The 71,508-nt window shown below is 39.4% G+C and overlaps 3 protein-coding genes across 4 annotated transcripts; all 3 read left to right on the top strand.

The window, feature by feature from the left end:
• The first annotated feature begins 2,292 nt into the window (after positions 1–2,292).
• Positions 2,293–30,953, top strand: wt1a (WT1 transcription factor a). Its single transcript, XM_072385289.1, has 8 exons — positions 2,293–3,142; positions 5,895–6,017; positions 8,629–8,731; positions 24,645–24,744; positions 27,450–27,594; positions 29,741–29,830; positions 30,204–30,296; positions 30,485–30,953. The coding sequence occupies exons 1-8, from the start codon at positions 2,671–2,673 to the stop codon at positions 30,604–30,606; spliced, it is 1,248 nt and encodes a 415-aa protein (XP_072241390.1). The 5' UTR covers positions 2,293–2,670; the 3' UTR covers positions 30,607–30,953.
• A 14,708-nt stretch (positions 30,954–45,661) lies between these two features.
• Positions 45,662–56,922, top strand: LOC140307627 (probable E3 ubiquitin-protein ligase HERC4). Of its 2 annotated transcripts, XM_072386594.1 has the most exons (23): positions 45,662–45,951; positions 46,029–46,149; positions 46,235–46,311; positions 47,839–48,060; positions 48,220–48,311; positions 49,262–49,392; positions 50,004–50,128; positions 50,211–50,284; positions 50,373–50,485; positions 50,601–50,660; positions 50,906–51,008; positions 51,223–51,418; positions 51,512–51,660; positions 51,774–51,890; positions 52,022–52,120; positions 52,267–52,431; positions 52,545–52,685; positions 52,826–52,992; positions 53,784–53,850; positions 53,933–54,003; positions 54,797–54,980; positions 55,081–55,183; positions 56,197–56,922. In XM_072386594.1, the coding sequence occupies exons 1-23, from the start codon at positions 45,726–45,728 to the stop codon at positions 56,412–56,414; spliced, it is 3,021 nt and encodes a 1,006-aa protein (XP_072242695.1). In that variant the 5' UTR covers positions 45,662–45,725; the 3' UTR covers positions 56,415–56,922. The 2 variants fall into 2 exon arrangements, with proteins under 2 accessions (XP_072242695.1, XP_072242694.1); XM_072386593.1 differs by lacking the exons at positions 53,933–54,003; positions 54,797–54,980; positions 55,081–55,183; positions 56,197–56,922 and having other exon boundaries at positions 52,285–52,431; positions 52,826–53,796.
• A 2,281-nt stretch (positions 56,923–59,203) lies between these two features.
• Positions 59,204–68,871, top strand: LOC140306741 (probable E3 ubiquitin-protein ligase HERC3). Its single transcript, XM_072385335.1, has 23 exons — positions 59,204–59,595; positions 59,677–59,797; positions 59,885–59,961; positions 60,080–60,301; positions 60,825–60,916; positions 61,579–61,709; positions 62,569–62,687; positions 63,272–63,345; positions 63,429–63,547; positions 63,674–63,733; positions 63,820–63,925; positions 64,042–64,237; positions 64,495–64,640; positions 64,726–64,818; positions 64,933–65,031; positions 65,700–65,849; positions 65,938–66,078; positions 66,167–66,336; positions 66,467–66,530; positions 66,622–66,692; positions 66,778–66,961; positions 67,047–67,149; positions 68,453–68,871. Exons 1-23 carry the CDS (start codon positions 59,379–59,381, stop codon positions 68,668–68,670), a joined length of 2,973 nt encoding a protein of 990 aa, XP_072241436.1. The 5' UTR covers positions 59,204–59,378; the 3' UTR covers positions 68,671–68,871.
• The last annotated feature ends 2,637 nt before the right edge of the window (positions 68,872–71,508 follow it).

Genomic DNA, 71,508 nt, shown 5'->3' with positions numbered 1-71,508 from the left:
TGTCATTATTTAAAAAGAATTGAGGTGCAGCTCAAGACTTTTGTTCTGTACATTATAGCACAATACAGTAGTCAGAAAGACGATCATTTTTCTTTGTATTTAGCTATTCATATATACATATGTATGCATATGTACATATACCATATACAAAAAGTATAAATTTTAATTTGTTAAATTGAACTAAAAGTTCAACATTTAAAAAGTCTTATAGCATTTGAATCTGGGCCATAAACGAAGCTGCATTAAATTGGGATGATTTAATCCCATATTATTAAGGGCTGGATCCAAACGTTGCCTCAGCTGAAAGGTGTCTCCACACATCTCTTGATAAAATCTGAATTATCTGGCAGGGGAAAATAAAACTAAGCTGACCCATCTCACAATTTTCTTTTCTGTCAGAGGAGCTGATAATAAAAGCGAGAAGAACTGTGTCGCTAAAGCTGTTTTTAAGGAAAAATATCGTCCCTGATAATCACATTTAAAAAACTTCCACCTAATAAGTCTGCGCTGTATTCATCTAACACAAAGATGTTAAAACTTCAAGTCTCCTTCATAAAATCTAACTCATTTTTATCTGTAAAAAGAGTCAGGCGGTGTTTTAGGACATAAGAAAAACAACTAAATTCGCATTCTGAAACCTATTCAAGGAGCACATGGACGTGTTTGTGAATGAGTTTCCGCTGCAGAGTAAAGACGCTTCATCACGGGTGTCTCCTCCTCCTCCTCCTCCTCCTCCTCCTCCTCCTCCTCTTCGTTCTTTAGATCGTCCTAAATTATCGGCAGAGGGTCATGAAATGCTGTTGATGCGTGTTTCTTGGGTCTCACTCTGTAACGTGATGAAGACGGTGCAGTTTAAAAGTGGGACACGGGACAGCAAAACAATTAAATAATTCAGCTGTATTTTCAGTTGTTTAAAGCAATTTAAACACTAATTTAACGGCAATTTTGAAACGTTTTCGTGTCGCGGTTCATTGTGGAAACAACCAAATGTTCAAAGAGCAACAAATTTGTGACAAATCAAATTAGTTATCTCCACACTTTATTTAATTTTTTCGTGTTTCCTAATTTATTTTCTACATGAACAGGAGGTCTAAGTCCACCTGCGGATCCTTTTGTTTTTCCTTTGACACTGGTGCTATAAGTCAAATTAATATTTGCATTAAATGAACAATTATCATCCCTTCAACCGACCAAAAACACAGCAACAAAGAATTTTTTACGACACTTTCTCATTATTTATTACCGCTATAATTACCAGAGACAGCTGAAAATTCAGATACAACTGTAATATAATTTTAATAATTCTTAGTTTCTATAATTTTAATATAATTATAGAAATAACCTGCCAATTTGTACGAAAGTGGAAGAAAAAAAGGTAGTTTTCAAACGTTTTTTAAAGGGTTTCCGGTGAATTTCTTTCTTTTTTTCCGGTTTCCAAACAGTTTCTACATTAATTATTTTTTAGGTGTCACCAACCTTTATGATATTAATTTTACTACAATTCTAACATCTGTGCAGCTTACAGCATCTCACCGAACAAAGTCAACAAAAAAAGATGTAATAGTTTAAATAAAACAAACAGCCTTACAGCTTAAAGCGAGCAGCCAGAAGATTTATTGTCTCGCGGGCCTCTCATGCGCAACGCCACTTTGAATCTGCCAAATGTTTAATTAGACCTTCATCTTCCATTTTAAACCAATTAAAAAATAAGTAGAATAATAATAATTGACTTTTGGATCTGCGTCAGAAGCTTAGTTTAATTTCTCTTTAAAACGGATTGGTGCGTGCGGCCGGGCCTCGTGGCTGTCTGTTTCCACCTGGGTGAGAGTTTAATTTCATCCCTTTCATTTTTAGCTCTTAAATATTCAGTTTATGCGATTTGCTGAGAAACATTATGTTATTTCATGGTTTTACATCCATGTAATATAGCGGCTTGTGTGATATTTTTCTGGAAATACTGGAAAAATGTTTATTATTAATGAAAATATTTTTGAAAAATTAAAACAGCTTTTATTTAAAATTTTGTCTTTAAGGTCAGAGTTTGTTTTTTTTTAAATAATTTTCTGCATTAGTGTGTGTGAGTGTGTGTGCTGTTCAGCATACAGTAAATGAATGAAGTCAGAGGGTTCTGTTCCTCATCGCTTCCTGACTCCACCTCCTCCACCCTCCTCACTAACGCGCACACACACACACACACACACACACACACACAAGACACACAGACAGGCTGAGTGTGGAGGGAAAAAGAGGGTTACTCCTCCTCACTCCTCCACTCCTCTTTCTCCATTCACAGAGAGCGCTCTGAGCAGAAACCCATCTCCTCCCTGAATGGACTCCATCTCTCTGAGCCAAAACACTCTTTTACTGCTGCTTCGGACGGAAACTGAAGACCACAGCTGATCACCCCGTGCTTTTCTCTGTGGCTCAACTTGTGTTCCCGGCTGAGAAAACTGCAGACTTTGCTCTGTCGCCATGAACTTTTGTTGGACTTGAGGAGCTTCCAGTGAGGCTGAGTTGTGTTGACAGCAACTGACTCAGAGAGGGCTCGCGAAGTCACTCTCTTTAGTCTGACGGATTTGGAAGGTGGTGGTTGTTCTGGGTCAAACAGGCAGGAACTTTAAAAGTTTAAAAATTGCCTCCCATTTTTCTAGTTTTCACCCCTGGGCCACAATGGGTTCAGATGTGCGTGACCTGAACTCCCTGCTGCCCCCGGTCCCTGCGGGCCCCAGCCCAGGCTGCCCAGCCCTGCCTGTCAGCACGGCTCCTCAGTGGGCTCCTGTCCTGGACTTCCACACCGCCGCCTCCCCTTACTCCTCCCTGGCTGCCCCCCACACCTCCCTGGGGGCCCACTCCTTCATCAAACAAGAACCCAGCTGGGGAGCCACAGGCGACCCCCTCCACCACGACACAGACCCCCACTGTGGCCTCAGCGCCTTCACCGTACACTTCTCGGGGCAGTTCACAGGGACTGGGGCCTGCAGGTACGGAGCAGCATTTGGGGCGCCCCCTCCACCAACGGCCTCCAGCCAGCCGCCACCTGTGACCGCCCCGCACCACCACCAGCCCCCCAGCAGGATGTTCAGCAACCCTTCGTACCTGACCAACTGTATGGACACACAGCCGGCAGCCCGCAACCAGACAGGTATGGCTGGAAGATGACAGGTGTGTGGGAGGGTGTCCCCGAAGCTTTGGAGCTTTAAAATGAAGCCTTTTTATTAGTTTATATATTATTATTATTATTTAATTCATCCTCTCTGTAAATGTCACTCTGTGTCAGAAGAGTGAGTTTTCCCATATAAATCTGGAACATCATGACTCAAAGTGAACTGAGCCAATATGGACTAATCAGCAGTATTACACCGATAAAAACTGTATCAGAAGTTATGTGCTGGGTTTAAAGCCACTGCCTGGAGGACTTTGATTATCTCAAATTGAAAAGGCTATGCTTCACTCTGATATGTGAAAGATAAGTTGATAGTAGCTCATCTCAGCACATGCAGGTTATCAGAATATATAAAAATTGTACATATAAAGAGGCGATGCAGCAAATAGACTCACAGGTATTTTACTAACAACTTACAAGCTTGATATCTAATCCTAAGGAGCCTGTGTTTGAGTGATATTTGTGCAAATGGTACACTGAAGACCAGATCAGACTTACAGTAACAGTTGTTTGGACCCTGATTCTTTATGAGTTCAAACTCTTTTTGTATCAGTAAACATTTCACAGCAGATATGCAGCATTATTGATGTTTTTGAGGCTTTATAGCTTGTAAGTCCCTCATAGCATTAATCTTTGAGGAGTAACTGCATCACTGCAATAACTAAAAGATTTCTACCCACTCTGAAACAACTTTCCAAAACCGGAACGTGTGTCCCACTAAAACCTTTTATTCCCCAGCCTGTGAGGAGAGTTGAACCGTAAAACAAAGAAAAACAACTTGAGAGGTTAATCTGCCGCCTTTCATTAGAAATTAGTGGCTTTGCTTGTTATTTTTCTAAATTAAAATGCTTCTACGCACACATCGCTCCGGGTTCGAATGGGTTAAAAGGGGGAACTTCTTTGAGTTTTTTATTCGTCACCACGACTATTTGAGTCTGGGCTTTCTCACGTCTCATATCGTCTCCACATATGTTTACAGTAGCTGTAGCTGTAGTTTGAAAAGGTACAAACATCTTAGATTCAGTAAAGCACTCACTAAATTACTCACTCTTTAGATTTAAATCATCAAACAAATTGGATTTATTTGTGTTTTTCGACTTCATTTCTACTAATTCATACTGAGTTTGAATGATAAGCTGCAGTTAGTGAACGCTCTATTTATGCATCTGCAGAAAGTAGTAATATGTAACAAAGTGTGATAATAAGTGTGGCAGTGAGTTGAAATGTGTCAGAGGTCAACAATGGGATTCGTGCTTTCTGTATTTCTTCAGCTGTTGTCACCTAATCCCTGCTCTTCTCAGGCAGGATAATTAATCTGTTAGTGACTACCCTGCTGATTAATTAGCAATAACATGCTTATCAAGCAGATAATTCAGGAATAACATTATTATCAAAGAGCCTATCCGACCTCTAACCCGGTTTATCTGTTCCCCGCTGTGGCTGGACAAGCACAAACAAACAAACTAACAGCAGGATTCAGGTCGCACAGTAGAAGTGATAGCTCAGCAGGGTCACTCAGAGACCAACACATCCACATCTTTTTCTCTGTGGGACAAGTTAATTCTGTTTATGGGAATCTTTTTTATACCTAACATGGGCGTAAAATTCTAACAGTTAGTTTCTAAAGCTGTTAAAAAAACAGACGAAAGGGAATGTTAATGATGACAGGGTGAAAAACAACAGTTTTAGCAGAGAATGTGAGGTTTAAAAGAGTCTAAAAAATATAATTTTCCCTCGACTTAAAGGGGTATTCCATGGGGTTTTCCAGACTTCAGGTTTTCCAGTTGAATACAAATTGACCTTATTGCTTCTCACCTCAGTGCTGGACTTCAAGGAGGCAACAAAAGTATCAAAATACATGCACACACACACACACACACACACACAGAAAAGTCAGGGGTGAGTGGAAGATAAATGGAGGCGTTTAATGAGTTTTTTCTGTTCTCCCTCCTCTCTGCTCACCCACCGACTCGCAGAGTAAAGTGAAAGTGCTGTGTTTTAATTAATGAAGCATGCATGTGAGAGGTGCTGTGTGTGTGCGTCGGTGTGCCGGTGCACGTGAGTGATTTATGAGAGCTTGTGGTGCCCTTTAGGTCAGTTGAAGTCATGAGTCAGGGCCGACTCTTGGTGTCAGGCACAGATCTCCTTAACGGCAGTGTGTGTGATTTAAGGAAACTGTTCATGTATTCACCAGCCGGGTTTCTTCTTGTTTTAATAACACCCAATTCAACACTTTAATGTCCCCGCACCGAGGAAAGGAGAAATGAAAGGGTTTCTTAGGCCTAAACAGATAGCGTCAGAGATGGTTCAATCCATTCATTTTTCATGATGGAATGATTCAAATGTGCTCTATCAAATAGCTGAGCTGGACAAAAAAAAAGCGTTAAGAAGCAACTGTTTCCCACAGAAGGAGAACAAACCTTCAACCACAATTTTATATGAATGTACGACAGATAACTGCATCCCAGCTGGGATTAGACAACAGAGATTTAATATTTAATGTGTGCAAAGTTGTGTGAACACCATTTAAAATCAAAGCCATGATTTCTTTTACATTTTTAGGTTTAAGATGCATCAAATCTGTCATTATTTCACGTGTAATAGCGTCAAACTTTTGCTCCCCTTGGCAGAAAATCATTATTTGATTTTTTAAGCACGTCAGAGTTTCACAACACTGTGTGAATAATGTGAAATGGGTGTGCATTTACTGTGTCTTGTCTCCGTGTTGCAGGTTACAGCGCAGTCGCGTTCGATGGAGCCGGTAATTACGGCCACACTCCTACACACCACAGCTCGCAGTTCTCCAACCACTCCTTCAAACACGAAGACGCTTTAGCCCAGCAGAACACAATGGGTATGTGAGTGTATAACAATGTCAGCGTCACATTTTCTCACAACTGGGCTCACTTTTTCGTTCACAGAAGCTTTTGAAAGACACACGAAACTGAAGAAGTGAAGCTGAGAAAAGTAGCTAGAAAACATCTGGAAATGTGGCCTTCAGTAAGGCTAATTATTTTGCCTAGATAATTACAATTTAATTCCACTCAGTTGTTTAACACCAATTCACAACAAAATGCCTTCTTAATTCATTTTAAATAGCTAGAAACCCCCTCAGGGAAAGCATTCATTATATATTTTTCCCCTTTATGATGAATACAGTATTTCTTGATTTCATTTCATTAATAGATGGCTAACTGTCCTCGTACTTGGAAGCACAGCACATTATGTATTATCAGTGTGTTTTATTTTCAATTCCTTTAAAATTCTATTTTATTCAAAAGTAAACACGAGAGTCGTTATTCATAGTTAGAGACAATTAAAAAGCTTTCAGGTGCTTCTGAATGAATTCAAATCAACGTGAAGAATTAATTTACAACTTAATCCTGTTATATATGTGATTTACTGATACTGTGTGTTGTGTTTTAGCTTCAGACTGAGCTGGATATTGTTCTCTGAAACTGAATTATTGCACTTTAAAGACTTTCACGCTAACATAACAAGAAAAAGAGACACCAGTGTTATTTATTACAGTATAAATAAGCAGTTTAACTGTAAATTTGATTAAATGTTACAGAATCTATCAACACATTACAGTTTATTTATAAAAAGTAATTAAATCTAATTCAATTTTTCACAAATTTCCAATGTAAATACAAATATATGACAGTGATACCGTTATTGAGGTGGTGCAGATTTCTTATATAACGCTATATTTTACTTTAGCTGCTTTGCAAGCTTTATGTCACGTTTGCTGCAAAACTTGTCAAAACCTGGCCAAATCTGACCTAATCTGCACGTCAGTGTTGATTTATGCTGCTGATGATTTTAATGCTTTCATCGGCTGATAAAGAGGACAATATCATTCCTGCTTCCTTTACATTTAATTTGTACTAAATCCCAGCAAATTATATCAAGTCCAGTTTGTGGGGTAAAACATTAAAAAAAGACCTTTTTATGTATTACCCAGTCACTTTTTCAATGTTAGCATTAAAATGACTGAATTTAGCAAACAAAATAATTTTTTCTCCATCGCTTGAAGCCAGTGTTGGAAAAGATGCATTTGTCATAAGTCAAGATTACTCAGCAATTTATTCACTTTTTCTAAAATAATTTATATCCAATTTATTCCAGTAACTCACTGAACATGTGATGTCAAGGAGTGTATACGTGTGTATAAAACGCAGGATTATTTAGATGAATTATAGTTCTTTGCTGTTATTAGTTAATTAACAGCATTGAATTACCTGTTAATTTATGTGCAACTGATGTAACCTGAAGTGAAATTATTCTAAAATACAAGAAGATACTTTTTTTAAATCCACCATAACAATACAGCAGTTTGAAGCAAGATGATTTTTTTAAAATTGCAGATGATAATTATAAAAAAAAATAAAAATTCGGGTTGGTAGGGTTCAGCCTTAGATCGGCTGTGGTGCTTGAGCATCCGAGTGGGGGGGGGGGGGGGCTGCTGCTTCCCTGCTTACAAAGGAGTCAGCTGAGGTGTTTCGGGCATCTGGTTATGATGCCTCCTGATCTTCTCCTTTTTTGGGAGGAGATCCTGAACACGCCGGAGGGAACAACGCGGGATCCCCCTGGAGGAGCTGGAGAGTGTTGTTGGCAAGAAGGATGTCTGGGTTTCCCTCCTGGGATCTGTTGGCTCCTCGACCCGACGTCGGATAAGAGGAAGAATATGAATAGATAGTTTTTGCAACCAGCTTTCACTTCATCTCTACTGATTTTATCAGTGTGAAGTTCCCATTTCTATGGCATTATAACTTCTCCCGACAAAATACAACAGTGTGTATGATTATAACTTCAGTGGCTTTGTTTTGCCAAGCTGACATCGGATTATTTAAAGTCATTAACTGTCTTCTATGCAGATTTGGAGAAGCTATTTTCTCCTTTCTCTTTAAACGACAATGCACCAGAGTCTCTTCCATTTAGAACAAATATAGATATTTTCTTGTACTTTGAGCCACTGTGTGAGCACGCAGTTGTGTATTTGGCAGCCGCACGGCCCTCACCCAGGGAGTGTCTTGTCCCTAATTCTGACATCTCTGCAGTGACCTTGCCTGTCAGAGGCATAAATCAGCCACATCCTGACTCACAAACTCCCTCGTCCCCTCCTCTCATCCCTTCTTTCATCCACCCACTGATCTTCTGATCTTTTGAATCCCTCATCTGCACATGCTGTTAATAAATATTCAAATGGGGGGTGTTTGGTGGTACTGAAGTTGTAAATTCATGTTGATTTTTTTCTTTTTCTTTTACAGCAAATTTGCTGGGAGTGTTAGAGAAGAGAAAATATGTTACAACAGAAAGGCCAAAATGACTCCTTCTTATGTTTAGAAGAACGAGGAAGGTCTGACAAAATGAGAAATGAAGGAGATGAATGACAACTTGCATCCACAGGTACATTCCTGTGTTACATAATGTGTCCCTGTGTCTGTCTGCGTGCATCACAGGTGAGCAGCAGTATCCTGTACCTCCTCCTGTTTATGGATGTCACACACCCTCAGACAGCTGTGCAAGCAGCCAGGCGCTGCTGTTGAGGAATCCCTACAACAGGTAAACACAAAAACATTTTACCTTCATGTTGGGACACACACGCCCTGTCCAAAATCTATTTTTATGTGAAACAATCGAAGCTGGAAATGTTTCAGAAACCATTGTTGATTGCTCGGGTCAAACAGCAGTAATTCAGCGAAAGGTTGCAGGATGCAGCTCTGAACAGGATGTTCACCTTCAGGACAGGTCTGCCTGCCATTGTGGCTTCTCTTTTTGTTTTTATCCCGCTTCCTTTGGTTTCTTTTTATTTGTTTCAGCTGGTTTCGTGCTAAATAGACCTTTCTAACTGTGGATTTCTTGTTTACAGTGTTTTAGCTGTTTGAAAACGTGTTACTTCTCTACGCAGCGGCACATATGAAAGTCACGGTGCATTAAAGAAAGTGAAGAAACAGTGGCAGGAAGTTCCAATGGAACATTTAGAAAATGTGAAAAAGCCTCTGTAACACCATCAGTGTTACTTTTCTGTAGTTCTATTCACTACTGGTGCTTTACTCATTGCTTAACATAGTGATATTTTCCTCAAGGTCAGATGCGGAGTCGGCAGAATTTGAGCCTTTTGAAGCTCTGGAGTTGGATTCTTTCACAATCTAATTATTAAAGCTTTCATACCAACTTTGATACACAATGATCTGGCTCTAAAAAACATGACTCCATTTGCAACATTTTGCAACTCTCTCACCAGACATTAATAATTAAAGCAGAGAACTTTTTTCATGTGTTTTGATAACCCGAAGGATGACCTTAAGTATTATTTATGATCCAAACTGATTTAAGTTTATCCAGCAATTAGAAATCACTTGAAAATGTGTTCTGTAATAAAAAGTGTGATCAGGGAAAATAAAGCATAAAGCCAGCACAGACAGCAGGCTGCTCCTCATGGGGACAAAGCAGGCTATGATTTGCTGCATTAGATAAATAACTGGAACCCTATGTTTCAAAAATATGTCCGCGCTGCCGTCTTCTGAAAGAAAGCACAGTTATAAGCAGCCTTACTTTTGTCAAACCATTCACCGATGGTTGGTGGCTGATTAAGGTAATTTTTCCCACTTAGGGATGCATTTATTGTCTATTCAACTACTAGCTATATAGTACACAGTAGTGAGTCAGCCATTTTGTAAGGTTGTTTTCAACTGAAACATTTCATTGTCTATATAATGCTCCATGTGTTATGTGGTGTACTGAAAGCAATAAATAGAGTCAGCATAGACATTATGCATTGCTACCCTGAGCTAGCAGTTATGGGGCTAAAGTAGTGTGCTAACGCTAGCTAGGGCTAGCAACTCCTAACGTTCACGGCTAAATTTGAGTTTTTTTTTATCACCCCTTGAGAATTTCTGCTGAACAAATAATACTACTTGGACATATCAGCCGTGAAGTACCTAATCGCTTTTTTTTGCCTGAGACACAGGGGTTAAGAAATCATGAGTGAAATTTGCACCAGAAACATATTTAAAACTTTAGTTGTTAGCCTATAGCTAGGGCTAGCAACCACTAACATTTACGGCTAAATTTGAGTTTTTTATCACCACTTGAGAATTTCTGGTGAGCAAATAATACTATCTAATTGCTTGTTTCTGCCTGAGAAGCAGGGCTTAAGAAATCATGAGTGAAATTTTTCAATAGAAACATATTTAACACATCTAAACAGTAAAAGAAGTTAAACTGTAATGTATATTTCTTTAAACCATTTGCATGTGAGCTAGCTGTTTACCAACAGTTGTTTAGTTCTGACATTGCTTTTTGCGGATAATTGGTATATTGAAGATAATCATACAGTTCAGTCTGCCTGTGCTTGTGGATATAGTACAATATTTAAACAATTAAGGGCTCGCACTGCTTTGTGCTTTCTGTTAGTGTTGTAGAAAGAGATGTTAAATACATTTTCTTGACCACAAACACCAAACTTGAGCTGTTCCAGGTTAAACCCAAATTTCGTGTGTACACTTCTTGCCAGCGTTTATTTATGCAAAAATACTAAAAATGTAGTTTAACAAATGGATTTTTAGGGGATTTCCAACACTTTGTTTTTAAAACAAAGGGTCAGAAAATGTAACAAATGTAAATTTACATTTTTGTTTGGTACTGTACTCTTTGATAATCTAGCTACACTGCACGATAAACAGCATTAAAGTCCAAACAGTATAGACCACATATCTTAGAAAGCTTTCTGTCTTGTTGTCACCACCGATAGCAGAGCAGTGATGATGCAATGGTTGGCCATCCATTGATGAATAAATTGCATTTTCTCTTAATAAAGCATGAATTTCACTGTAAGATGCCACTTTTTTTTTCTTTGTTCCACCATTTCTGGCTTCCTAGGCCAAACACTGTTCATCACTCTTGTGCTGGGAAGTACCTACTCTGAGGTAGGACTCAGAAAAAAAAAAATCAGACTGGAGCTCAGGTCGGGGGAAGAACAGCGTCCTTAAGCAGGATACTAAACCCCACTTTGTCCCAGACATGCTCATTATTGTGTGTTTGTCAGATTTACATTCCATGTGAAAAATGCACTGTAAATGGGTGAATTGAGAAGCACTTTTTTTGTGTTCGACAAACGGTTCATCAGTGTTCCTGTTGCGTGGATGCACAAAAAAAAGGGAGACCTCCTCTAACAAAAACTGGACTAGATATTTGTAGACAATTTCAAAACTGTTATGTTTAACTTTCTCGTTGTCAAGGACCCAAGTTTCCAGGAAAATAAGGATGCCATCTTACATTTCTGGAAACCACAAATATGTACAGTGTCTTTTTAGGCTTATAATAGAGGGAGGCCTGCTGGAAATAGTTCTCTTGTTTTATGCTCATTGTCAGTTTCAACCTTTGGTAAGTCCTGTTGCTGATGTTCTTATATTTTCTTTGATTTCACTTTAAAAAACAACAATGCCACAGATTAGCACATAACATATTGAGTCTGGCCACAGTTTGGGAGTGAGTAAATACGAGCCAAGTCGTCAGGAAAGAAGACTGTAGTAGATACCGAGTGCCTGTATTCAAAAAACATGATATACCTTTACTTATGGATCGTGTATTTTGCACATTATTCTGATTTTCCTGGAGACTGGGCAGGGTCAAACTGACTTAACTGAGGGCTGTAAGCTCAGTTTTTCAGAGATCTACCAAGTACTAAATACTTAAAGATTCAAACGTTGGACAATTAGACATAGTTTTTTCCTTTTTTGTTGTTTTCCACTTTATTGCAAAAACAAAAAATATTTGACAAAGGGGAAAGAAAGTTGTAGAACCAAAGGACCTGATGAGTTAAATTGACTATAATAAGCACAATATTAAAACTGCAGTGAAGTAAAACTCAGAATGATAATGAATGATTGGTGAAACAATAATTGATCTATTATCTAAGGTCATCAGCACCCTCTTAATAAAAAAACTGTTGTCCTGACATTTTTATACCAAAATCTTTACTGTGTCCTTATAGACTTGTATACATGTGCCTAATTGTTACAGTTGGAGTCATTGTACACCAGAACTCTTCATCACAGCCAGCTCACCGCAAGCCACACCCAACCATAACCCTGAATCCATTCTTATCTGCCCAAATTCCTCTACACCAGAGCTAAATGTTCCCCAAAATACTGCTTAAGTTTAATTCAAAGTGTCAGCAATGAGATCATTGTGAAAATGACTCACTGAACATCACTGAAGTCTGTTTGATACGGAAAGAAGTTCAGAAGATAATCTTGAGGCAACGTAAACTACCTCATCACATAGTCTCCAAACTGTTTGCTTGTTGTTATGTTTCTAATGAAACATTCTTCACATGCCACTGATCCACTGTTGTCCATCACTGGCAGAAGAGAAGGAATTTTCTGTAAACACAGCATGGGTGGATACTAAGTGTGTTCATGTATGTGAGGGAGAAACAGGGAGATGAGAGTCAATTGTCCTGACTTTCAGACTGAGGGTTGTCTTCGTCCTAAACATAACTGATATCTGCACAGCACACACACATTCACACACAAATAGGTGGGAAGGCTATTTATGAGTTAATTTAGTGTAATCTTGCAGCCTGGTACCATCAGGCCTGCATTTACTCTGTAAGCCGTCAGCTTGGTCCACAGGAACAGCATGAAGTAAAAACATGCCAAGGTCTTATTAATACACACTTAAAAAGAAAAAGAAAGGCTCTCTGGGTTTTATCAAAGGAAGAAACAGAATGAAATTCCTTAAGTTGTGCACATTTCTCTGTCTATCAATAAATAAACATCAAACTGGTGTTGAAGCAATCATGATGTAACCCACTGGTTCCAAGTACTGTTTTCAAGTGCCTTGGTCATTATTTGGCAGTGGCCATTTTTTGTTGTGGAATACAACAGAATATAAAGCTTTAAATGGCAAGTAATTGCACAGAATACAGCAAAATAAGATTATGTGCGGTGTTAAAAATGCTTTCCTCTTATTCAAAGGTTGGTTTGCTCTTCTTGCGTACTTGCTGAAGTATTACTGCTCTTAGAAGACATTAACACTCAGTCTCCTTCCTGTGGAGTCACACCCTGCAGTTACGTCTCTTAGATATGAGAAGACTTTGATGCGTGATGCAGCGGTCACAGCGATATTTGATGATGGAAGCAACTAAAAAGGATATGTACACACACAATGCATTATTACAATTTCACCTTCTAATGCACGTCGTGATGATTTCCTAAACTTAATCAGGTATTTTAAAATGACTAAATTTAACCAAGTAATTCTAAATACCTAACCCTAACCATGCACCAATGTGTAACGGGGTTGAAATAGCTTGTAAAAGAGCAAAGAAAACAATCTATGAATGCAAAAATCAACATTTCAGCGTAAAGTTACTTTAAAGCACAACTAGTCACTACAGGGCTCGATCTTGACTCTCCCTCTTGGCATTCAGGTCCGTCAACCTGTCCAATCTTCAAATGTGGGCATTTCATTGCCATTTAAATGTGATGGAATAGTTAATACATCATTATTTTACAGAATGCTGCGACACCATATTACTCCTTGGAATTATTTTCATGTGCTATAGCTTGAAAAAAACAGCTAAACATAACTAATTAGATTAAATTTATGACTGTAAGCTTGTGACTATTTCATGTTTTGCTGTGTGACTGGATTGACCACATCACTGCACTTTTACCAAAGAATGGTTGAGGTTAAGCTTAAAATGTACATTTTTGGGGTTAGAATAATGACTATAGTTACAATTACACAAATACACGGTTATAAAGGTTTTATTCATACGTCACAATTTGTTCAACAGAAATCAACAGCTAAGGGAAATGTTGCGATCTCACAGTATATAACCATGGATTTTCAAAAGTGGACAAAATACATGATTTCGGACTGAAATTCTTTTGATTTCAAGGGAAAGAGGTTCTTCCCTCATTTCTGGTGCCGCAAACCTGATTTCTTTGCACATTTATTTGTTTACTTTTGGCTTAGGTTTAGGAATCAGAGCTACTTGGTTAGGTTTAGTGAAACTTTACCCCACTTTATGACATTAGTCCAACAGGCATGCTGAAAACAGACTCAAAATACTACAGTTTGCATTCATTTGTGACACTTGGATTCTGACAAAACAGCAGAATACTAATCGGAGTGAGAATGTAGTCATTTTTATGTTAACTACGAATGCTACACTTATTTCAGCAATTTGATAAATGCATCTTTTAGTGGATTTGCATGAACTTCTTGTGGATAATATTTCAGTAATTTCACTTTCTATGTGAGACAACTGTTGCTCCTTAAGACAAATACGCAGTTTTGTCTTGTGTTTATTGTAAAGAAATTAAAGAAATATGTTTTGTTGTTTCTCTGCAAATAACCTCTGCAATACAAATTATGTGTTCAGGGCAGAATATTTGGACAGAGTACTTCCATAAAAAGGCTGAAGGCTGACTCAGAGACGGGTTTCATCAGTCAGCAACGGAGAAGAAATATGCGATGAATCATTACTTTAAATATTGTGCTCAGCCTCCATTCTAGCAATATTTCAGCAGAAATACCTTTAGGCTCCGCTGGCTGCGTGCGCCTGCTGCACTGTAAAATAATAGCAGTGTAATGAGCAGGGTACCAGGCACCACATCTACCCTGTTCAGTCTGCTATGAGCCTGCAGGTGGAGTGATAGTGGATCTGAGGTTTAAGGGGGTGAGGGTTATAAATCCAGTCTGTGTGAGAGAGTTTGTGTGCACATGAATGTGGAGTCTGCTGTGTTTCATGAGAGATGGCTGTTAAGCAAGAATTTAACTTTAGTGGTGTCTGAGGAACTTTCTTTTTCTTTTTACCTCTGAGTGTGTACGTGTTTGTGTTGGAGTTTCAATCAGTGCGAGACCCGTACAGCAACATGAATGGATACACACAAACAGACGCACGCACATTCGTCCTGCTAAATGACAGTCCATTGCACAGTTCATGAGCTTTTCTTCTACATTTTGTCTTTCCTCCACAGCGGTGACAATTTATATCAAATGACCTCTCAGTTGGAGTGTGTGACATGGAACCCTGTCAGTACACTGGCACCCACCATAAAGAGGTAGGAATTCCTCCATCACTCTCTTTTAACAGCAGAGATCGGTCAAGTTTGTGCCTGTTGAGAAAGTGGATAAGGTAACGAGTGGCTTAGGGAGATAGAAGAGAGTGAACATTTTTGAAAGAGCATCAGCAATGATCAATGTGCGGTACGGTGCAAAAGTCTTGAGCCTTGTCAGAAAGACAGGAAATAGGTGGAGGGATTTATTGAAACATGTGCAAAGATAAATGTATAGCATGTAATACAAAAACAGAGTTTGTATTATTTGAAAGTCCATATCTGGTCTGAGCTCCTTTATCCTCCAACACAGCCTGAACCCTCTCAGACCAGCTTTCTGTCATTTCTTTAAGTAGTCTTCAGGAATAGTTCTCCAGGCTTCTTGAAGGATATCCCAAAGCTCTTCTTTGGATGTCGGCTGCCTTTTGTTCCGTTCTCTGTCAGATGATCCCACACTGCTTCAATAATGTTGAGGTCTGGGCTCTGGGGAGGATTCATCCCTCCGTAAGACCTGTTGCCACTGATTTTCAGTCCACTTCTTGTGTCATTTGGCATAGTTCAGCCTTTTCTCCCTGTTTCCCTTCCTTAAGAATGGCTTCTTGACAGCCACCTTTCTGATGAGGCTTGGACCAACAGTAGATGGATCAACTAAAGTACAGTTTTTTTTTAGGTCTGTCCTCCACTTGTCCAGTTTCCTCAAATGTTTAAGGACACACTGCACACCATGCTGAGATATGCCAAGTTTTCAGGTAATAGCACTTTGGGAATCACCTTGTTGTCTGTTAAACTGTTATCTTTGGCGTTTTTCATAGATGAAACAAAAGAAAAGGGAACAAATGATGTGTCTTTGTGACAGGCTGCTCGTAACAAAGTACAAAGATACAATTCAAAACTGGTTCTTTGCTAAGCTGTCTGATAAGTTGTCTGATACTGTGAGTTGGGTGCTTTTTTATGTTTGAAAGATTTGTAGATCAAGCTTAAGAAACAAGACAAATCCTGCGAAAATGGTGTAAGGACTGGACTGAAAATGCAGCCAATGTCCAAAGAAAAACTTTGAAAGAAGATCGATTGACCCACAACCACTTTAATTGATGTTGATGCTAAGAAACACATGAAAAAAAAAAAGGTTGCATCTAGGTTTGCTTTGTTGCTTTTTGCTATTACAACAAATAACACAGTATGAACTGCTGACGTCACATTAATAGAAAGGCATGCACAGTAGAGGTGGGTTTATATGGTTTCTGATGAGCTGCTGACTAAGCTTCTCATCTCTGGTTTCACCTTCGTTGATTAGGTGCAATACCGAGCTGGTTCTTGATGTGAAATTTCATGGTGAAACAACATGGGAAAAATGGAAACACTGTAACTGTAGAAGGTCTTGCTGAGTTTTGTGTGTTGTTGCGTTGAACAAACAGCAGTGACTGTGCAGCAGCGGTGTCCTCGTGTGAAATGAGTTCTTGAGTTGATAACGTCTGCTGTTACTGTAGAAACCCTCATTAAAGGTGTTATTTTCAGCTGCTGTCCGTGTGCTTTACACAACAACTGCATGTTTGGCTAATTGAATTATTATATGACACAATGTTGTGAGAGAACGGACTCTGTTAGGCTATTCCTTTACTGAGTGAAGGGCAAATATGGTGCATGCACTGTGGCTCTTTTTGTCACTCCTAAGACGTAAAAGACCAATGTGCCTGTGACTTAATGCTATCATTTTAAGAGACTGATGAAGCCAGTAATGTTAGCTAACTCAGGTATGAAAGGGCTTGTGTCTGCTCTTATTTTATTGGCCATGAGTTTTGCAGCATCTCAGTCTGACCGAGACAGACGTTGACAGTAGGTGATGCGCCTGAGATATAATTAGGCTTTTGAACATTTAAGAACCTAAACCTCTTGTTGTAGACTAATTAATACATTTTAAACTTGTAAATCTGCAGAATATACACTCTTTAAATTGACAATGCCAAAAGATTGAAAAGAGCTGGAGACCTGAAGCCCTGTTTCAAGAACCATCCAAAGGCTTAAGTAAACATCCATCTCTGAAACCCTTTTAAGTTAAAGAGATGTTTAAAAAAGCATTGCAATATTAAGACCCTTTTAGATTCTTTTTTTTTTAAACCCACTGATGGAAAACAAAGAAGCTGCAAAACAGATTGCTTTGTGAAATAAGAGTAACCGTGTTTATGAAATGCTTTAAAATGCTCTTAACTTCTTAGATTACATCGTGGATACCGTGAATGACATGATTGATATTAAGCAAGAGCTGTAGTTTGACCATGTGAGATCGTGAAGCTGAGATGATTTAATAGCTTTTGTGTTTCAAAGTTCTCCCACAACTTCTCAGCTCTCCTGTCTCGCACATTAGGAGATACCTACAAAGTCACTGAAGTATCAGTATCCACTGTTTAGACAAACATTAAAGCACTATGTACTGAGCTGTATGTCACTGTGACCTGAATAGCTGCATGCTGGTTAGCGTCTGTGTCGGCTCACAAATACCTTTCTACTCTGAGCCAACAGGCATTCATCATAGTTAGCAGATTAATGTGCGCGTTTGTGTGTGTGTCTGATACAGACAGAAAGAGGTGGTCGCAAGTGGGGATGTCTGCTTTTTGAAGGTGTTGGGTTTTCAAAAGCTTGTGGAGAGACAAATGTAACATTTCACATGTTCTTATAGAGACGATGGTATTTTTTTGGTACAAAAGCACTCATCAACATGGGTTGATGTTTGAGGTCCGATTGTGCTGTAGCTCCGGCTGTCTCCACTTTCTGCTGTCAGTGATGGGAGGGGAAGGGAGGTGTGAGGGAGTATTACGGATGAGGAGGAAGAGAACGAAGAGCAACAGGAGGAGGAGGCCATCAGTAGAGATAAAAATGGACAGGCTGAAAAGAAGAACATGAGGAAGAGGAAGTGTGGTGGGAGTTGAGCTTCAAGAGGAAGTCCATTCCCAGGGTTTAAACCGTAAACCTAAATATCTAAACAACGTATCACCTTTGTGATCAGGGATCAGAAGACTTCAAGTTGTTGTTTAATAAATCATCTGTTGAGGCCCAACCTCAACAGAAAATGTAAAGACAACTGATCAATAATTTGTAATAAAGATAGAACTAGAATTCATCAATAGTTAGTAACCTACCTGGTAACCAGGAAAATGCTTGCTGCAGATAGGACCCACATCTGGTACCTTTGAACATGTGGATGTTTATTTTTGAGGTCAAATCAGGTGAACCCAGATAAACAACAAAAGTAACAAAAAGTAATGGTCACTAGCCTAAATTTCTTGGGTGAAAGTCTCGTGTCAGGACTTCAACTTCAATTCAGGTAGAGCAAACTCTAAATATGCTGTTTGGGACATTGTTGTCGTACTCTGATCCATGATGATATGTTGGACACAAGAGTTCTTTACCAGCCAAGAGGAGACCTTGGCTGACTTCCTGCTGAAGTGGTAATGCGATGAAATGACTCAATAATTCATCTCGTCTAGATTTTCCTACAGTTACTGGACCGAAGTTATGAATTACGAGCATACGAAGAATGTTTTTCTGTGCTTTGCAATACAAGAGTAATGAATTCACCCCTTTCATTGCTGCTCCTTTTCCACAGACTCTGTATGGGAAAAGCGGGCTCTTGCTGTTATAGCCATTCTTTAAGTAACAATAATATTTGGTTAATTTATTAATTACCGTACTGAGTCTTTATTTTCAATGTAAAGGAAAAAAGAGGAGTGGATAATAAGCTTTGATTTTACTGGAAGATTGTGTTGCCTTTGGATAGAGCCAGGGTAGCTGTTCATCTCTGTTTCCAGTTTTTACAATAAGCTAAACTAGCTAGCTGCTGCCTGCAGTCGTGCATTGAATACACATGAATGAGAGTGATTTTACTCCTCTCATCTAACGTTTAACAAGAACATAAGCATAAGAAATTCTAAACGAACCGTTAAATGTGGAACAAGTTGTTTGAGAAAGCCCTCGAGTGGTTGCTGATTTATGTCTGTGCACGCTGTTCAGCATGAGTTTGAACACGGTGCACCAACTCCATTGATGCTGCAGGAAGGTTTTGGTTGGGGCTGTCAACACAACCCTCCCAAACTCTTCAGGCGTGCGCAGTCAGAACCCTTTGGTGTTATTTTTCAATATGCAGAGTTAGAGTTGTGAAAAAGGGTGTATGAAACCAAAGCTTAATCTTTTCCTGACCTCAGGTTAGTAGCTTTACTGCCGACCACTAATCAAAACTAAACCAACTGAAAAGACAGTGGGCTTGTATGTTTATAAAGTCCTGAGTCTCTTACCTTCTTATGTATTCTGCAGCTTATTCAAACACTTACGCAACTAAAGACACAAAAAAAAGGGGGTGGGGGTGGGGGGGGGGACTTGGTTTATGTCAGATTCATCAACAGTTTTCACAAAACAGCAGTAATTGAAGTCTGGGCTGGAAAAATGTATCCTCGGGAAGCTTTAACAACGAGAAGCGTCACCTGTGCTCAGTGATGGTCTTCGTGAAGTTGGGCATCGTTTTGTTTCTCTTATTGAAGACAGAAAAACACAACAAGCTCGTGAATATTTCAGAGAAGTTTTAGAGTCAAACCCCTTGCGAACAATTGGTTGTTTTCGCTCTGTTTTCGCTTTGTAACGCACTGTCGGCTTTGTCAGGTCCGATTTAAAGTGTTGAATTGGTGCCAGGTTTGTCATTTACACAGATATGACCTTCTGATTGGTTGTTTAGCATCATGACATTAGTGTAGCATGCTAATGCTAATGCTACACTAATGCAAGGAAAATGATATTCATTGGTGCAGTAATTTACACCATTTTTACAAATGACTGACACTTTTTGGTAAGATTTATAACGTGATAATTGTAAAAGTTGTGGCATAACATAATTTCCTTAAGCATCACATATCTAAATTGAGTGGAAGAGTTAGCTAAGGCACGTTAACTTGATCTAATTCTGGATAAGGTACAGTGTAGTTACTGAAATATTTGCTCTACCAAACAGTAGAGCAGGACATTACAGGGTTAATAAAAGCTGATATGTAGAAAACAATCAATATGATGCGTTTAAACTGAAATCTGGGTTGTTTTGAGTCTAAATACAATAAAAACTTGCCTGATACTGAACACTGAGCTAATAAGAACCCGACTTAACACGAACATTGTTTTGTGTCTGGCTTTTATCTCATTAAATTATGCACAGACTCCTGCTCCATTCTCACTGCAAAGTTATCACATCATAGTCGGCAGCTGCAGTGCAATTTTATATTTTATTCGTTCTTCCCCCAGACATGGCAGGGGGTTCTGCCTGATGTCATTTTGGTGTATAAAAGCCCTGACAATATCTAATATCTTTGCAGCAAAATACTGGACTTTACCGCAGTGCTAAGCTTTGTTCCGATGATACACCAAAAAAGTTTTTTTTTTTTTTTTCATTTTTATATATATATATATATATATATATATATATATAGAGAGAGAGGAGAGAGAGAGAGATAATTATAAGAATAAATGAATAAATAAATGTATTTTTTTCTGGTTAGTCTCTGTTTAGTCTTGCCATTTCCTCAGTTCCCTCCTGCCAGTCGTCAGCTGCCCTCCCTTCACCTGTGCTCATTATCCTCAGCTGCACCTTCTCAGTAATCACTCTCCCCACAGTGTTTAGTGTCCCTGTTTGTTCATAGCTTTTGTCAGATCCTTACCGATCTTGTCAGGTCATGGTTGTCACTGTCACATTAATGTTCATATTCTACTCAAGTTATTATTCTTCACGTTATTATTCGAACAGGTCTGTTTGTTCCTCGGTTTTTGTTTGATCTGCTTTGTTATCTGGACTTCCAGCTTTGCTGCATTTTATGTTATAGTTTCTGAATAAATCAAGTTTTCATTTGCAATCTGCATTCGGGTCCTCTCACCTCGTCGCTATGCCGACAATCTGTGACACACGTGTGCAGTTGACACGTTTGGAGTGTGTAGAATCAGAGCAGTTTTGGGACTTTTACAGAGATGCACGAGGGCCTTTGTGGACATTCACAAACAAACTTTAAATGTACAAATATTCTTTTCGATGTACATTTAGTTTCCTTTAGTATCACTTACATTAGCTGTGTTTTTGTCTTAATGCCGAACCACATCTCTACAGAGGTTGTCTGACGAATGCATGTTTAACCCAGTGAGGGTGTCACACGTTTTAAACACAGAAATAGTTTTTACATCAATTTTCATCATTTAAAAAAAAAAAATAATTTTTTTTTTTTTTTTTTTTAGTAAAAGACGTCCTGTATGTGATGAGTTTTGACATTCAGCAAGCCTATTATCAGTTTGCAAAGTTGGCATGCACTGACTTCTTGGTCATATCTTTATTTTGTGTGGTTTCAGTGTAATAGCTGAGATTATTATGCACATACTGATGCAACACATGGGGTATCAAATTATATAAAGTGCCTTAAAAGGTGATTCTAAGCAGATATGTGACATTTATTTTACAGACTCATAAGGAGTCAGTAATGGTGTTTTCTTAAATACAAAAAAATACCAATGAATGGTTCAAAATCATTTTAACGCCGTTAAATCAGTGTATGTCCCTGTGTCTGTGGGAAAACTGAGGCAGACAAAGAGCACCTTATGAGTGCTTGGCTGTAAACTGTACATTCCCACTGCTGCAGCACAGGATGCAAAATCCTCCTCCCGTCCTCCTCGATTAGTTAGACAGACTGAAATATAACACATTTCATAGACAAGAGCTTTCTGTTTCTCTGTTGTTATCATAAGAAGATATGAGGGGCAACGCAGGCAGCTGCATTACACAGAGCAGGTTTTGTTCTGCAATTTAAGTCGGAGTGAAATGTTTGGCTGAAAGTGTTTCTTTGGCACCAAGTTACAAAAAGACAACTTAAGCAATTATATGATAATCATACAATACAGAAATGTGATACTAAATAGATTTAAAGTTTAATTGTTTAGACTTGTGTTTAAATATTATTGGATTTTATGCTGTTTGATATTGCTCATATTTTTACAGTTTCAACATTTCAAACACAATCATTGGATAAACTCATAATAAATACTGTTATTTCGTAAGAGTAAAGTTTATATTTACATTCAGCTAACACTGGCTTTAACTGCGACATATATAGAGCTGAAAAACATACGGTTAATTCACGGTTTTATAGCGAAATATTCCACATAACTACACACTTGGCAGACCAGTCTCCTCGTTTATCTCCCATCATCCTGAAAAGGATATTGCAGGATTTTACTTAAAAGACTCTTGAACAACAATTGCGCAGACGCAACACGCGGGTTCGGGTGCAAATGCATTTATTGATTGATTGAGTGAGGTACATTACAGGCCGGAAATAATCACATCACGTGGAGGGCACGGGGCTGACGCAACTACGTCGTCGTTCACCTGTGACTGAGACAACGTGTACTGATAAACCGATAGCGGCAGAAGGGAATAAAGACTAACGCTACGCGTGTTAGTTGTAGTGACTGCGGACAGGATAAATTTACCTCTGCTTGTCGTTTTGTCTCCCGTGGTCTTCGGGCATAAGAATTCCCCGGGGGCACGCGCACCTTGTTAGATCCGGGACGGAGTGGACAAGTGGGAAATAGGTAGAGGGGAGTTTCATGTGTGTGAATATGTTTTTAACTAGTGTAAAATATATGTGTGTGTTCCTTAGGTTTACTCTGGGTGTGTTAATGGTTGTTAAGATTATATATATTTTCTAGTGATGAGTTATGTAAATATTTCTGTAGATATAGGTATGTGTGTGTCTCTGCTTTTACCGGGTTAAATGGTATAGTCCAGCTCATTATGTGGGCCACATATATAAGTGGGCTGTCTGAAAATGTCTGTGTTGATGTAGGTGTTGGTGGATGGAAATTATTGGTAAGAAAAATAAATGTATCTGGATCATCTATCTTGTAATTCTCCTTATTGCCTCCATGGCCGCTCTGGCATTCTAACAAGAATGATGACCTTTTGAGGCCAATCCGTATTTTAGATCCAGATTGTAGTTATTCATTGTTGGCAGAGGTTTGCATTTCTAGATCTTCTATCGTGATGTTCCATGTGTATTATTAATCAAATTAATAAATCGCAAAAAGTGATGAAATTAGCTTCTTTCTCAGGTTTCAATCCTTCCTTACATTCCTTGGACTGAATGCATCTTTGAAATGCCCTGAGATGACATTTGTTGTGATTTGCACCATATAAATTGAACTAAATTGAATTGAATTAATTAATTTGAAAACAGTGTGGAGATGAGGTGCAGCTATGATCTAGTGCTTTTGTGATAGTCGATACTACATGCTAATGCTTTCATGCTAACATGATCACTGAAACTATCTATTTGACACAGAACCCTTAAGACACATGTTAGTTTTAATGACCATGTTAAAACATTTAAGGACATTTAACAGATAATGTTCATCGTGGAAAGTTGTGCTGTTGATCTGGCCGAAAATAACAAACAATGCACATGCATAAAGTGGTGACATGTCAATAAAAAGGTAGCTGAAAATGCAATTTACGGTCAGTTTTACAGTAAATGGAGCCATAATTTGCTAAATGAAAATAATACATTGTTGATAAACTCACTAAGAGGAAACAGATAAAAAGAGTGGAGCCTATTTCCTTCAAACTTATGTTCAATCTGACTTCTTTTCACAACCACGTGTCGCTGAAGAATGCAGGTTTAAGGCACTTATATCTTGTTTTTTTTTTTGTTTTTCAAATCAGGAGACCAGATTCACATCTCAAACACAGATTTTGTTTTCAGTGGACATCAGGATTAATACTCCAGGAAATCTGTCAGTTTCTCATTGAGATCTGCCTGTAACCTCCAAATAGCTTTACGAATGCACGAATTTGATCTCCAATATCACCTCTAACTGGATCACTTTCTCCTCCCGTACGGCAGCCTGCTAATTTTGTTTACTGGTTATATTGTAGCCGAAGGTCAAAGTGCAACTTGTACGCATAAATATTTTTCCCAACCATCCACATAAGCAGAGGCACCACGGAAAAACTAGATTTACAATCGTCTGACAAAAAGGAGGAAAAAAATAATCATCCCCATACATCAATACGAGTTACATCTCTACAGTGAACTCTGGTCTGTAATTTGCATTATGGGTTTGTATGTTACAAGGTGGACATGTCTGAATAATGTTGCCTCCCTGAGATGATTGTACCTGCTTACGATACGCTCAATGAAAACAGTGCTTCATGCTTTACTTTAGAAGTCCATTTGGATGCCTTTAGTTCAATAGCAGAGAAAATCTTCCATTTGCTTTTTATGGTTTAAATAGTTTTCTACTCTTACAACCATTTTCAGTCAGCTTTTCTTCACACTAACCAATGATTTAGCAGTGAATAACTCTGATTTCTCTTTCTGTGTTGGCAGCCATGCAGCCGGCTACGACAGTGACCCCAGCACCCCGATGGTGTACAGCTGCAGCACACAGTACCGCATCCACACACATGGAGTCTTCAGGGGCATTCAGGTGGGACTCGCACTACTGCTGCACACGTGCACGGTTTTATTTATCATCAACGGGTCGTCGTCCGGTCACACAGATCTTCTGTCTGCACACAATTACTCTACACCTTCCTTTATGTACATGTTTAGAATCACACATGGGGCTGGCTGGACTGAAAACTTTGCAGCAAACAGGAAGAAAAACACACGCCTGAGACAGAGAGAAGAACATTGTTTTTTAATGGGTTGACTCAGAGATGAGAGCCTAATGCAATGAACAGGCTATGTGAGGAGGAAATGCTGATATGTAGCAGAGCACAGATTTACAAACTCGTACACACGAGTACCTTTACGTGCACACAGACAAACATTTCATGCACATACCCAGCTTTTAAGGTCAAGGGGATTCTTTTTTTTTCCCCATAAATCCATTAGCGGTGGAGAAACACACACATTCCATAATGATACACTTTCCATACGAGGATCAGCATGTTAATAAATCATTAGATTTTAATTATTGTCTGTCAGCGGCTCTAGAGGACAGGGAACAGGAGATTCTCCAGGCCTGCTCTTACGCTGCAGCAGAGATCTTTCTTTCAGGGGTCTGTTTCATTAGTCACCCTGTTCCCTTTCTTTCTTTAAGGTCTGGCTCCGGACAAAAGAATAAACAATACCTCATTCTTATGCCTCTTAAAGTATAATTTAAGAGCTGTTAAAATGTGAGTTAACAGATTGGGTGAAGCAAAGTGTTGCTTTGCTCTATTTATTATAGGGATTACGCTAATTCCCTGTCACTGCCAAAGATAATTCAGTTGGCAGCTGAGGAATTTCATTCCTCATTAATACTGCTTCTAACCTTCGTAGAAAACGTGTTGAGACTAAATCATGTGATTAGGAATCACATTTAATTTTATTACTTTTCTATCATGAAATTACATAATTTTATTGGTATGAAATCAAATGAAGTAGCAAAACCTTCCGTAAAACTGCGGCTCTTTGTCACCGTCAGTGGAGCTGTCATCACAAACTTAACTTTTCAATTGTAGCCCCCCCCCGCCTCTCTTTAGGCTCTTATATACAAAGCCAGTGAGCACATGTCAGGAGGGAAGTTGTTTTCAGCTGATTCACGTAGTTGAATCAACATAAATTCTGTCAGAGAAAGAGATCATTCTGATTGGCTGTTCAGCGTAGCTTGAAATTCTATTATTTCACCCTTTTTGTGCAGTTTGTCCTTATTTTTTTCCACTGCAACTTCCAATCTTCTGTCACAACCAACAGGCCAAACAAAACTAAAATTAAATACATTTATCTGTAACTAATATCCACAATCTTCTATGGTGAGCGAGCAATCATAAGCAATGCGGCCTTCCAGTGTCCCTAGTTGAATACTGCAAATAGACTACTTGCTCCTCTGCACTTTAGATTTATTATGCATGCATAGAACGTCCTTGCTGGCAGTTGGACGTGATCTTCATGGTGTGTGAAGTGACCATAAGTTAACCTAACAGCATCTTAACACCAGTCATCTAAAACCAACATTATTCATGTTACTTTCTACTTTCTTAAATTTATTTTGAAGCTGCACATCACAAAGAAGTTCCAGTTTTACAGAGTTTTTTTCACAAACGATCCCATGTATGTTTTATCCGTTTTAAAACCATAAATTCTATATAATAATGTGTCTGTGTATTTGAATTACAACACGTTTTGCTTTGGAAAGCTTTCTAACACTTTAACATGGTTCATAAACATACCCTCAGGTTTTAGGAGGCCAATAGCTGAAATAATTAAGTCTGAAGTTTGGTCAAACCTTTCACTTTTAAGGTCAATTTGTTACTTTTGCACGATTTTTGTCGACATTTGAATGTAATAAACATATAAAATGATCACAAAGGAGAAACAAACATGTTGCTTTCAGTCTTAATGGGTTAAAGTGTCTATTTGATCTACTTTTAGGTAAAAAAAAAAAGAATGTGTCTAATGATTCATGTTTTTGATAATTAACTGTATAACGAGTCATCATAAAAGATATGTTTCAATTCAGCCTGTAAGTTTTAGCATACATGCTGTGAACATGGCGACTCATAATCAGATCACTTTAATTTAGACTTTAAACTTGTGCAGTTGTCATTGTGGGGGATTCTACCAGTTTATATCAGCATAGTTGTAACTGCTAACGGTGCAAACTACAACAGGGTTGACCTCTAATTCTCTTTGGTCATAATGCTAAACACTGAGGAAATTAAGAGCAGATGGTTGTAAGCAGGAGGAGATGGATGGAGAGGTGGAGACATTTGAGAAAGAAAACACAAAGGAGAACCATGTTGTGTGTTAAAGTAACACAGCAGGTGATGTTTACACTTAGTCTACAAATTAAGTAAAGTACAAATTGTCTCTGTAAACACACGTTATTTTCTATATGCTCCAGTGACATCTGCAATGAGCAAAGCAGCGTGGTGCTCTGGAAGAGGGTCTGTCTAAAGAGCGTGACTAACAGCTCCCTCTGGGCTGCAGTCAGTCTGGGGTCATTTTACTGCTAATTCCCAACTCATGAATATATGACTATTTTATTGTAATGATCCCCACAAGTCAGACACATCACATTCATGTATTTACACACGACAGATTTAACTGACTGTTCAGTTATTGGTGTCCTTGGAGAGTTTTCGTTGATTTTTCCTCGAGTGGTTTAGCTTCAAATTAAACTGCTTGCTGTGCGTTTGTGTGCAGGATGTTCGGCGGGTGCCCAGCATCGCTCCAGCCATAGTGCGGTCAGAGAGCAGCGAAAAGCGCCCGTACATGTGCGCCTATCCGGGATGCAACAAGCGCTACTTCAAGCTGTCTCACCTGCAGATGCACAGCCGCAAACACACAGGTGAGAACAACTGAGACTGGAAAACAGGCAGTAAAATTGAATCTATTTCTACTGTGCGGACATTTCCATGAATGATGGAAATGTTCGCATTTGCAAAAGGCACACTTTGTGTCAGCAGCAAGATTTTCTGTTATTTCCATCACCCTAAGCTTCTCTTCTGCTGGTACCTGGAAATATTTCCTGTTTTGTGAAATAAATAAATGCATTTTCTCTCAGATCTGATGCAGAGAAAACCACTAAAACTCTTCACAGTGATTGATGAGCACTCCCTCCATATTTTCCCTTCAGTTAAACCTAAATTCTTTAGACCATGTTGCCGTGTAGATTTACAGATAAACACAGAATATATTCTATCAGTATTATTATTGCACGTGTGGTTATCATAGTTGCATTTTTTATATCAATTATGTTGTTATAAATTTTTATGGACTGAGAGTAGTAATCTCTCTCATTTAATATTTAGTATCTTTGCTCATATTGTCACATCATTAAAAGACTATATAAATGTGGCTATATTACAAATCCACACCACACTGAAAATCATGGAAACTTTACATTTCGATACACATTTAGGGCCCAAATTAGTAGTTATGTTTGTATTCTGCTTCTAAAATCAATTAAAATGTTCAGACCTTAAGGAGCTCATCTGATTATACATCTGGACCCAGAGTTATTTAAAGTAATTTATTATATTTTCCTTCATTTGCAGCTGTGTTCAGTGCTTATATTGAATGCTGTGTGCTGACTTTTGTGTATGTTGATGTCCTTGCCATGAATTTCACCAGTCTGTCCGTGGATTGTGGTGTGTTTGTCGTGCTTTGTAATTCGTTTGGAGGACACAGGCTGTAAGAAGTGGATGCAGTCATTGTCACGCACTGGTTTTTAAACTGCTGCATTGAAGCTTCGACTTGGGGATTCGGACGTTGCCATCTCACACGTTTATATGTCTTTGGGATCTTTTATCTACTTAGATGTGAAATTATTTTCATCAGGCTCACAAGCAACTGAGCAGAAGGAGTGACTTGAGCCAATTTTTTGTGTCGTTCTGTGTTGTACCACTTTGGTAATTAAAGGGGAAGTTATTTAGAGGCTATATTGTCAATGCCCCGTTCTCTCCCGTTATATGGATATACGCGGCTCTCGAGTGATTTTTATCTCATTGCCATGGCAATCATCATGCGTGGCTGCCATGTTACCGGTGGAAAGCCCTTCACATTCAAAAGTGACAACTTGGTGGGCATTCGAAACACAGTGGGTTCATAAAATGACAGTAATACGGTATTTACACACTAACTCTAAAGCTCACATCCATCATTGAAGTTTATGGAACTGGTTGGGGTTTTTGTTTGTTTTCTTAGGGGTAGTTTTACTGCTCTGATCCAATGACAAACTGATTTTTTTCCAGCATCAAGCTCTTTTTGACATACAGTGGAAAGAAGACAAGGTGAATTGGATAGTGGAAACTGGTGGTCTTCTTCATGATTTGTGGTTCCAGTATTGCAAGCAGAGGGCCAGACTTGACAGCTGACATCCTGTAATGCAATTGGGAACGATCAGGATAACTCCCCAGCTCTTTCTTCAGTTACTCGCCTTGCTTTTGATGCCCGGTTTGATGGTCCCAAAGAACCACAAAATCATGCTTATTGGATGGCTTTCTGTGTGCAACAGTTTTTTGTTGGATGACAGATGAATGCATATGGAAAAAAATAAGGACTTGCAAAGTTTTTTTTATGTAGCAAGTTATGAGAGTGTGTTTTTAAGACTTTTTCCTATCCTTGACTTGCTAGTTTTTAATTAGTTTAACAGAACCAAGCGCAGAAAACACCGAAAGGGACGACAAAAATGACGTTTTAACCATAGAAATATTGAAAATACTGGATTGCGACACAAACAAAACAGTAATTTGTCTTGAGAGACCTTTTCAACCTCAAAATGTGGGATTTGTCACCTGTACTTTCATGTTCACATGCGGGAAAAATAAATCAAAATTTGTGCACCAGGACATTAAATCACACGACTGTGAAGGTTTTAAGGACTTAAAAGGGTCTGTGCACCTGATTTTCCCATGTTTGGGTTATCAGCGATATCTTCCAATGTGAATTAAAAAGCTTAAAAGTTTAGATAAACTTCTCATATCTTTGTTCAGGGGAGAAACCCTACCAGTGTGAGTTCACAGACTGCGGCCGCAGATTTTCCCGCTCTGACCAACTGAAAAGACATCAGAGGAGGCACACAGGTTTGATCGACTTTACTCAGTCTGACTCTGTCTGTAGTATATTTTATTTTATTTTCCCAGCCTTTGCTCTCTTTTCTGCTGCTCTTCTTTTGCTGTTTGCATGACAGCTATCTCATGGACAATAAAGTGCCCATTTTGCATTTTGTTTTACATTTTTGCTCTGAACTGAACTCCGTCAGATAAAGTTCCTAAATGCTGGCCAATCTTTGGAATGGCTTCCCTGCAAGCCTCTGCTCTACTGTTTTTTTCTATCTCCCTCTGTGTATGTTTGTGTGTGCGTGATTTTGAATGTGTGTGTTTTCTGTATGTGTTTTGTGTGAACTTGGCCCGTCTGTGTTGAACGTGTGCGCATGCTTACTGTACATGTGTTTAGGAGTTAAACCGTTCGAATGCGAGACGTGTCAGAGAAAGTTCTCTCGGTCTGACCACCTTAAGACACACACACGGACTCATACAGGTAAAACAAGTGCGTAAACTTTTATTTTTCCATTTCTTCTTCATCCATTTGATGTTTATAAATGTTTTAGACTACAGATATTAAGAATATCAGCATAATGATCTAATATTTCTTTAACCGTTATCTCCACATCCCTCCTGTGCTAACTGTCCTCCTCCTGTCTTTCCTTGCTGTACTCCTCCACCCTCCTTTCTCAGGCGAGAAGCCGTTTAACTGTCGGTGGCCGAACTGTCAGAAGAAGTTTGCCCGGAGCGACGAGTTGGTGCGACACCACAACATGCACCAGAGGAACCTCACCAAGCTACAGCTCTCCATCTGAGTTTATTTTTTCAGCCCAGGTCACAGTTTTAAACGTAAATACGTTGGTTACATCTGTGTATGCTTTTACCATCTCTGGTTTATTCCCCCTAAAAAAAAAAAAAAAACTGCCGCCGTAGAGTTCAGTGGAGCCCTGATAGGTCGATCAGATTTTGAGCTGTCAGCATATTTCGGTCACTAGACTGTAAAGCTGCAGTTCTGTTTCTGCAAAACACATGTATGAACAAGTATGAACCTCTGAGATATGGAAATTATCTCATTTGGCATCAGTCCTTTAATGCACCAGCTGCTCATTGAGCATCGAGCTGTAGAGACCGGAATAAGTTGTTGGATCTTCCTCTTTGAGACCCTTGTCTGTGTGTGCACATTTTACCAACATGCATATTCAACCATATTGGGCTGTCACACATTGAAAACAGTGATTTCAGCATTTGTCCGTGCACAAGTTGTCGTGTTTCTTTGTCGTGTGCAGTACTTCGAACTTAACTTGTACTCAAGTTGTACACTTGTACTTAACTTGTAGCAAACCAGGCATGATCATTCTTCTCACTGTGACTGCACTTATGCCCTTCAAAGTAGAAATTGTAAGTAAGTTTCAGTTACCTCTGACTTGGGTTCAGTTTAGGCACCAAATTCTACAAGGTTAGGCTTTGGAAATCATCTGTAAATGGTCGTCACACAGTGAGGTGTTTTGCAGAAATGTAAATTGTCAACATCTTATTCTGGCAGCTAAACTGAACTGCTTTACGAAGATAAGTTCATATTTTTTCGAAACCATTCTCTATTCGAATAAGACTGACAATACTTTAGACTATCATTACTGTCAATGAATCCCAAAGAAAAGACCAAAACCAGCACTCTTTGAAAAATGCAGACCTTCATTCAACTGACTTTGACCATGATCCTAACAGAGCTGAGGACAGGTTTTACCTGGTTCATCTACAGCATAAATCCGAAATAATCCGGTTAGATGCTGCAGGCACTGCTCATGTTATAGTAGATGCACGGTGCAGGTAAACTCATCTTTGCTTACCTCACACTGCTGTAAAATCAAATGTGACATCTTTCAATTTAATATTGCAAGTCGCTGTACAATACTGACGTCTGATGAGCTCTTTAGTCTCATTATCTCATGCCAGTTGTACTTTTTTATGCTCTGTCAGTACTTTTATGGTCGTTTCTCGGCCGTTTCCCCTCATTTGATGATAATCTTTAAGATAGAACACAGCAGGACTGAACTGTACATATTCAATTTTTAATTAATTCAATCCTGCTCCTAACAGTTTCTTGTCCACAGGAGCAGGTAGGAACCAAAGTTACTCAGAGAGAAGCAGTTTAAATGTTATACCTTATTATTGTTTGACATGATATAATCATGCTCATAGACAGAAGTTTAGTTTTAATTTAGTATTATATTTCTATTTGGTGACTTAAAATAACATATTTCGAGGAGCTCTCTCTTTCCATCAAGTCAGAGAAACGTTTACTTGTGACTTATGGCCGTTATGAATCTACACAGCACATTTCACAACTCTGAGAGTGCACTCACGGCCTCCTGAGTCACTCCGTCACCATACAGAAAATACATTATATCTAGGACTTCGACCTGATCTCGAGTGACCGTGCACACCTTTAACACCACACCAAACCCTGGGGCAGCTATCGAGTGGCAGGGAGAAATTATCAAGAAAATTCAAGGAGGGGAAAGGAATAAAATCAGAGAAGAGATGCCAAATATGTAAACAATGAGATACAAGAAATGACACGCTGGGCCGCTGCCTCAAAGGACCACATGATTGAGACGTGTCCAATGTGTTTGCGACGGTTTATTCGTTTTTTTTCTTTGGTCTTTGCTTGTGATTCCTCACATTTGGACTTCATCCTCACTCTCAAATTATTTGAATGATCATAATTAGGATTAGATTTAATATACACAAATATGTTTAGATGTTACATGGTAGGGGTTAGAAAACTCTACAGAGCTCAAATATTCTAATATTCATGCTTCCCCAATACAGTATATAAGTAGTTTGTTCATAACCCTCAATGCGGTTCATAGTGGCGTCCTGTAAAGCTCCGCGCCTACAAGCAGAAGGGAAATACGGCTCATATGAGGGTTTCAGCAGCAGATTCTTAAGTCTTTTGTTCAAGAAGCTTTTTACAGTAACACCGTCACCTTTATGGGGGCCATGTTGCTGGTTGCTTTGGTTACATGTAAACACAACACATTGCAACAAAACATCGTCCCTCTCTGGCTAGCTTTATGGAATTAACTATTGGGCCTGGTTAGAAATAAAAACTGCTTTGGTGAAGTTTTAAAACAATCATGATCAACTGAAGATCGTATTCTTTGAACATAATTGTCGTCTATATCACCTCAAGCCTGTCATGATAAAATCATGTTTTGTCAAGTTACATAATAAAACTGAATTAGGAAAAGTTCTAGAAACTAAAATAAGCACAAAATTGCACTTTTTTTCTTTAGTGACAGCAGGATTTTTGGAGTAATATAATTCTGGGAGGATAAAAGTAGATTTATGACATATTAGATTAATTATTTGAAGGCAAGCCATGATGTTTTCCACACCCCACCCTAAGTTGTTTTAATATCTAAACCTAACCAAGTAGTTTTTAACCAAACCGTGACTGAAAACACAAGCGTTCAAACTTCTCTGTCAGAAGGGAGACAAACTTGGATCTTCTGGATCGTGACATTTTCCTGAAAAGCCCGTGAAATAGTCTTTCTATATCCTCCTGAGACCCAGCAAGAGTTCCACTGCTTTATTTAAAATACAAAATGGTCGACAAGAATAAGACGTGTTATGCTGAGCAGCGGAAATCCTGCGATTTGTTGGGGTTTGTCCAATGAAACAGAAGATCTGTCCAAAATGCTGTTTCTCATATCCACCAGCATGTTTTAGGGACACGAGAAAAGTGAGTCACTGGATGAACCCCAACAGATGACAAAAATGCATTTCTGGGTCCCCGGAGGATACGCAGTTTGCTTGTGTATCCATGAAATTTAGAAAATGTGTGAAGGGCACATTTTACAAACCTGGTTTCAAGTGGGTTTTTTTTAGCGGTGATACTATTTGATATAGTTAAATTGATAAGTTAGCTGGCGTTACTTGAGCAAATATTGCTCAAACAAGCAATTATAAGCAGTGTTTTGGTTTTTTTAATGGTAAAAACGGTGGGTTTGGCTAAAAATCAGCTGTGTGTGCTCATCCAACAATAGGACAAAGTCGTCAAATTGTGCAACTGCAGGTGTGGCTTTGCAAGAAAATGCAGAAGGATGGAGTTCACTGTTGTTTTTGGTCTTTTCGTGGACTTGATTGACAATAAATAAAACAAAACGTCAGTTGTACAGGCTCCAAATGCAGTTTCAGACTAAATATATATAAAAAAAAATCTGTATTTACCTTACAAGGTCTTCATGGCAGGACTTCTGAACTTAAATCTTAAATCTTTGCACTTCCAAGAATACTAGACTGTCTTCATCTTAAATGAATGTGACATTTCATTTGTCAACTGTAGTTGTCTTCCACCAGCATGATGTGCAGTGAGGTCAAAGGTCATCGTCAGCTGCACACATGCTCCTGCAGCTCGGCGCCTTTTCAGCTGTTGTAAATATCTCTTATGTGGAACTACTTTGGAAAGGCGTATTTATTATCTTTTTGTAGACAACGATTGCTTTCACTGGAATGATTTAAAGCAGCAGTTCCCAACTTGCTTCTTGGTAGCCCCTACCTCCACCTTTATTCTCTTGATAAGTACGGATCAATATCGGTAAAACAAGACTTAATTTCCTCCTGAAGCATATGTAGCAACTCAAAGCTACTGTTTGGGTTTTTTCCTGATGACGAAGTCACACATATGCATGTGTGGCACAGCAAACAGCCTGAGGCACTGAGGTCTTAGCATGCTAATGCATAGAAAGCGGGAAAAAGAATTCTACCCTGACATCTTACACCCCCTACAGCTGAGTCAAAAACACATTTAGATGCCCTGATAATGGGTGGTGTAGAAACCCACGCACTGTTTTATTTGTCATCGAAATTGTTGAAGCTCCCTGTCTGACCATTTTCCACCTTTGTACTGAAGTTTGCTTGCACACAACAAGCATCATAGCACCACATGAAGTTTGATTTGAGACCCTGCAACCCATGCAAACATACTGGCAAACATGGCTTTTAGTCATAAATGCATCAGTTGTGTTACAAAGTTGTAGATGCTTCTTTCGAGATTTCTTAAAAGACACAAGCGCTCGCCCATGTGTTAAACCAACATACCCTGGTGTGTAAACGCAGTGTTTGATGTACTTCACACTCAAACAGACCTTGAACATATGTGTTATAATTTGACAATTGTTGTGCAGACCCTGCGATCTTTGGTGCCCTCCTTTGTGGAGGGTGGGGGCAGGTTGGGAACCACTGGTTTAAAGGACAGGAGGTGTCATTTGTTCTCTGTGTACTCATATATGTGACAAACCTCTCTGCCTTTTTTTACAATTTCACAGTCACACAATAATAGATCATGTTGCTTTTGATTTGAAAAGATGAAATTATAGTCAGTCAACAGTCTGTGTTTGCAGTGTGAGTATGAATCATGCAGAGCAAACGCAAACATACCTTTAAGGTGAAAAAGATGAAAACTTAGCTGTTTTTTTTTAGTAATGTGAGGACTTTTTGTCTTTCCTTTATGTTGGAGCTAACTTGCTTTTGTTTCTGGGGTGTTTAAATATTGCAGGACTTTGGCAGTGTATTCGAGCTTTAAAATATGTCTGCTGGGTCACACTGGCTCTATGGCTGGGACATTATGGTCGAGATGTAAATAATACTTCTTCACCATGGGGAACTGAGCTTTTTCCATGGGGGAAAACATGTAACTTAATTGATATATATTAAACTTTTCTTAGATTGGCTCCAGGAACTGTTTATGTTCTTTTTGTTCTTTCATTGATGTATATTAATATTTGAGTCACAAAGAAAGTTAATGTTACTGAAACATTTTGTACTCAAAAGTGTGAGATGATTGAAAATGATGGTTTCTCTCTGTTTAAATGTATTGTGACTGTTTTGATACAGTAAGTTTGTCTCCGTTGTCTTCATTTATCTGTGTCTTTGCTGATATTTTTAAGATATTAACTCCAGCCAGTGCCGTTCAAAGCCCACAAACAGTGCACAAAAAGCTTATCTCTGCACATAATATGAGCATTTAATGAACTCTATCATTAACCGCTGAACCGCTATCATTAAGAGCTATTTCTTAAAATATTCAAAAATCTTGTTTACATAAAAGACTGACCCAAGTTCCTCTCATATCGCATACAAGAAGGCATTCTTCTTCACGACATCCTCTCTTTTTATTAAAAAACAGACATTTTTTATTAAAAAACAGGGAATTGAAGTCAATCAGAGAGTAGGATTGTGAGTTTTAGGTTCAACCATCCCCAGTTGCACAATCACAAACACACAGTACAGTACAGTACCATCCACTTTCCTCTTTATCTCTCACCAAATTCCTCATCACATTCCTTGGCTCTCCTCTAAGATAAAAATTTATGTGTTTTTTTTCTCTCAGTCTCTCTCAAACCTTCCTCAATCTGTTAGCTTAATTTTATTCAGGTCAGAAGTCCCGGCTTTACGAAAGTTTTTGTTCTCATCTTTATGGAAGTCCACCACCGACGCAGCGTAAATTTGTTTATTCTTTTTTTGTGTGTAAAGCAGCAGAGCAGAAAACAGAGACAGATGGGTGCAGAGATGGATAAAGTCAGATACAGTAATGTTTCTTTTGTGAACTTTTATCATAAGTTTAGCCAAAGTGTTAGTGTAAATCAGACAACGTGTCCGATTCCCTCCGTGGAAATCCCCTGAAACTCCCCAGGGCTCTTGTGCTATATCTCAGCTGTCGGACAAGGCCTACATCTCTCATCTCTCTTTCTCTCTCTGCTCTTTATGTGTGTGTTTGTGTGCGTTTTAGTGTTTCATCTCTGCCCCATCCTCATGCCGACAAGGCCCTTTGAAGCCTGATGTCTGGTCAGTGTAACTGCAGTTTTGTCCACTTTCAGTAGTCACATTAGACACTGGATCTAAATCTAGTACTTAGAGCAGATACAGAAAACATGGATTGGGCCCCATGAAAAGTAGAGAAGTAAAAAAAAATCATATGCATGCCCATCTCCGGAGTGCAGTGGCAAAAACCTCTATATTTGATATAACTCCTTATGACTTAAAGATTCATCATAAAGATTCAGAATACCGACAGGACATTTCTTTGTATTGTAACATATGATAAAATGCAGAAAATAAGGCAAAAACAGCTTGAAAACAGGCTTGAAAGTCAATATCTGATCTGAGCTCCTTTATTCTCCAACGCAGCCTGAACCCTCTGAGACAAGCTTTCTGTCATTTCTTTAAGTAGTCTTCAGGAATAGTTCTCCAGGCTCCTTGAAGGACATCCCAAAGCTCTTCTTTGGATGTCGGCTGCTTTTTGTTCCATTCTCTGTCAAGATGATCCCACACTGCTTCAATAATGTTGAGGTCCGGGCTCTGGGGAGGATTCATCCCTCCATAAGACCTGTTGCCACTGATTTTCAGTCCACTTCTTGTGTCATTTGGCATAGCTCAGCCTTTTCTCCCTGTTTCCCTTCCTTAAGAATGGCTTCTTGACAGCCACCCTTCCATGGAGACCATTTCTGATGAGGCTTGGGCCAACAGTAGATGGGTCAGCTGAAGGTCCAGATGCATCTCTCAGGTCCTGTCAGGTCTTTGCTGGATTTTTTCCTCTTTCTTAAGGACATCACTTTCAGATACTGTTCATCTGCTGTAGATAGTTTTTTAGGCCTGACACTTCTTCTTTTCTCCTCCACTTGTCCAGTTTCCTCAAGTGTTTTAAAAACATTTTAGATGAAACTAAAGAAATGGGAACAAATTATGTGTCTTTGTGACAGGCTGCTAGTAACAAAGTCTATGAAAGTTATTTGCTGAGTTGTCTGTTATGTGTCGACACAACACTGGTTCATCCCCTGAGTTAGATTACCTTTTTAGGCTTGAATTCATAGGTCAGAGTTGAGTGGCTTAACAAACAAAAAAACACATTCCTCTGAAAATGATCAGGTACAATGACTGGACTTAAAATGAGCAAAAAAAGCAGCCAATGTCTTAAGAAAAACTTTGAAAAACCTCCAGCGAGCCTGGAGAACTGTTCAAGACCACTTGAAAAGATTAGAAGAAAGTCTGGCTGCTTGGAAGGAAAATATAAAGAAATGATAAGAGGATCAAAAGTTTTTCAGTTTTATGAAATGGAACAGGACACATTTAAAGTGTAAACATATTTGTAATAAATGGAAATCCAAGACTATTGAATAATAGCACATAAAACTAGTCTGCCTTATGTCTTCCAAGAGGGATTTGAGTTGGTTCAACGGTATTAAGATATCCAACTTAAAAAAATGTAGGGAAATGATTCAGCTTAGAAGTGGGGATGGCAGTTAAAAGTTGATTTTCCAAGCTCTGCATTTACACATCCACTCTTAAGGATGATATATATTTTTGTGATCTAGGACAGTGTGAAGTGGAGTTACAGCTAAGTAGAAATGTGAGATAACCCAGGAGTTTACCAAGAAGAGCTTTATTGTACATAAAATGTAATGCCGTTCTCCTCTTACTGCCAAACCGGTTTTATCCAGGAGAATACAATGATGCTTTCCAAAGGCATCCCCAGTTGTAAACCTAAGTTATGTCACTGTAATCAAAGATGGATGTGGACTTGATGTGCTTTCTGCAGTTCTGGATAATAGAAGCTTCTTGGCATGTCTGGCAGAGCCAAGCTCCAACACAGAGACGATGAGGAGCTGTGAAAGAGCAAACTGCACCGTGAAAGATGGATGAAAATGTTGATAATTCTGCAGGGATCACGGCTCTTTGCCAAGGACTATGGAAGGCCGTGGATTCAGGCCATTTATTTGTAGTAATGTATTACAATAATATATTTCAGTGGGATGTAACGTGTGTGTGAACAACTGAAAATATCTGAGATATGTTGACCAAACAAACTGACTTTATTCATATATGTAGTTGTTTTCATGGCTATTACATGTTCCAGGACATAAATCAAGAATTTCTCTCATTAGCATTTCCCCGTTTTCTGTGTTGCATTAATCAAAATGGGACAATTTATAGCAAAATCCCTTTAATTACACATTGAGTTGGATTGAATGCAAACAGTGTGAAACGCTGCCAAAGTTGCCATCATGAAACATGAAGCCATCGTCTCAATAGACCTTTTGACTGGTCAAAACAGGAAAGGAACAGATGGAAAAAATGACACAAAAACAACTGCAATGGCTCAGTTCCATTAAGTTTTTCCAAAGTCTCAACAACAGGACCTCAACTTAATGTAATCCAGCCTTCATCAAAGTGAAATATCAACAATAAAAATGTTTTCAAGCTAACTTTAATTCATCTAATCATTTTCGTACTTTATCTCCTTAAACTTGTCCAAATATGTGCCGTGGAAATAGATCTATTGAAGTCTGCTTTAATTTGATCAGCTGTAGTGAAATATTTCTTATTGTGCAGCATGAATGAGCTTAATGGATGTCACAAAATTGTATATTCCAGATCCAGATTAATGCAATTTCCAAATGTGTTTAAAAAAATACAGCACATGGTTTACAGAAATTATAATAAATTCTCTCGATATTTTAGGATTTTGTCAAGCAAATACATTGAAAATGAAAGCACTTAAAATTCATATTTTCTCTTGTCTCTCCCAAATAAGATATTGGTTGTCTGGTTTATAGTTTGATTTCATGCTACAGGACTGTAGTGATGATAAAGTGAAGATAATGTAAACTTTTGCCCAATGGTGAGTAAATCCAGTCACGGTGTTGGCAGTGTTCTGATTGTAATGTCTTTTTTCCACGTCTGCTCACATGAAACAAAACCGTTTTTTTAATCGTGTTTTGTCTGGAGATAAGAGTTGACCAACAGTAGAAGCTGTTTTCCAGACACGAAAGAAAAAAATATAAGAAAATACTCAAGTATCAGAGGGAAGAGATAGAAGAAACAGTTTCTGCAGTCAAGTTGTTTTTATATTTGTGGAAACAGAAGTGGAGATGATACCGTGGGTGATTTTTGGTCCTGGTACGGCTCAGCACTGCTCATTCCTCTGAATCTGACCGACCAAACACATACATGCAGACTGCTGGAAGAGCTCAGTGCAGTTCGTTTCTCCAGAGGCTGCACTTCTTCATTTTCTGTCAGAGACTCATGTTGCTTCGAGGGGATAAAACTTCTGGCCTGAGTACAGCAAAGCCACATTCACAGGAGAGATTTAGATTTAAAATGCAGGCTAAGTGTTGAATAAGCAGAAATTGTGGAAAGCATCGCTTTCTTTTTGTTTCGCCTCACTGAGTTTCCCATAAGCTCATTTTAACATCAGTGATAACATTATTAAGGGATGATCAGTGGTCTCTCGCAGCAGATCTACTCTGTCTTTTCCATTTTGTACCTCTGGGTATGATTGTAGGGAAATCTGTTTTATTGCTCTGTGGCACAGATCAGGAAAAAAAAGTGATGCTCCTTCAGTCCAGATTGAGCTGCAGCTTTGATACTTTCTGGCTGCTGCAGATTAAAGGAGGGAATCGTTTCAAGGAGAATCTCTACAACACGGTTATCCTCCTCAGTAAAGCTGAGCGAACCCCACAGGAACTCCAAGAAATGACTTATTCAAGAAGGTAACGTCAGTATTTCAGATACGTTGCTCCAGCTGTAGTCCGTATAACTGGTTAAACTGGTTACATTTATATGCAAAAAGATTGATTATTTAGATAAACTGTAAGTGAATGTGAGTGAAATGCTGGTGCATGTCAAAAATGTTAAATCTAATAACGGTAGATCAATTTGTCTCCTGGTCGGCCATTTTGTAAGTAAACCTGCCATCTTTACACTGTAAAGCTCCGAATATATGTTATGCTGTCATTTATTTACTTCTTATTATAACGGTATTACATTTTACCACAGACTCTATGAGTCTGCTGTGATGTTATTACTTTTATAATTTCATTTTGATACTTGTAGCCTGTGACATTTCAACTATTTGTTAGAAATATATAAACAATAAAATAGTTCAGGGTGAGAAGCTCAGTCATCCGGGAGGGGCTCGGAGTAGAACCGCTGCTCCTCCGCATCGAGAGGAGCCAGATGAGGTGGCTCGGGCAAGTGGTTAGGATGCCTCCTGGACGCCTCCCTGGTGAGGTGTTCAAGGCACGTCCCACTGGGAAGAGACCCCGGGGAAGACCCAGGACACGTTGGAGAGACTCTGGGCTGACCTGGGAACACCTCAGGGTCCCCCGGAAGAGCTGGAGGAAGTGGCCGGGGACAGGGACGTCTGGGCTTCTCTGCTCAAGCTGCTGCCCCCACAACCCGACCCCCGGATAGGCGGCAGATAATAGATGGATTTATAGTTAATTGCTTTTAACTTAATGGATATTGTTTGTCCACACAGGTGTATTTATTATTTAGGGCTGTGTGGGAATATTCTTCTAACTCCTGATTAAGTCATTTTTTATTTTCCTTTCATTTGCTTCACAAAGGCTACGGCAGGGTTTGCTCACCAAATATTTCAATAAGATATTCCAGTTTTTTTGGTTTGAACTGACACGTAATCTCAATCTGCAACCCTCGGTCCTTCAGTTTCATGGTTTGGTCCTTTAGATTTCCCACCAACAGTCATCATTTGTTTAAAGATGGGTGTAGACATATTGACATCGCCCACTGATTTGTTGAGGCCTCAAGTTTAGCATCTTATCCTTCACTTTGTTTTTTTGAGTAAGACGTCACTAGCGACCCTCATTTTTTTCCTAAAGCATTACCTGTTTCACCATCAATATCCCATTTTACAGAACATAACACTTGAAACTTTGAATTTTCAGGTAGAAGTTATGGACGCTGTGTTCTCTGTGTCAAAGAGGAGTGAGATCGGATCTGTCGATGCTTTTCATTGGTAACTTTCACATCTGCATCATTAATGCAGAAAGGTAAAAAAACATGACATTATCACAAAGCAGAGAAATTTGTAATCAATTTTGTACTTTGTGCATTTCGCCTGTTGGTAGGACATCTGGTTTGTGTGTCCAAAACAATTTGTGTGTTCAGCCAAGGAGGTAAACACGGCAGCCAGTAACTCAGGAGAAGGTTAATTAGATGAAACACATGTCTGCTTCCAAAGAAACCATTTTGTTTTCCTGACCTTAACCCAGTGGTTTTTAACAGCTAACCTTAATCAAGTAGTTTAAAATGCACAAAACAGCATTGAAACAGTGACTGAATCCTAAAACTACATTTCAAGGTGAAGTTGTTTCAAGACATCAGATGCTAAGATGAGACTTTTTGTGCATCCATCCCCCAACCCTTCAGACCTCCAAATGCGGACTTTGTTACGACTTAAATGTGAAGCAGCAGTCATTTCGTGACTATTTCACAAAATGCAGAAACATTGTGTTCCTCTGTGGAGTTATTTTTGTGTGCAGTAGAACAAAAAAAGCAGAAAAAATTAAGTATGCGGACATGTAGCAAGCGATTATGTTTTTGTGACTAATTTTCCATTTAGCTGGGAGACTGGGTTGGGAAGGTTGTTGAAATTGTTATATATATATATGGAGCAACCAGAACCTGTATATGTCTGCCATCCAGATGTGTGTGTTTTTCAGGAAGAATCTTGCTTATTTCAACAAGACCGCATTCTGCACATATTACAACACCTTGAGTCCATAGTAAAATAATCCAGGTGTTAAACTGAGATTTGAAGCATTATAAAATTAACTGTTTTGAAGCTGAAAGTTTACATCAAGAATAGAATAGAAAAACATTTAACTTTTAACATTAGAATTGGTGAGTTAAAAGAGGAGGAGGTATTTTGTGTCCTCTGCAAACCAGTGCATTTTGTACATAATCTTCCCTTCTGAAAATAGGTTTTCATGCCATGAATGGTTGCTACGTGGCTCAGGTGAGTGGCTGCATTCGATCAAAGATTTCTTCAGGTTTTGCCTCATTCAAAACATCAGAAAGCTCCTTTTCAACATTAAAACCGATAAGTAAAACAAGTAAAATCAGCATCATGCATACATTCTCAGAGCCACACCAGCTCCTACAAAAAAACTAAACAATATCAACCACCAAGGATAATAACTGCTAAAGTTGTGCTTGTAAAGCATAATGAACACATCAAAGCTACCAACATGTCTTTGAGTAGAAAGTGTATTACTTTAAAAAGTGTTTGTGTTTATTCCTCCTTTAAAATTCACTTTTTTCACCATTTGCATCTCTGCATGTTGTTTTTCCAATTTTTCATATACTGTTAAAATGAAAGTGGTTATACGAGTACAAAAGAACAAATTACCGGTCATAGTTACAGTCAAGCACAACAGCAAAGATAAAACAGAGCAGATAAAAAGATAGACAGACAGTAGGAAACAATAATCTAACTATTACAGCTACTGGAAGCATTCTGTCCAACTCACCAGTGGTGTGTGTACAGTACAAAAGCTGTGCCCAAACTAACTACGACCCCATTATTTCAGAGTGGTCCTGACAGAAGAAAACAAATGGAAACAGACAGAAGAAGAGAGATGGTCTGCAGCTTTGGGGGTTACCCATGCAGCTGGGCTGATGTGCTGCAGAGGTCAGAGGTCGGGACAGATTCAGACTCTCCGACACACTTTAAACACACACCTACACACCAGCCGCTCTCCAAATCCCTCTCATGTTGATTTGTTTCTTTTCAGTGAGAAGAGGAGCAGAGAGCAACGATGAGCTTCTTAGGACGACCAGGTCACACTCTTAATCTCTGTGTCTTTTGTTTGTTTTCTCAGGTTTAGAACAAGCCCTCTCATGACACTGATGTGATAAGACTGGCATCTGTTTCTCAGTGAATACCGATGTTCCATTTTAGGTCAGAATGATACTTTAGTTTTTGAACAGCTAAAAGCTCATGTGGAGGGATGATTTTCACAAACATTGCACTTCCAATGAGGATTGGTATTTCCTGCTGCCACTAAAATGTTGTTTCTGGGTCTTGCTCCAATCAAGCTGAACAGCAACATTTATCTTTTTTTATGTGAAAGCTTCATGTTATAGTCAGCATCTTATTAGACTTCACATACACAGAGAAGTCACTTTGTAAAAATAGAAATTCCTCTGCAAGTTATTGAAAGTTCAAGGCCAATCAACGTTTTCAAAGTGAGTTGTGTCTCCCTGGTCACCATTCCAGTGACTCTGTCTCCACCTAGTGGTCAACCTCTGCCACCACATCTGAATACGTTTGAGCTGGACCCTTTTGGAGGAGGTAATGGATACTGAATGACTCAACACTGTCAGCCATTTTTAAACCATCCATTTATTTTCCACTCCTGCTACACCACCTAACGGTCACAAGCATGACAGTCCAAACACAGAGACAAGTAACCATTCACGTTTATCACCACGGCAAAGAATAACTAATTAACCTTAGATGCATGTTCATGGACCACAGGAGGAAGCCGGTACCTATGCTGTATTCAAACTGTACTGTTATACATATAATTCAGTCAATTTTACATAAATAATATTTTTGTCTGATTAAGTTGGGCCCCAAATGCAGTTCGAAGCAGATGAATGACAGAACTGGAAAGGTTTTATAAATAAGACAGAGACCAGGGCTCTGCTGAAAGATGATATCCAGAAACACCAGCAGAACTGAGCAGAGATGGAAAATCTGACTGACTGACAAGGTGAGAAACCGGCTGTGGCAAACCAACACTGTACAGACAAGGATCTGACGCTGAAGAAAGGAAACAGGAGACTATTTGAAATGAGGGAGATGACTTAATGCAGAGCAGGTGTGGCTATCTGTAATGGGTGTGGTATGGAGTGTGCAAAAATAATAATTTATAAAAGTATATTTAAAAGGACTGTAAGTTCTTTAAAATCAGGCGAGAGAGCAAACAGCTAAAAATCTAGAAAACAGCACTGCTCAGGTACATTAAAACAATTAATTTGAAGTGAGCACACTTGTTGTCTCAAACTGTTCAGTCTTATCGGTGTGAGAGTTGCAGTGCACGTGCCGAACGCTGACGGTAGCAACTCCGTCGGCCAAGGGTCAGGGGTCAGTGTCCACGATCCGCCTCTGCCATCCACGCTGGCCTCGTCTCTGGCGGGAAAGGCAAGGCGGCAGTCACCACCATCCCGTTTACTCGCTTCTTCATGGCCTTGTGGCTCTTCTTCTTCCCTTCCTCCTCGCTCTGCTCTCTTTATATTTGCAGGTGATTGCACCCATGGGCACGTCACAACTGGGTCAAAGTTTTTTTCAAAATAAAAAAAAAAACACACTTGCCAGCATACAGAGCATGCAATAAAAACAGAAATCATACATCAAATTAAAGGTACACTGGGTTTTAAAAACACAATAAATACAAGTGTTTACCCGTGTGACATATCAGACAAAAACCTGCTGTGACAGGAAGCAAAGCTCACTTAAATTAACAGTGGCAGCAAGAACCACAAAGTAAAACAGGAAGTAACCAAAACACAACAAATAGGTTTAAAAAATTATTTGTCAAACACAACCAAATCCACAGATAATTTGTAATAAGCTTCATTTTCCTGCATTGTGCCAACCAAACATGCCCTTTTCAATGTGAATACTTTCAGAATGTATAGAAAGCCCCTGAATCCTAATTTTCAACTATTGCAACTCTCATTATGTATTTTCTACATGCCAAAAACGTTATTTTTCCGTGTTCAGGTACTTTTAGTTTAATCAACACAAAAGAAGAAAACACAAGTTCAATCAACTGCATCTTCCTCTCCTGCCCTCCATCGTCATCCTCTGCTGATGAACCAAAACTGTAGAAACGATTATTTAATTTGATCATGTATCACATATATGTGATCTGACTAAAACCGATCTGTTGTCGTTTTACTTTCATTTCCCTTCCTCTGAAATAAACACAAACCAGCTGACTGCTGTTCAGGAACGATTCTAACTTTTGTTTCGCGGTTAAGTTTCGTTTCTGACTAGCGGCTGCAGCCTCACTATAAAAATCAGCTGTCCGTCGTCGGGAGGCTCTGAGGCGACATGTTTGCGTGGGGAGAGGACTGTCAGCGTGGGTTTTGGGTGAAAGGCGACTGCAACACCACCAACGCCACAACGGGTGATGGGGTTCATCGTTTGAACTTAGGATATCACGTCACAGATCTGTCAGCAGGTCACAATGTGCTGGCTTTTGTCAAAAGTAATGGGAATGCGTTCATCATGCGCACTAATGAGAGCAGAGATGGAGGAAGAGTGAGAGGAAAACAGAGTGAGTGTCACTTTTATTTGATGAAACCAACAGCCACTGTGGTGTCACTCGTGTAAGAGCGGACTGTGTGTTTGCAGGGTTTGTGAAATGTAAGGAGAAGATTGAAGCTGTGAGCTGTGGTGATGATGTGGTGACGCTCCTGTCCGAGAGAGGCTCGCTTCTCTGTGTGGACACAACTCAAGCTCCCTACACACCCAGGTGAGGAAAGACAAGTGCACGCTGTGTTAAAAAAAACCCCGCAGTTGGTAAGATCTTGACTTGCTTCTGTTTGCTGCTCTTGCAGGATGTTGGAGGCTTTTTCTAACATACCAGTTGCTCAGGTTGCTTGTGGGAGCCAGCATTCAGTTGCCCTCAGCAAAGGTACAGTAATATGTGCAGTAACGTGATGTATGAGAATATAATGTCATTTTTGGGGGGATAAAAGCACATTTTTGTCCATGTACAAACAAAATTGATGTTATTGTTGATATTCTGAATTTTATTTAGAAATTTTCCTTGTTTTTGTATATCTGTACCTGATTTGAAACTATCCTTAACACTATTACATGAGTAGTTACTATTGCTCCCATAATGTACCACTGCTGTAGTCAGTGTGTGGCTTTCTGTTCTCCAGTATTTAGTGAATCAGTTCAATAAAATGTCATCAGAGTCTGTGTCTTTACACTTAGGAAGGACAAGCTTTTTCTCCTTCGATAAGTGGACGTAGTTTCATTGGCTCTGTCACGGCTAATGCCTGGCTGACTCACGAATAGGACCCGAGAGCAAACGCTGACACTGGGAGTTTTGGGTAAAAGACAAGGGTTAGGGCTTATTTAAAGACAGGAGATGTGGCGAGTGTCGTGTTCGTTTGTCGGAGAGAAGAAATACAAACTCCAGGTGGTTCAAGGTTCAAGTTACACAGCGCTGTGGACCTCTCTCTGCCAGGCAGTCTGATCAGAAAAAGGGGAACCACTCTAATATACCTTTATTATGCCTTACAAATATGATGTAAATATTATTGATGCTAAAACTGAGGAGGAACCATGGTTTATATTTGGCTCCTTGATTGGTCCTTGGTCCGATATCAGCCTTGTTCCCCATTTCTGCTCCATCCAGATGTCTTCTCCCTGTGTGGGAAAACTCCTGCCTATCTCCCTGTGTCCCATACTTTTCCACTATAGGCTTCATCCCACCTGTTCTGACTCCCCCTGTAAGCTTGTAGTGGTTTCCCTCGACACTCAACTCAGTGTCTTTCCTGTTTTAACCCTTCACACCTTGGGATCAATGCTTGTTCCCCTCAAAAGGAGTGTATCGACTCTGTGTAAGCACAATGCATAAATATGTGTTGTAAAAGGTTATGTTGAACCCTCAACATGAGCCAGAGAGTGGATCCAGGAGAACGGGAGATGGTTAGTGTTGATCTGAGAGAGGGATTTATCCAGGTAAAGGTGTAGGTTTATCTTTACTGAGTCCAGGTTGGGTTGCAGAGTGGAGGGAAGGATGCTGGCTGTGGTGCAGAAGGTACCGAGTCAGCGTTGGGGCGAGCAGGTAGGTTAGTGAGCAGCCAGGTGCCTCTGAATCCACGGGAGAATCCTAAATCCTTAGCTTGGAAGTTTTGTGTTAACGTATATGGTTTTAACTCATAAGAAGAAGCACTATACAGTACTTGTGAGACATGCATAGACATAAGAGAGCAGTATAGAGCTTTTCATTCTTCACGTTGATTATCATTTATGAAACAGGATGCTGGTGCAATCTGCCATCTGCATGTAAGCAGCGCTCGCACACCTGAAACCCAGAAGGGCAACACAGACCAAAGCCTGCAGCAGTTTCATGTTATGAAACCATGAAACTGCTGCTGTGTTGAGAGGTTTGCATTGAACTCAGATGCTGTGATTTCCACCACAGATGGTCAGGTGTACACATGGGGCCTGAACTCCAGAGGTCAGCTGGGTGTGGGGAAGAGAAATTCTGGAGCCAGTTCACCCCAACACCTCCGATCTCTGTCAGCCATCCCCGTGGTTCGGATCGCAGCAGGAGGAGAGCAGAGCTTCGCCCTCTCTGTGTCCGGAGGTGTGTTCGGCTGGGGCAGAAACGACTTTGGACAGCTCGGACTGGGAGACGCTAAAGGTGTCGTTTGATTTTTTTTTTTATTTCTTTGTGATTCACCATAACATTGATGTTATTTCTTAATGTACAGTAAGGATACAGCAGTGTTTTTCCACCAAAAGAAATGTGCTTTTTTATTTACATATTAACCCGAACAACATCTTGAATCTTTTTCGACAGACAGACAAACACCAACCTTGATCCCAGGTTTGAACCTGAAGAAAACGTCTTACATTTCCTGTGGAAAGGACCACACCGCCATTTTGACCAAGGTTAGTCAACAAAAGCTCTCTCAGTAGTGCCAAGATTAAGAACTGGACAATAGTATGATATTTAATATAATATTTCTATAAGGTGATTGATGATTGCTTCATGCTCAGACCTTTTGCATTCTCTGTATCGAATTACTTGACATTCATCACGTGGCCTCCGCTGTATTTTAATGGGTTTCAGTCGACATATTAATGTTTTTGAATTTTTTTTCCTTGCCTTTCAATGGTCATGATTTGATGCTAACAACCGTTAACTGTAACATGTTCACATAGACTTAACAGGTATTGGCCAATATGAAATTACCTCCTGTGATTGATCAGATCTTCTCTATTAACTATTTAACAAGTGACATTTTCAGTCTTTTTGTATGTTTAAATGTTCATTTTAACTATTGAAAATAAAAGCAAAGAAAATACACAATTATTCAGGTTGGACAACACACTTGGAGCACAATGTTAAAGAATATCATCACTTCAGGGCCTCGGTTGTCTCCACCAGCTCTTTAGGGAATTATCTTCTAGTTTAATGTTCCTGTATGTGCACCATATAGTTGAGATGGATCATATGAGCTGTTTGCTATCTATTTGCCATTTAAAACAACAACTGAACCATAAATGTCAGCCCTGCCCTCCTAGTCCCCAGACAGGCAGATAGTTGCTCTTTGTGGTCGCGGTTCCCCTGGAGGTTTCTTCCTGTTAAAATGGAGTTTTTTTTCTTTCCACCATCACCTGCTGCATGTTCAGGAGAGGGCATTGAATCAAAGAGATGTTTCCTTAAGCTGTATCTCTGACGTGTACTGAGACAAAATTTGTTGGGATTTGAACCTTATTGAATTGAATAAAAACACTGAGCTGAAAGAGGCTGAAAAGGTCTGTGGAGTTGAGGGAAACTAGAGTTCATTTTAACTTCTGTGGGACGTTAAACCGTTTTTGTGCTGTTGCTCACCCAGGATGGCGTAGTGTTTACCTTTGGCTCCGGGCAGTACGGACAGCTTGGACACAACTCGTTACGGAATGAACTACGACCTCGGCTTGTTGCAGAACTCTGGGGGGCAAAAGTCAGCATGATTGCATGTGGAAGGTACTTCACAGCTCTCTTTATAATGCACCACCTCTATTATGTTTATTTTATTCACGCAATTCATTTTTACATGCAGTGTGCGATCAGTTTGCCAAGTCTCCTCGAACCAGAGTCGAATCACACAGAAAAACATATGCAGAAACACTATAGATTTGAACTGGTTTATAGTTTCTATCACTGCAGCAGAAGTTCTGTTCATTGTTTTGTTGCAACATTAGCTGGAGTTGTTGGGCAAACAAAAAGGATTTTGAATAGTCTTTTTTAACTTAAGCGTTCTGTATGACAACAAAACAGTGAAATTTTAAATTAAAGATGGCTATGAATCCCTATTATTACAGGAAAAGCTTCTCCCCGGATGAAGTTCTGAGACTGTAGTAATATCAGGCACGTCTTTGTCATACATTTCTGTTTCTGACAAAGCGTTTTTGGTAACTCTGTTTTAAAATGTTCTTTATAAGATGCTTCACTATTATACAGCTAAGGAGACTTTAACTTTACTAAATACTCAAAGATATCTTAAGCTGTTTCTATGAGAACAATAAAAAGGAGTCTGTCAAAGTGTGTTTATGGCTCTGATGAAAAGAAAAAGTGTTTTTATATTTTCTACTCAGGCATCACACGTTAGCGTTGATAGACGTGAAGAGGGTCTACTCCTTTGGTTGTCGAGAGCAAGGGCAGCTGGGTCGTGAAGAGAAGAGTCATCCGTCTGTGCCGCTACCCGTTCAACTGCCTCAGGGTAACTATGTCTGTGGTATAAATGGCTTAATTCATGAAGGTGCAATAAATGGAAGATATTCAACTTTATCTCTACGTTTCAGACACAGGTGATCCCAAAATTACAACCATTTTCGCAGGGGAAAACTGTTCATTTGCAACATGCTCTTCTGATGAGGTACCGTCACTCACACACATGCAGAAGAGACCAGGATAGAGTGAGGTTTAATGTCGTGAAAATCAACTCGGCTTGTCTTTTTTCACAGGAAGTTCACAGGGATTCAAATGCTGACAGCAACATAATTCGGCGCTGTCTTGAAGGCATGATCGATAAATGGACTTCTGAATGTAATTCAAAGTCATGGAAAAAGATCAAACAGTAAGTATTATGCAGCAGAACAATGTTAAATCTGTCCTTCAATGTCCTTGAATGCTCATTTGGATTGGAAGCTTTAATTCTTAGTGAAATGTACTAAAATGCTTCCTCTCTACAGGGACATCTGGAGAACGTTTTCGTCTGCATCCTGTCTGAATAACAGCTTCCTTGAGCAAAGGTAAAGTTTTTTTTCCTTTCACTTATCACTATGATATAAAAGTTTAATTAACAATGTGACGACCAGAGTCATGACCCCATCTCTGCTGAGTTTGGTCCCCAGTAGATAAATAGGATAGGTAGGAAACCTCCCTGGAAGATAAAGGCTTGATTTAGCTGCACAAACACGCAACATGTTCAACTAAACCCCAACTATTTGAACTATAAATGCTTTATGAGGACTTAGCCTCTTTGTCTTCTTCTCAGTGGGAAACACCTCCAAACATCACCAAAGTACCACGGCCTGAACTTGAAAATGGCACGGCTCTCTTTCAAGAAACTGGTGAAGAATGACAAGGTTTGGGAGGAGGTGTGTAACTAAATTAAACTTTCCTAAAACTTTTCTAAACGAGATGAATGTATTTTCCAGACACCAACCAGAGCTTAGGTGTGTTGGAGCAGGGAAATATCTAAAACCTGCATTACAATGGTCCTTGAGGTCCGGAGTTTGACATCCCTGGCTTAGACACTTACACTCCACACCTGAAGCTGCTGTTTGCTCACAATCCTTTTCAATCTCACAGGTTGAGGCTGCAATTTTTCACTTGCTCCCTCTTCTTGATACGAATCCAGTGGGAGTGGAGGGTTTGAGGATCTACGTGCTTCTCAATGAGCTTCTGCACGTGATCCAGAAACACACACGGCAACAGAACACGAAGCTCGCTGAGGCGGTTGCTGCTGCTGTAACAAAGTTGCCTGCTAAGAGCCTCCAGATCATAGGTACTGTCATGAAATATCTCTTGTTAAATTAACATAACGAGGCATTGTTAAAGGGACATTTATGTTCACAATTGTTCATGTTGTCTCCTTAAGGGGACTGGTGGTCCTCACTGTCACCCTCCACCATGGTTAGATTTGTGAAGGTGTGGAAGAAGGCCCTCGCAGTGATCTTGTCGTCCAGGCCTGTTCGTCGCAACTCTGGAGTCCGAAGTCTGCTTCAAGTCCTTCAATATATGCACAATGTCAGTGTCAAACTCCTAAACCCTTAATCCGAGTCACTGTTTTTACAGAGTTAACCTCTTTGTCTGTTTTTCACCCCAGGAATGGTAATGAAGGCCTAATAAATACTTTACAGGTTAACAGCCGGGTTGCAGAGTCTCAGAAGCTTCCAGAGAGCGATTTTCATTTGTTGCTCGATTTTAACTTTCTTATTGAAGACGTGGAACTTTGGTATCTACGATCACAACGCATGGTGAATAAAAGATAGAATCACTTTACGCTTTCCTGTCTATCTTTGTTTCTGTAGTTTTTCATTTACATAGTTCATTTACATTTTGTTAGTGTCTCTTGTTTGTTATAACTGTGTGATTTACATCCTTTCAGTTCGAAGCTCCTGAGCCACTCGTTCTCTGTAACTTTCCAATCGTGTTGGATCTGCAGGCAAAGATACAAGTTTTTTACATGAATGCTGAATTCACCAAGGTAACTGCAAGCTAACTATGAATTTGGGAATTTGGGTCCCCAGTGCCATCTTTCATGCCTGACACTAAATAATGCTCAAAACATGCACAATGACGTAAAGTGTTACATAATTAAAAAATAATTTGAGAAATTTCATTTTGAACCAGGTCCAGTCTACTCTGCAGGGACAATCCTTCTTATTTTTGATTCTTGGATTGAGTTTCCCTGTTTCTCCAAACCTTGAGCTGGACCTGAGGCGAGCATCACTTTTGGAAGACACCTTTAAGCAACTTGCTGCTACTCATCATAAAGACTACAAGAGGCCACTTGATGTAAACTGAGCAACACACAAGTCATATTAAAAAACATTGCGTTACTTAGCTTCTCCCGTAGAAGCAACGATTTTGGCAGAAAACCTTTACTTATGCCCTTTTTGTTGTTGTAGGTCTTTTTAGATGAAAACCCTGAATCAGATAACGTCTACGTAAAGGACTTTTTTTATGAAGTCTTTCATGAAATGATGTCGTCTGAATCTGGGATGTTCGTGTTTAACGATTCTGAAACGCTGGCTTGGTTCCCCTCCAGAGTAAGACTTTATTTTTATATGAAATCACCACAGTGTAGACCCTGACTTCACGGCATTTACTTGATTCCCTATAATAAAGAAGAGCTAAACAACATATATAAATGATTTCTGATTTTAGTTGCCTCTGACATTTTCATCAGGTACCACAGGAGGTTCAGCGATTCTACCTGTTTGGGGTTCTGTGTGGACTGGCTTTGTACAACCAGGTCATTGTTCACTTACCCTTTCCACTGGTGCTGTTCAAGAAACTGCTCGGAGTAAAGCCTTCAGTGGAGGACATGATGGAATTCAGCCCAAGTGTTGGCAAGCAAGTGAAAATTAATCTAAATCACACTGATTTAGATTTTTACATGATTAAATCACCTTAGTTTCTTTATATTTTGCTTCCAAGCAGCCAGACTTTCTTCTAATCTTTCCAAGTGGTCGTGAGCAACAGTTCTCCAGGCTTTCTGAAGCTCTTTCAAAGTTTTTCTTTGAACATTGGCTGCTTTTCACTCATTTTCAGTCCAGTCTTTATACCTTTTTCAAAGGAATTTGTTTTTTTTGTTTTTTTTTAAGCCATTTAACACTGAACTATGAATCATTCAACCATGCAAATGCACCTAACTCAAGGGATGAACCAGTGTTGTGTCTCATAACACAACACATAACAGACAACTTAGCAAATAACCAATTTTGAATTGGATCTTAAGGCACTTTGTTACTAGCAGCCTGTCACAAAGACACATAATTTGTTCCCATTTCTTTAGTTGCATCTATGAAAAACACCAAAGATAACACAGTTTGACAGACAGAAAATAGGATTTATGCAGCAACAAGGTGATTCCCAAAGAGCTATTAGCTGAAAACTTGGCATATCTCAGCATGGTGTGTTTTTGCCTTATCTTCTGTAATTCCATCCACGTTTGTCCATGTTTCTATTAATTACTGCATCTTTTTCCCATTTTATGTTTACTTTACTTTAGTTTAATTTTATTGTTTTAACAATGTGTCTGATTGTGTCTGAAATGATGGGTGGTTCAAGAGTTTTGTGATTTTTGAATGATATTTCTTAGACAGTCATGTAAACATTGTGGTCCTCATCTTGGTTTCTTTAAGGAGTCTGCAGTGCATCTTGTATGAATACACAGATGATGACATAAAAGACCTGGAGATGGATTTTGAGGTGGGTGTTTTACAGATGTTCAGCAGCTCAGTCTAATAAAATCCCAAAGCAGCCATATAAGTTTCCTCTTCTTTCCTTAAAGATCACCTGGGATGGCACTGAGGTTGATCTTGATCCTCAAAATCCTAAAAAGTCGGTAACAGGCCACAGCAAGTAAGTACCATCAAAACATTTGGTTTCATTCTTTTGTGCGAGTATAATTTGAAATAAGTAAATGAGCTGTAATAAATTACAGTTTTTTCTTCATCATGTTTGTAAACCAGAGTTTGTCTGAGTTGATTTAGGACAGAAGGACAAATTCTTCAGAAATCTTATTATTAAACACATAGCAGAGCGCTGCGGTTTAATACGTACTGTAATAAACTGTCTTAATAATCAAATAATAATAATCAAAACTAACTGAAGAATGATCTGATAATTCTGCTTGGCTCCCTAAGTTTTAACATTAAGAAAACTCATGTTGAAGCAGATAAGCTGGCATTTTTACTCAATGTCTCCTTTGGACCCCTTATTAATCGGCCCCACTTTCAGTGGTGAGATACAAACTTCAGCCGGCTTTTTGGTCCTATCCAATTTGTTGCTCTTTATCGCTCCAATATAAACACACACAGAAACGTCTGCAAGATTTTTTTAACGGACTAATCCTTCTTAGGCAGGAAATGGGATAAGTCATCAATCCTCACAACAATCTGGTAACCCAACTGGTCATTATAACTATGCATCATCTGTGTAGAAACTAAACATTTGTTTAACATAGGCAGATGTCTTGTTATAATCACATATATGTAAAAAACAAAGAGGCCCAGAATAGAACCATGAGGTACACCATAAGTGAGATTCTAACAGAAAAAAGTCAGAGCTATGAATTCAGTCACTCGCTGTACAGAGCAGTTAATAGTTTGACATATGTGTGCATGCTGAGTCACTGCTTTTATCTGCTGAACAGGAAGAAGTTTGTGGATGCCTACGTGAATCACGCCTTCAACGCATCAGTCGAGACTGTGTTTCAGGAGTTCATGCGGGGCTTCTTCCAGGTGTGTGACAGGGATTTGGTGAGGCTTTTCAGGCCAAAGGAGCTGCAGGAGGCGCTGGTGGGGGAAGACTTCCAAGACTGGAAAAACCTGAAACAGGTACCCAAACACATTTTCATGAGTTTGTTTTGAATGCTGTCTATTACAGAAACAATCTGCAAACACAGATACTCATACCAGCTTCTTTCCCTGTGATTAGAACACAGTTTATGAAGGTGAGTATCACGTCAACCACCCCAACATACAGATGTTTTGGGAGGTTTTCGATGAACTGACTGAGAATCAGAAGAAAGCTTTCCTCTGTGAGTATTGCAACATGTCCCAACACAATTAATATTAAACACATTAATTAGGATTATGCTGCAAAAAAAATATCGGTAAAATTATAGCAAGATGACTAGAATCTATTTATAAGCACTGTTTTATATGTCTTGATGGTTCTTGAATGTTCCCACTGAGCATATCAGAAATATTGAAAACAAACGCCAGATCTTCCACTTTGTTTGAAATATATCTAAATTTATGACTTTCTTACATCAAATATCTTGATTTCTTCTATTAAGTTTGTCCATCAGTTTGACATATCAGGCCGTTCAGGCGAGGATTTTTGGTATTTAGCCAATGCAGATGAACTTGTGTGTCAAGGCATGTAGCCCTTGAAGATGACACTTATGTTTAGGACAAATACTGATTGGTTTAAGTTAGCTTGAGCTGAGAGGAGCCAACAACAACCCAGTTGATATGGTTTCATCAAGAAGAAAAATTCTTGACAGCTTGCAGATGATCAAATAATCATGTGCATTTAATTAGCACCACTTGGCTGCTACTTACCCTCTTAATTCTCATAGAAGCAGTAAAGATGGACTTTTTTACATGCCGTTTCTGCATTTTGTGTTAGTTTTTGTTTAATAAATAAAAACTGTGATTTGTTGTGAGTTGCTGTTCATCTGAGGTTGTATTTAACACATTTTAAGACGTGGTCTGGATCAGATTGTTTTTGTTATGTGCTGATATCTAACCCCTTAGAATTGAAAGAGTGCATACTCTCTTTTTCATATAACTGTACATGTAGCTTGTAGACCATGTTTTTTTTTCATTTTACTTTATAGAAATGTACAAATGTGTGTAAATGTTTACCAAAAGATGTGCACGTATTCAAATGGAGACTTTAAAACTGACTGGCATTCCCTAACGCCTGTTCTTTATATATCAAAAAAGGTTCATGCCTTTATATATGTTCATCTATATCAGTGTGAATTTCTTTATGCAAACCTTACCTCAGAAACTTAACAGTGACTCCTTTTTCCTCCACCAGGGTTTGTGACAGGATTTGACCGGCTTCCTATTCTCAACCTGAACAAAATTAAGATGAAGATCACAGTTAAAAAAGTTCAAGACCTCTCCCACGACAAGTTCTACCCTGAGACACATACGTGCTACTTGTTGCTGGAGCTGCCTTTGTACTCAACAAAGGAGATCATGCAAGCCAAACTGGTGGAAGCCCTGAGCAGCAACAAAAGAATCGATCACTGATTAGCACCATGTCCTGAATATTCAGGATTTCCTGCGTCTGTGCTGAGCAGAAGACTTTAAGTTTAATTTAGCAACAAAGCACTTTGGGAATCGCTGAGAATAATTAAGTTTGTGCATATAATAATGCATAGCGTGACATGTTTTGTGGTTTTATTTGATTCATGGTATTTCAGTGGTGCCAATACGTCTGTGACTGTTCGATCTGTTCAATTGTGGAACCTCACATAAAGACTGGCAGATGTTTTGTTCTTGCTGTTTTGGTAGATTTCGCAATGTTAGCTGAAGAGGGAAGATTAACTATTAAAATACACTGGTGTGATTTGTGCACTCATCCAGCTAAGAAGTCTTAAGTTTATAACTGTATTATTTGTTCCACATAATAATATAAAACACAAAGTTTTCACAGTGGTGGTGTTACTAAAATGTGTGACATGCCAAGCATTTAATGCAGGGAAATATTTGTTGAATGTAAAAATGTTCATGGTGAATAAAAACTATTTTGTTCTATATTTATGTGCTTTGGCAGAACCTTATGGGTTTACATTAAGATAGAGCCAAAAGCTGCTATGTTTACTAAAATTAACCCATGTTTTAGTACAAAAATCCAAACATTTCACGCCATAAAATGTTTAGTATTTATAGAACCTCATGAGGAAAGTGCACAGCTGTTGTCAAAGGAAAATTAGCAATATGCAAAGCCTGGATGATGGTTTTATTGATACAGAGTAGAAACAATATTTATTAGGATTTTGGATTTCTCAGGTGGGATGTAAAGTAGTCATACTAAGAGGAACGTTTACACGCTCCTCAGTATCCAGTTTGAAGTCATTTACAGCTTTCGATTAATGGTGTTCACACTGAAAATCTGTTTTTTTTTTTATATAGTATATATATATACACAGGGTGCGATTTGCCGGATGGTGAAGTCCAACTTTCTGTTTGCGTCATCCGCGCCAAAACAAAAGCTTAAATCAAATGGAGAAAAAATTAAAGAATCCAGAGCAGCATATCGTCATATTTTACAGGACCACAACAAAAAATACATAGGCTACTGACGCACAGCTGTCAATGATTAAGGATTTGATATGAAGTTATTTAATAATAGCATGCGGTTATAAGAGAACTGGATGAACACGGCATCTTTATTGTTAAGAAAATTAAACTTTGATAACTAAATCAAGCCATTTAAGCAACATAACAGCATTATTTGTATCCTTGAATGTGTCGTTTATTCAGTAGCGATACTTAAAATAACCAGGCATAGCAGATAAAATACACCACAAATGAAAAAAAGAAAAGTCTGCGCTCATGACTCCTGGCTTTCATGCATTTCCAAAAGTGGACCTTCTCTCAGATGACCTACTGATGAAAATTTTAAGCAGGGTCGAGACATGGCTTTCATCCATAAGGTCACTGTGAGCGTTCATAATGGCCAAATGTGTTAGTCTCTCCTGCGTCATGGTGTTGCGCAGCCAGGTTTTCAGCCGACTCAAGGCTGAGAAAGAACGCTCGGATGCCGCTACAAGGCCAGACAAATGGGAGGGGGTGCGGCCGCACGTCTATGATAGCATCACGACACGTAGTTGTTGCAGATTTGTCGGCTGCACATCTATGATGAGAATCTCCCGCTCCACGACATCCCAAAGGGTGCACTGAGTTGCGCCCATGCGATTGGCTGATGAGCTACTTGTGTTAACAAGCGATTGAACAGGTGTGCCTAATAAAGTGGCCGGTGAGTGCATATATAACATATAAACTTTATAATTCTTATTTATACCACAGTACAGATAGTCATTTGACTGAGTTTTCTGAAAGAGGGAAGTGTACATATTCAACACATTCATGTGATATTTTCTTTTATATTTGCACTCATAATTATTAAGACTATTTTCCTATGGACACATATTATTGTCTTAAGTACACAGGAATTAGTATTTTTGGTTGTTGTATATGAATACTTGTGTTACTAAAAGTAAAGTTTCTTTTGATTTTACATGTAATTTAGGGTCTTGCGTTAGTTATTTGTACATTTATATGTTATTTATAGGCGATTGCTTTCAAATGACTGCAACAGGGCAGCAGTGCCTCTTGTGGCAAAACATGTGTCCCCATGAAGTTTTGCCTGGTCTTTTCAGTTCAGTGGTTCACAACTTTTTTCAATGGGACACCCAAATCAGTATCAAGAAAGAAAAAGCTGACCTCTAAAACTCATGAAACATTATCGGCAACCTTTTCCAGAACACTTTTACTTCCAAAAAACACCATCTTGAGCCTATATATCTCTGGCTAGGGATTAAATGGCAGGTGTCTATAACATCTTCAATATTAGTACATTTCTGGCAAAATAATCCACAAACTCTCACGATCTTTCTTGAATGTATTTTACGAACAATAGTCGATTGTAATGTAAATTACATTCATATGTCATGATAAATGATCCTCATGCTGGAATACAGCTTGTTTAAAGATTTTCTATCCTTTATTTTCGCCAAGGGTTTATCTTGTGAGCAAAAGTTATTATGTGAGGAAGTTTTTTGGTGCACATAAAAAACAGTGAACACAAGTTATTGTGCTCCGCCCTCAAGCGGATCCATGGCGAACGGAGGCTATAGTAAAAAATAAATGATAAAATAACAGTTTTTGCCAATCGGGGCGTGTAAGACGTAAATGAACTGGTATCGGTTTTCAAACAGGCTCTGATGGGTCATCTGTGACGTGAAAGACAACAGTGACAGCATATTTTTGTAGAAAGGAAAGACAAACTCCTCAAAGAGTTTCGTTTTCGTTTTTCGTGTCAGAGCAAAAGCAGTCTTTAAGCCTGTGACTCGGAAGGCGTGTCGTTTTCATGTCGTGGTGTTTTTGAGTTTTGTTTTCCTTCCCAGTTTGCATTAATACGCTAGTTTCGTTTCTGACTGCTGGGTCTTAAACACCAGCTGTGCGCTCTATAGAGCGGCATTCATCAACATGTTTGCGTGGGGAGAGGACTACAGGCAGAGCTTCCGTGTGAAAAATGGCAAAAGTGTCCCGACTGCTGATAGAGTTCAGCTGTTAGACTTCACTTTCAACATCGCGCATCTGTCAGCGGGGCATAATGTGCTCGCCTTCGTCAAGGGGAACGGAGACGCGTCCGTCATTGGCACAAACGAGAGCGCAAATGGGGAAAGACTGAGAGGGAAACAGAGTGAGCATCGGTCTTATTATTCTGTCTTTAAAGTGTTAGGAAATTCCTATAATGACGTGGTCACTATTTGTGTGTTCGCAGAGTTTGTGAACTGTCAAGAGAAGATTGAGGCTGTGAGTTGTGGTGATGATGTGGTAACACTGCTGTCTGAGACAGGCTCAGTTTTCTGTGTGGACTCCACTCAGAGACCTTACACACCCAGGTGAGGAGAGATGTCAACGTGTTTCAATCGTAGCTCACTTTCATAATCATAGGATAATCGTGTGTAAGCTGGTTTCTGTTGTTTCAGGCCTCATCGAGCTTTGTGTAACTTACCAGTGACTCAGGTTGTTTGCGGAAGCCAGCATACAGTTGCTTTGACCAAAGGTACAGTTAATCATAGGTGTAAGTCCAAAGGGTGTAGACTGAAACCAAGTAATGATCACTGATTTAAAATGAGACAAAGAGCTGAATATTTTGAAAAGTCTGGTTGATCTCCCTGTAGGTGGTCAGGTGTACACATGGGGACATGACTCCAGAGGCCAGCTGGGTCTGGGGAAGAGAAAGAATGGAGCTGATTCACCCCAACACCTCCAATCTCTGTCAGCCATCCCCGTGGTTCGGATCGCAGCAGGAGGAGAGCAGAGCTTCGCCCTCTCTGTGTCCGGAGGTGTGTTCGGCTGGGGCAGAAACGACCGTGGGCAGCTCGGACTGGGAGACACTACAGGTTAATAAACTGTAAACATCTAAATGTTCAGATGGTTACTTAATATACTGTAGTGTCCGATATTCACCACCTGTGCAAAATTGTTTTGGGAAGTGATAAGAAGTCTGATAACTACCAGCTGTGTAGGGAAGTCTCAGGCTAAATCAAGACATTTTGAGAATAACATACTCCCCAGTTAGTTTGTCCAGAAGAGACTCAATAGAAAGGCAAACACCATATCCGGTCTTTGTGCTTGTTGATGGGAACATGCAACATCTTCAAGGTCTCTAAGAACCAGCAGATTCTACTTAACGAAGAGCACAGATTTTAGGGAATCCAGGCTTGACACATCTCTCCAGACTTGATGCATCATTCTATAATTCTGATACCACCTGGTTGACAATAAAGGTTTCTGTTTTCGACCAAGTCGGTATCAGCAGAGTTCTTCCTGCATCATCTACACACAGGCTGTTTGAAGGCGACCATCCTGAACCTCCTGAACCTCCTGAACATCCTGAACCTCAACTTCATATTTTTCTTACAGACAGACATACACCAGCTGCTGTTCATTACATGAACACGAAGAAAGCTGTTTATATTTCCTGTGGAAAGGAGCACACTGCCATTTTAACTAAGGTTAGTTGGTGCTAGAAGGTTTTAAATTACTTTGTATGAATTACTGTATGAAAGCCTTTTAAACAGTCAAACATTTCACTCAAGGTTTATTGGCACTTAATTTTGCTTAGTTATCTTTCTCATTAAAGTGACTCCCACACTTCAACTGGATAACTTTTTACATTGCAGGATGAATCTGCGGTAAATATGGAGTGTAAGTTTAAAAAAAAAAGAAAAAGAAAACAACAATTAAGGCAATAAGAATCATCTCGATAGGCTGAGATTAGTCATTAGACCATCAAACATTTAAGTCATCACTTAGCTTCTTAAAAATGTCACAGATGCACCTGAGTGAAATTATGGTTCATGCTTTCAGCACCTCAAATCTGCAGAGCTAACCATGATAATGTTCATTCATACAGTTGAATATAGTTGTTCTTGTTTATATTGAGATCATTTGACTTAATAAGCTGAATAGGCTAATGTGAGTTATTTGGAGCGAGATACAAGAAACATAATTCGATGGCTTGTAATTGATCTTGATGTTATGTGCTGTTCAACAGCCTAATTTGGTTAACAATATCTTATCAAGTAAAATTTTAGGAATTTTTTTCCATTGTACTGTAAGTTGTACAATTATGTAAATTAATGTGGGGCTACTAAACGTCCCGTCTGGTTTTCAGGATGGTGCCGTGTTTACCTTTGGAGCTGGTCAATATGGACAGCTTGGACACAAGTCATTGGAAGATGAAGTCTGTCCTCGGCTTGTTGAAGAGCCCTTGGGAGAAAAGGCGAACAAGATTGCATGTGGAAGGTACTGTAATAACAGTTGTTGTGACATTTAAATTCAATCTGAAATTGAAAAAGGCTGGGATTCTGTGTAGAATAATTCAAAACTGAATAGAGTGATTTGGAAATCTCAGAAAAACATTTGACTATTTCATGAAAAATAGGTGCACGTCTTGAATTTGATTAAATAAAATAAAAGTTCGGACTGGGTCAACTAAAGGCTGGAAAAGAAGGTGTTTCTAAAGACAAACAGCCCAACGGAAATGTTGCAACCAATCAGGTTCATTGACAACAGGTCAGTGATATGACTTGGTTTAAAAAGAGCACTTTAGAGAGGCAGAGTCTCTGAAATAAAGATGAGCAGAGATTCAGCAATACACAGAAAACTGTGTCTAAAAACTGTGGAGCAAATTATGGAGAAATTTCAATCTAATGTTCCTCAACATGCAGCTGTGAAAACTTTGATTATTCCATCATCTGCAGTACATAATATCATCAAAAGATTTTTTTTTTTAAATGTCTGTGTGCAAAGGACACATCTGAAAATCTCTCCGGTAATCTCTTTGTGAAAAAAAAAGCCAAATGAAAAGTTTGCCGTCTTCTCTGAACCAAAGCTCATTTAGAATGGACTGAGGCTCAGGGGCTTCGTTGTTTGAAGGAGAAGTTATTAAATGTTAAAGAGAAGAAAGTTTTGCCCACACATTATATGGGGACACCACCAGAGGAGTCAAGAAAGGCGTATTAGTGCTCTGCAACCCAGCTTCCTGCTGCTCATTGACGATGCGTCGGTCGTGCAGAGTTCTTTAAGAAATGTAGAGAATTTTGTTCCTGATAAAGTGAAATGACTGTAAAAATGTATCACTGTTGAAATCAATCTCTTTCAGATATCACACATTAGTGCTGTCAGGCTCCATGAAAGTTTACTCCTTTGGATGCAATGAACAAAGACAGCTGGGACGTGGAGAGGAGACATCGGTGCCACTGCCTGTCCAGCTGCCACAGGGTAAATACTATTACACTTTTAATACTAATAGAACTGAATTAGATGAGTCAAGTCTTTTAAAGGGTCCCGTATTCAAACACAAATCAAATAATAGGAAAATAATTATAGAAATAATCAAAGGATCTTGAATACAGTTGCAAAAAGTTTGGTAATGGTGATAGAGAGGGAGAAGTGAACATTTCCGCAGTCTGGAGAAATAAAAGAAAAATCGAATGAAAGGTGCAGAGAGTCGACTGGATACTGGAGAAATAGCTGAGAATAAGTGTCAATAATGACTGAACGAGCATCTGAAAACAGAAAACTGGTTGGCAACCAGAACTGAAATCTTACAAAAGAAAATATTTAGCCATTCATGCACTACACGACCTCGTGCTTGTGCAAAAGTTTTTAAGAGGAAATTAATGTTGCTGTACTTTAAAGCATGAAACTGGACCTGTTGTGGATTCTTGGAGCATGCTGCTGGTAGCTAACAAGGAATAAACAGATAATAAGGCCATTATGGGAGGTTAAACTACTGTAACTCTTACAGTAAGAGTTTGCTCATTTCAAGGATGAAAATAACTTTATTTCTGTTATTATTTCAGACACCACAAACGGTCTCATAATTCAAAACATCTATGCGGGGGGAGACTGTTCCTTTGCAACACACATGCCGAAGGTATGAGCACAGGTACCGAAAGTAAAAGAGGTGTGTAACATCTCTCTGATGCCAAACCATTAATGCTGTTGTTTCTTTCATAGGACATTCACAAAGGGTCAAACAGTGGCACAAACAGCAGCACAACACAGCACACTGTTGAAAATATGATTGACAAATGGATCTCCAAATGTGATTCAAAGTCCTGGAAAAACACAAAGAAGTAAGTATACTCATAAGTGGTTGTTTTTCTTCCATGTTATCAGTTTGCTACACAGACTGAAGAGTATCCTAAACGCAATCTAAAACTCTCTCGGTGTTATAAACTAACCATATGAACCCTTCACAGGGAAATTCATTGGACTTTTTCCTCCGCGTCGATTATAAATCGAAGCTTTCTTGATGAAAGGTATACACAGATCCTCTTCTGAGTAAAATGATCACATCTTTTTATCTGCTGAATTATTGGAAATAATGGTTTTGTTTTCCTCTTAGCAATGATAAGCATTTCCAGGCCTCGGCACTCTACTCCGGCTTGGACTTATCTCTTGCCCAAGAAGTTTTTGAGAAACTGGTGAAGACAGATGATGTTATGTCAGAGGTATGAAACCAGATTAGCTTTCTGCAACTGAACCAGAAAGAGTGGGAGGCTAACTTACACATGTTTCAGTTGTATTCACTTGCATGTAGTTCAATTAGTGTATACTCTGTCAACAGGTGGAAGATGCTGTCATGCAGTTGCTTCCTTCTCTCGATAAAGAACCAGTGGGAGTCGAGGGGTTGAGGGTCTTCCTGATTCTCAATGAGCTCCTTCGTGTGATGCAAAAACACAGACGACAGCAGAGCACAAAGCTTGCTGCGGAGGTCGCCGCTGCTGTACAAAAACTCTCTGCTAAGAGCCTCCAGATTATAGGTAATGTGACAGGTTACATTTTGAAATGTCTTAATATGTGAGAGGATGCACATGCTGTTTATCATGGGCTCATTTGGTGTGATCATGTCCTTGTCTTTAGTTTGTGGCCAAAGAAAAGGCTGTTTGCTTTGAATTTTTTGTTCCTTATTCAACTAATTCATTCGTTCATTTATGAATGATTTTCTATTCTAACGTAACTGTACAAATGGCTGATCAGCCTGTGAAAGGCTCCCTTTCATTTATGTTGTGATCCTCAGGGGCCTGGTGGTCTTCACTGTCGCAGTCGTCTATGTGCAGACACGTGAAAGTATGGAGGACAGCCCTCTCAGTGTTCTTGTCTTGGATGCCTATTCCTCACGACTCAATAACAAACACCCTGCTAATCCTCCAGAATATGTACAATGTCAGTACCAAACCCACCATGTTTCCTTAAAATCCTTGTTATTTTCACCCAATCTTTCATGTAATTAACTCTATCTGTTTTAAAGGCCAACGAGAACAATAAGATCCCTGCAAAGACTTTCTGCACTGAGATTAACCCGACTTTTCTTCAAATGGATCTGGAGCGCTGGTGTTTAATGGCAAGTCACCCCCTCCTCTCTCCAGCTGTTTTTGTCACTCTTTGTAGCATTCGTACGAGTTAAAAATAACTGATTTTGTACTTAAACCACATGGTTTTCTTGATTTTCCTTCAGAATGTGAATGATCCACCGCTCATCCTTGGCAGCTTCACATTTGTGATGGATCTAAAGTCAAAGAAAATGGCTTTTGACCTCAACTCTCGACACACTCAGGTGACTTCAGTATTACCGTAACACAAGCCTGTAACAACACTGCTAACAGGTCTGTAAGGGTTATAAGGTATTTGTTTACAACCCTTTACAAAACCCTTTCATGCGAACAGATTGTCATGATGTGAAAGTCGAAGAACAATCTGATTCTAAAGCTGCATTATTCAACATCTTTCTGTTACATTTATGTACAACTAATGAAAGACCGATTTGAAGACAAGACGCACAATATTATTTATTTTTTTAAACGACAGATGAATTGATATTACGTAACAGGAATCATTTGTAGTGACAAACCCACAGAGTAGCTGCACATTTAGCTCATTGTATCCATCCTCCTCCACAGCTTACAGTTCCAGCTACAAAGATAAAAAAAGTTAATCAGAATACCCTTGAACATATTGAATCATTTAGCTACTAATCATATGGATAACTCCCTTTAAAATGACTTAATGAATGTGGATATTGCACTCATATTTATCTATGTAAAGGTAAAGATGCTTAACAGCTGCTGGATGAGTAAACAGGCAACTGATTCTCAGTCAACTTTATGAGATGATAGTTGTTCTCTGATAGCTGTACAGCCATGAAGTGGTCAGTAGAATTACAAAGCTTTACAAATTACACTCAAATGTAATTCATTCTCAGTTGCTTTTCAAATTATACTTTAGATAGCGCCTCCAGCGATGGGTTCTGTCTGGCCTTTTGGATACCCCCTAAGTAATTATTTAGACCTGAAGCTGAATCGAGAGTCATTTTTGGAGGACACCTTCAAACAGCTGGCTGCTGCTCCTCACACTGATTTCAAGAAACCGCTTGCGGTGAGTATTGGATTTTACCCTCATAAGGCTGAGCCTCACCTCCCTGTAGCTGCTGTCGGCTAATCATGGCTAACATCTTCTGTCTCAGGTTTATTTTGATGGAGACACAACATTCTCAGACGTCTACAAAAGAGACTTTTTCCACCACCTGTTTAAAAACATTGTGAAAACCAAGCCTGGGATGTTCATGCTCAACGAAGGCAAAACGCTGGCATGGTTCTCCTCCAAAGTAAGGTTTTTTCCTGCCCCAGGTGACCGGCTGTAATGGAACAATATGCAGTTTTAGATCTTGATTTCTTCTCCTATTACTCATGCAGGCAACGGAGGAGAACCGGGCGAACTTCTACCTGTTTGGGGTTCTGTGTGGATTGGCCTTGTACAACAGCAGTATCATACAATTGGGGTTCCCTCTGGCTCTGTTCAAAAAGCTGCTCGATGTGGAGCCGACGCTCGAGGATATGATAGAGTTCAGGCCTGAAGTTGGAAAGTAAGAATTTAATTGAATCAAGCAGAGATTTGACATTCAGATCATTTTAAAGATCAGAATGAATCGTGACTACTGCACAGGTAACACTTTCACAGCTCTTATAGGATAACTTGTTTTACTCTGTTTTAAGGTTACTGCAGAACACGCTGAAGTGTGAGGCTGATGACCTGGAAGACCTAGACATTTACTTTGAGGTTGGTGTTTAAACAAAAGGTGTCCATTTGTCTCATTTGTTCATTCATAGTGTTACGTGATTTCACTGACTTCGTCGTCTCTAATTTTCAGATAAACTGGGATGAGACAAACGTTGACCTCGATCCCCAAAATCCAGAAAAGAAGGTCACGATTGAAAACAAGTAAGACTATAAAGACACAGCATTGCAGGCAGCAGCCGTAGCATTGAAACGTTGACCGATTTAAAAACCTTTGTCTGCTGAAAAGGAGAGAGTTCGTGGATGCCTACGTGAATTATGCCTTCAACACGTCAGTGGAGGGTGTGTTTCAAGAGTTCAAGCGAGGCTTCTTCCAGGTGTGTGACCAAAATCTCCTGAAGCTGTTTCGGCCAGAGGAGCTGCGGAGAGTTGTGGTGGGCCGAGAAGTCTACAACTGGGCGAAGCTCAAACAGGTACAGTCAAGAAGGGCTCATTCTGCTGTTGTTGTTTTGTCAGCACCGGCGACAGAATGACCACGTTTCGTTTTACTGTGCACAGAATACAGTTTATGAGGGGTTCTACCACGCCGGTCACCCCACCATACAGATGTTTTGGGAGGTGTTTGATGAACTAACTGAAGACCAGAGGAAAGACTTCCTTTGTAAGTACTCACAGTATCTCTTTAACTAACATAATTTTTACTGATTTACAGCTTAATGATAATCTAATTAAAATCAGACTCTTGTAGATCTGTCATTATAAAGGCCACGGAGCAATGATTTTGTGAGGGTTTATCCTTGTTTATTTCATGTTTGTGGCAGAAAAGCACAAGCACACGGAGAACCTCCTACACAGCACCAATTTCATGCTATTCTTTGTTATATTAGTATAGGTTCTCAGTAGGGCTGGTCGATAAAACGATAACAATAGCTACAGAGGAATAACGTTTCCTCAATAAAGATATGAAACATGGTCGGTATACTTTTCGATAGATTACATTCGTCCATCTTTTGACAGATAATATGAATAGCCAACGAGAGTTGCGCCGTGCTTAACCAATCACGTGGCTGGAATAGAGCCATGCCAGCAGCTAGTCATGGCGTGTTTGTGCTGCTGCATAAAAAAAAGAGAATGAGTGCTCCCTCGGAAGAAACTAAGGAAGACACAGCCCAAGGCGTAAGGGATGACACTGTTGATGACATTGTTGATAAGAAGGGCCCGAAAAGTTCGGTGGTGTGGAGGTATTTTTGTTTTTTGAAGTCCAATACGAAACAAAAATAGTGTTCACTGCAAATTATGTCGAGCATATGTTCCATAAGACGAGAAATACCACCAATCTTTTTCATCACCTGAAGCAGTGCCACCCGTTTGAGCACGGAGAATGCAAACTTTTACAAACACAGCCCGGAACAAGTGCTAATCTACCCCCAATAACAACACCTGTGCAGCAGCAACAGAAGACCACAGAGTCTGGCACTACTAAATTTTAACCTCTTCCAAAGTGCATCCACCAAGACCTTGTGTACTTGAGTTCTAACAAACATGAGCATGTTTTCTCCCTAATTAAACATTTGCAAAGATATTCTATTAAAAGACTGAAACTTCCCTTTCTCATATGTTGGCATGCTACATGTTGATGAACAGATTGTCACCAAAAGGAGTGTGTGAATACATGAATTTGTACGTGCAAATAAGGGAAGAAATCACCTGCAAGGGATATAATCTTCCTTAATTGTACTTGAAACTGCTGCCATGACTTTATTTACTTATCTGGACTTGAAAAGACAGAATCGTTATTAGAATGAGATGACAGCCCAAAGAAAATTCTATATGATTAGTCAATATTACTTATCCAGGTGTTGTTCCCTGATATCAATACATACAGCAGAGTTACAGATCAGATGAAGCTGAAACACAAAATGAATGGAAGGGCTCTGATTTCAACCTTCATTGCTGTTCCTCAGGGTTCCTGACTGGATATCGGAGGGTCCCTATCCTTGGCATGGGCCAGATAAGGATGAGAGTTCGAGATAAAGTAATCCTGAGCGGCTCCTATGATGAGCACCTACTCGAGTCTCTGACGTGTCACTCTATTCTGGAACTACCTCCATACTCAGCCAAGGAAATCATGCGAGACAGAATGACGGAGGCTGTGAAACCAGAGAGAGGATTCAAAGGCTGATTATCAGCTGGATTAAACGCTGAGTGATGAGTGTCCTTTAAAAAGTGGACCAAACAGTACTTTAAAGCTCTGTTGTTTTTTGTTTCTTTAAAGTATTCATGTTTACATCATGACTTCTCAGGAAAAAAGCCTAAACTTTATGTGCTGATGATAATTGTTTGTTTTCCATTTTATGTCTGACAATTTACTAAATTAAATTCACTTGAATCCAACATTTTTCAGATTAAACTTTAAACTTATTATGATTATTGCCTATTGTTTGCTGATTGTTCTGTCTTTAACTGTATGATACATTAAGATAATCAGATCTGATGACATTATTTTGAGTTTTTGTTAATGCTATATTTTACATAACTTTATCAACTGCTCTCTGCACAGCGCTGAGTTTTTTTTACATTTGGTGTTGAAGAATCCCTCCATGCTGCAAGTTTCCTTAAAAACCTTTTATTACAAACCTACTGAGGTCAAGCACACTATGCAACATTCTTACATAGTGGATCAGTCTAGTTTCTTCATGTGTCAGAGAGGAAGGTTTAAAAGTCACAACGCAGCCCTTTACTGTCTCCTTCTTCACAATCTGCTTCTTCATGTGGTTCCTAAGTGGATAGTTTGCAAATGGGTGCATGAAGTCAGCGTTAACTGAGAAAGAAAGACAGAAATGTCACAACCGCTAGATGGCGCCATTATTTCGTTGTTCGGTACTGAAGTGAGACAAAAAGCAACAGGGTTCAGATCATCTTGCAGACCGATGCAGCTTCACAGTGAAACAATACTTGAAACATTAAACCTTTACACAAAACCAGAAAAAAATCGAATCGAGACAAATTCATGAAAAGGAATATCAGAGATTTACAGGGAAATAAATGGACAAAGACAAACACACTCCCATTTGCTGCGGAGGAAAGCTCTAAGTGACAGAAGTAATCAACCATTCTTTCATTACTGTGATCTTTGGTTCAACATTAGGACTCATTAGAGCGGGGTTATTGAATATTTCTGGAGCAAGCTGTTGCACTTTGCAGACAGATCCTTGCCACTTGCCTTTTATTTATCTCGCCACAGCTGCGGAGAGGTTTGTTCGGTGAAATAAAAGTTCAATAAAATTACAGTTTTTGTCAATGGAGTCTGTTGGCTGTGGCTCCTGTCTGCTCCTCTAAACTGTTGAAAACTTTCTACTGTAGCTAACACACCAACAGTGGAGAAAAGGCAACAGGGCCAAGCTTAAACTGTGGCATTGGCAACTAACAATGGCAGCTGCCACAGGTTGCCAGAGGCTGTCATGGGGGCCCGGAGGATGCCACTGAGTGCTAGAAGGTACCAGAGGCTACCACAGGATGCCAGAGGGTGCCAGAGGCTACCAAAGGATGCCAGAGGCTACCACAGGATGCCTGAGGGTACCAGAGGATGCCAGAGGATGCCAGAGGCTACCACAGGATGCCAGAGGGTGCCAGAGGCTACCAAAGGATGCCAGAGGCTACCAAAGGATGCCAGAGGCTACCACAGCGTGAGAAAGGCTGCCACAGCGTGCCAGAGGTTACCACACAGTGCCAGAGGCTGCCACGGAGTGTGAAAGCCTTTAAGACACTGCCACAGCCATGCCATGACTTCTGCCACCGTTTGTGAAAGCCAACGCTGATTTTAGACCCATAATACAAAATCACTGCATTTACTTGAAATGGAAACTATGTCTTACATAGCGTTTTGTATTTGTTATAGCGTCCAACTGGACGTGCTGAAAGGATGACAAATATTCAATTTATTATAGAGCATGAACGGTTACTGTTGGCTGTAACCACGTCAGTTCTCAGGGTGTCTCATCTAAAATCATGAATGTAAGGTAATGTATTTTATAGGTCAAATCAAACAGAGAGAAAATCTGTAGGATAGGACTTACAAGCGTCTGGGAGAATAGCTCAGACTGTTAGGTGCATGCTTTAAACTTCAGAGGTTGCACGATCAAAACTTGACTAAATTTATTTTCAGGTGCAACATTAAAAGTCCCAATGGGGGAAGGAGAAAATCCTGCTGCAATACGACCAGTTTTCTACCCAAAAGAATTCAACCTGAACAAAATGAATCAGTAATAAAAATATTTACATCTATTCAGACAGAACAACACAGAGAATAATTATATATTTTCTATTCAATTTTTATTGAATATTTTTTTCTTTTCTTTGGTTTTTCTTCTTGTCTTTCTCCAAAACACCTGTACGAACAGAGGGCTTTCAGCTGGTGTTCACCACAGATGGAAGAAACGTTTTCGTCGGTGAACCTTTCTTGATAATGTAGTTAGGTGTTCTTTGGAAGTGGACACGATTATGTTGGCAATTAGTGGGTCATCTAAGTCCATGAAAGTTGATGTTTTGCTCAGAGAGGGCCACTTCCTGCAAATGTCCTTGTATATAACCTTCTCAAGGCCAATAATCTTCTTAGGGGCGACGTTGAACTCTTCATCCTTGACTTCAGCCCAGATTCTGTCAAAAAGCCATTCACTAGCGTCGTCAAACTTTCTCTGAGGGTAAGTCAGTGACAATTTTTTCATGCACCGCAAGATCAGTTTCTCACCAAGAGTCTTCACAGCCTTTTTTATCCCTCCCCTTGTTGTTGCATCCTCTTTGTGTTTATCCTCTGATCCGATGGCAGCAGCTGGAACAGTTTCTTCAGGTCCAATGGCAGCTTTTACACAGGTTTTCTTCAGAGGGGTGCCAGAGTCTGGTGTAAGTCTTTCGGCGTCCGTTTCAGCTCCTGATTCTTCCCTTGAACAGCTCTCCTCAGAACTTGTGGCTGCCTCCTGGCTGTTTGGGATCACAGATTTCTGATCTTCCTTCCCTGTGGCTC

This window comes from Leuresthes tenuis, unplaced genomic scaffold (genome assembly GCF_036924035.1).
Source record: "Leuresthes tenuis unplaced genomic scaffold, fLeuTen1.0.hap1 SCAF_5, whole genome shotgun sequence".
NCBI lineage: Eukaryota > Metazoa > Chordata > Actinopteri > Atheriniformes > Atherinopsidae > Leuresthes > Leuresthes tenuis.
Note: the sequence above shows the minus strand (reverse complement) of the source record. Positions and strands in the feature narration are given on the sequence as shown.

Coding starts and splice junctions, on each gene's coding strand:
- LOC140306741 (XM_072385335.1), top strand. CDS start 59,379: ATGTTTGCGTGGGGAGAGGACTACAGGCAGAGCTTCCGTGTGAAAAAT. Junction 64,641..64,725: donor TCCTCCAGAATATGTACAAT/GTCAGTACCAAA, acceptor TCTGTTTTAAAG/GCCAACGAGAACAATAAGAT. Junction 66,531..66,621: donor ACCTAGACATTTACTTTGAG/GTTGGTGTTTAA, acceptor TCTAATTTTCAG/ATAAACTGGGATGAGACAAA.
- LOC140307627 (XM_072386594.1), top strand. CDS start 45,726: ATGTTTGCGTGGGGAGAGGACTGTCAGCGTGGGTTTTGGGTGAAAGGC. Junction 51,419..51,511: donor TAAGAGCCTCCAGATCATAG/GTACTGTCATGA, acceptor TGTCTCCTTAAG/GGGACTGGTGGTCCTCACTG. Junction 52,121..52,266: donor TGAATGCTGAATTCACCAAG/GTAACTGCAAGC, acceptor ATTTTGAACCAG/GTCCAGTCTACTCTGCAGGG.
- wt1a (XM_072385289.1), top strand. CDS start 2,671: ATGGGTTCAGATGTGCGTGACCTGAACTCCCTGCTGCCCCCGGTCCCT. Junction 3,143..5,894: donor GGCAGCCCGCAACCAGACAG/GTATGGCTGGAA, acceptor TCCGTGTTGCAG/GTTACAGCGCAGTCGCGTTC. Junction 24,745..27,449: donor GAGTCTTCAGGGGCATTCAG/GTGGGACTCGCA, acceptor GTTTGTGTGCAG/GATGTTCGGCGGGTGCCCAG.